At 48.4% G+C, this 70,839-nt stretch overlaps 3 protein-coding genes and 1 pseudogene across 4 annotated transcripts; 1 reads left to right on the top strand and 3 right to left on the bottom strand.

The window, feature by feature from the left end:
• Window positions 1–1,034: 1,034 nt before the first annotated feature.
• On the bottom strand, window positions 1,035–9,120 carry LOC149370158 (uncharacterized). Its single transcript, XM_089577049.1, has 3 exons — window positions 4,073–9,120; window positions 3,008–3,048; window positions 1,035–1,458 (listed from the first exon to the last, which is right to left on the bottom strand). The coding sequence occupies exons 1-3, from the start codon at window positions 4,173–4,175 to the stop codon at window positions 1,228–1,230; spliced, it is 375 nt and encodes a 124-aa protein (XP_089433175.1). The 5' UTR covers window positions 4,176–9,120; the 3' UTR covers window positions 1,035–1,227.
• Window positions 9,121–28,801: 19,681 nt separating this feature from the next.
• LOC149370156 (uncharacterized) lies at window positions 28,802–46,815 on the bottom strand. 2 transcript variants are annotated; one of them, XM_089560345.1, is made up of 10 exons: window positions 46,561–46,815; window positions 42,145–42,179; window positions 39,282–39,602; window positions 38,950–39,017; window positions 38,384–38,775; window positions 37,247–37,380; window positions 36,752–36,874; window positions 30,114–30,430; window positions 29,589–29,761; window positions 28,802–28,989 (listed from the first exon to the last, which is right to left on the bottom strand). In XM_089560345.1, the coding sequence occupies exons 8-10, from the start codon at window positions 30,384–30,386 to the stop codon at window positions 28,944–28,946; spliced, it is 492 nt and encodes a 163-aa protein (XP_089416471.1). In that variant the 5' UTR covers window positions 30,387–30,430; window positions 36,752–36,874; window positions 37,247–37,380; window positions 38,384–38,775; window positions 38,950–39,017; window positions 39,282–39,602; window positions 42,145–42,179; window positions 46,561–46,815; the 3' UTR covers window positions 28,802–28,943. The 2 variants fall into 2 exon arrangements, 1 of the variants encoding a protein (XP_089416471.1); XR_016285590.1 differs by lacking the exon at window positions 36,752–36,874.
• LOC149370157 (uncharacterized) lies at window positions 35,357–37,872 on the top strand (annotated as a pseudogene).
• Window positions 46,816–52,706: 5,891 nt separating the features above from the next.
• LOC149370155 (uncharacterized) lies at window positions 52,707–55,343 on the bottom strand. Its single transcript, XM_089560361.1, has 2 exons — window positions 55,132–55,343; window positions 52,707–53,423 (listed from the first exon to the last, which is right to left on the bottom strand). Exons 1-2 carry the CDS (start codon window positions 55,294–55,296, stop codon window positions 53,166–53,168), a joined length of 423 nt encoding a protein of 140 aa, XP_089416487.1. The 5' UTR covers window positions 55,297–55,343; the 3' UTR covers window positions 52,707–53,165.
• Window positions 55,344–70,839: the final 15,496 nt, after the last annotated feature.

Genomic DNA, 70,839 nt, shown 5'->3' with positions numbered 1-70,839 from the left:
CGGGCGTCACTGCTCCGTGCCTGCGTTCGCTCGGCTTTCGTCATCCTGCAATGCATGCCTGGGTGTTGTGTTCCTCAGTGCTCCAACCATGTGAGGAATAGTTAGAGGATGTTCCATTTTCCAAGAGACCCGAAAAAGAGGCATCTGTGTCTGGTCGGGATAAAGCGCGACAAGTGGCAACCGACGAATTCCTCATGTGTCTTTAGTGTAAGTGCCGCATGTTGGATCAGTGCTGTTTTTGTCAAGATTTACTGTTTTAGTGTTTAGTCAGCTAAGTGTCGTACACTTTTTGTATTGGTCAGATTTCATTTCCGGACTATTCGTCTTGCTCGGCGCAAAAACAAAATGGCACGCTTCAGCGTGCCATTTTTAGATTAAACACGCATAACGGAGATTAAACATGCATAAGACTCAAGCAGCACAAATTGATTGGGCCGACAGTGGCAGAAGAGTAGCGGAAATTAGCATGAATATTGGTCCTACATCAGCATTTGAGCAATCCGATACTTTTTCCAACAATGGCTCTTCATTCGTGCCAAGCATGGGCCTATACTCAGCCAGTCTAGCTACCAGAAATGACCCGTCATTCACGCCTGGGTTGGGCCTATGTTCAGCCAGTCTGTCCATAAACTCCCAACGTTCATGCCAAGACTATGCCTATGTTCAGCCGGTCTATGGATTATGGCCCGACATTCGTGCCAATAGTATGCAACATTCAACCGGTCTGTCAATAATGGCCCGACGTTCGCGCCAGGACTTTTAGAGGTGGCTTATCAACTGCAAGGCCAGTGGGAAATTGTATGCGATTGGGGGTCCCACCTAGTTTTATACCACACCTCTTGCTGTACATTCTGTAATTTGTTTTGTGGCCATGACGGCCAAGATTTCGTGCAAGACTGCACGCAGCCATTTGAGACATGTGGAGTGGACGTCAACAATGCAGACTAACTTTTCTTGTTCTCCGGAAGCTGCAGTTGCTATAAGTAATTCTTGACATATAAGCAGCCAGCAGAAGGCAAGAAAAGGGAACCGAAAAATAAAAAAAAACTTTATTTGAGACGCTCAGAAAGGGCAGGGGAAGCTTGTAGTAGGGAGGTGACGCGGGAAGGTCTCCATAGGCTAAGAGGTGGCATAGGCCGAGGAGGGGGAGGGTGCATGGGAAGTGGCAGGGACAGCAGGTGGGAGGGTCTGTGTGCAGGGGTCAGGGCCATGGGGGGCTGACTCAGCCTAGGGATTAACAGCTGGGGCCAAGATGGGTGGCTTGGCCGGCTGAAATTCTTCAGCATATCGCCTTTTTCTGCCACCTCCGCGATCGCAGGCTCCTGGCAGCCACCTCTGAATGAATCCCTGAGCCACTTTCAGGTAGACCCCCTGCTTCTCGCATATAGCATCTGCACAAGGCAAGTGTGCAGTCAAGGCAAAAAAACACAGACAAACAGACAAGGGGAAGTACACATGCTACCACACATACTGGGTCCTGCAGTTAAATTGTGCAGCATAAATGCCCCTCGATGAAGCTAGCCTTCTCCACCAACACTTAGCTACTGTCATGAAGTTGTCGAAAAATTACTTTGCCTCTTGGACAGGCCGTTTTGCAGGCTTGCTCTTTCTTGAGCTTTATCTAAGACCACAACCCAAACTAATCACAGACAATTACAGTAACAGCATATTCATCATATACACAAAATGATGGTGTAGCGCCACCGCTTCGGCACGCGGAAGACGACGAAGCGGTGGGCACGCGCAGGAGAACGCCGGCTCGCGCAGAAGAGAACGCTCGGGACTTCGGCCTCGCAGGACGCTGCCGCCGCTGCTCTGTCGCTACCTCTTCTCAGGAAGCCTGAAATAAACGTGGCCGCGGTCGCCTCCTGGGCGACCTCAACACTGGCCTCCGCATCGTGGTGACTCGGAGAGCCGCCCCTTCTATCCCAGCGGCGTCCCAGCATGGCAGGCTGGCAAGACCTGGATTTCAACCCCCCGCTTCCAGCGTTCCGGCCTGCAGGCGTCGGCGGGTGGTTCGCCCAACTGGAGGCTGCGATGTACTTGAACGGCATTACCATCCAGCCGTTTAAACACGCAGTCCTTTGCGACATTCTCCCGCCTGACCTCCTCTGCCGACTCGCCTGCCCTGCCTCGGGATGCCGGCCCTACGACGAGTTGAGCGCTGCCGTCCTCGTCTACTACGGCGCATCATACTACCCGCTGCCGCTCCATGATGAGGCGGACTCGCTTTCGCCGCCGCCAGCGCCTGCGCCCGCACCAGCATCGCACTCGTCTCCGGCTGCATCCTCGAGAATCAGCACGCCGCAACCGTCACTGGCCAGTACTCTTCCGCCCCAGTCCAGCGTCTCCGGCCTGGTTGCTTTAACAACGACCGCACCCTCGAATTCCTGCCCTCTCGCCAAGGACCTGGCTCAAGACGAGTGGCAGCCGCCCGAGCTTCTCGACCCTTCACGTCTGCAGCTGTGGCCGTTCCGCCCGCACAGCCCTGTCGTTTGGTTTCTGCAAGTGGACGCCCAGCTACACGTGAATGGCGTCCGATCACAGATCTGGCGGTACCTCCTCGTGAAAAGGGAGTTGCCCGCCGATCTCTTTACCCAGCTTGACCTTTCGCCGCCGGGTGAACACCCTTACGATGACTTGAAGGACGCCTTCTTCAAGTTTTTCGGCGCAAACCTTCTCCGCCCTGCATCTCACGCGGTACAACAAGCTTCGGCTCTAGACGCCGGTCCACTTGCGAGCACCCGTCCGACGGCTCCTGCTCAGCCCTGCTTGCCAGCTGTGGTGCCTGCCTTGGGACCACCACCAGAAGAGGTCTCTCTCGACACGTGCCCCACCTCTTCGGAAAGTAACCCGCCCTGCGGAGAGCCCCGCTCCTCGTCACATGTTCGCCTGTTCCCTCATGCCTCTCCCCGGTGAGCCCATCTGTCCTTCCTGTCGCGGAGCACGCATGCACGCCACACCAGGACCCTGTCGCTGCTAATGCGCAAGCCGCAATGCTTCCCACGGCTCCCTGGTCATCTGGCGGCTTCGCAAGTGACTCTGCCTCTGCGACAAACGAGACAGTCGCCGAAGGTGGCATGCATGCGACATGGACGCGCCTCAGCGGGCTCCCTCCAGCACCGCCTGTCGTAGCAGCACCAGCGCACCCCGTTCCTTCCGACGCTGACGTGCCGGTTTTGCGCCTCACTCCTCCATCCACCGCTGCCACTACCCAAGCAGCCCCGGCTTTCCAATCAGATGGCAGCCGCCCGTTGCTCGCTCCGCCTACGCCTGCCTTGCTGTTTCTTCGCCGCCTCGAGCGCCTGCGCCATCGCCTCCGGTACTACCGCTGCTGTTGCCACAGGCGGCATCATCTACCACACCCGCTGGGGCGACGCACTAAACACGCTTGCAAATCTGGACGCTGGTGTATCTTCAGGCCATCATCGAGCGCGCTGTCAGCCCTGCCACTTGCCCCCAAGACTTGTTCCCGGCCATCCCGTGGACGTATCTTGGATTACTTTTCAAGTCTGCTGCCCCTGTCCTCACCTTCCGCTTTCTGCCTCCCTCGCCCGTTGCGAAGCAGCCAGGCTCGACCGCCTGAGCTTTGTTCTCCAGCCTGACTGCCTTCCCGGACTACTGACCTGAACTCACCGGCCTTTCGTTCCCAGTTTATATTTTTCTTTTGTTCCACCCTCTCCTCTCGTGTTTTCTGTCCCTTTCGCACAAACCGGACGTTCGTGCTGGGTGGGGGCCTCTGTAGCGCCACCGCTTCGGCACGCGGAAGACGACGAAGCGGTGGGCACGCGCAGGAGAACGCCGGCTCGCGCAGAAGAGAACGCTCGGGACTTCGGCCTCGCAGGACGCTGCCGCCGCTGCTCTGTCGCTACCTCTTCTCAGGAAGCCTCAAATAAACGTGGCCGCGGTCGCCTCTTGGGCGGCCTCAACACTGGCCTCCACATCGTGGTGACCCCCACAATGGCAGAGTGCCAACAAACAAGGGCAGGCAAATAGTGTAGCAAAACAAGTTCTGTGATTAGAAATAAACGTTTCAAAGTCAAATACTAGAGCAATTAAAAATAAAATTTACCTGTTGCCACCCTGCAGATCCTCAAGCCAATAAATGGCTTCTTGCCCTTCTTCCCGTGCATACTATATAACCGCTGCACCTCCACGCCCTTGATGGCGCTCATTATACTGGCAGCCACCTCTTTTAAACTATTCCAGCCTAAGTGGACAAGCTGCTTCCGGTGAAAGTAAACAAATTCATAGTTATTTCGAACAAAACACCACACTTTAATGTCAATTCTTTCACAGAACGTAAATGTGTGACCTCCTGTTTAAATGCTTATATCTAAAGCAGAATATATCACTTTCGGTATGAAACCTTTACTATTCGAGCATGAAGTGCAGACCTCAGTCTTTTTTTTTGTTCATGCAAATACCAAAGATGTTTTGCCCCCTTAAAAAAGGTGCTCACTGCTCTATAATTTTGCACCACTCAGCAGTCTTAGTATTATCTTAGCTTCTGCGTAGACAATTATGTGCAGGATTCATTTCGCCTCCAGATCGACTACCCTGAAAACAAGCACCCTTGAATATTACAGGAATATTTGCGACTCCATACACATGAGTAATGCTGCACGAGCAACCTTCCTTACATATTTTCAACTAGCTAGTTGGGGCATGACTTAAGATAATGAAACTAGCCTGAATAAAATTATCAACTTTTGTGAGGCTGAACGCTTTGACCGAACGTGTAACCAATTCTCGTACACACTATGGCTCTATGACTAGCTAATTTCAGGTGGCAGTAAACCTATCTTTCGAAAGCGGTAGTTGAACCACTTTTAGTGATACCAGTAGAACAATACATCGAACATAACAATGGACAACTGCAGCATCGTCAGCTTCACCGTGTGTTCTGTATGGAAACAAATGGACTGCTTATAACAGTGCTGTCACAATGCATTATAGGTTATAATAATTGAAAGTGGTGACTGAGGTCCAACCTTAAAGAAACAAAAGCACGAAAATGCTACAACTGCATCAGCCGAAAGCTTACAGCACAAGAGCAAACGTGCAGAGCCGGAATGTCGAAAGTGTTAAGAGCATGCGACTACGCACTCGCAAGATGCCAGCTGTGTAAGGATGCTTGCATGCCGTAGTAACAAAGACTACCTTTTCTGAGTGCACCCACGCAGCAAAATACCCAGTCTGCTGCATAGGCCTGCGTGGTGCGCTGCATTGGCCACGTGTGTCATACACATACTCATTATGTCAGTGCACGCGTGTTGCCAGTGCGACTTATGTCTAGTAGAATGTAAACTTGGGTCACTGACCACGTCAAAAAGGGCGTTAGTTGACGTTTCGGTACCGCTACGGGTCCCTTGTTCACAGAGTGCCGACGAACAAAGGCAGGTAAATAGTGTAGCAAAACCAGTTCTGTGATTAGAAATAAACCTTTCAAAATCAAATACTATAGCAAATAAAAATACAATTACTTCTTGCCACTCTGCAAATTCTCAAGCCAATGAATGGCTTATATAGCCGCTGCACCTCCATGCCCATGATGGCGCTCATTATATTGGCGGCCACCTCTTTTAAACTTTTCGCGCCTAAGTGGAGAAGGTGCTTAAGCTGGAAGTAAACAAATTCATGGTTATTTTGAACAAAACACCACACTTTAATGTCAGTTCTTTCACAGAATGTAAATGCGTGACCTCCTGTGTGACTTATGTCTGCCGCACCAATCACTCGGTCCAGCAAGCTCCGCTGATTTGCAGTTAAGAACTGCTCCTGAAGCCAATGATGCAGAGGCTGACACGCAACCATGCTGTGACCACATGGCCAGGTGCAGTTAAGTATGTCTGGCTAATCAGAGCAGACCGTTGCCGTTTATGTCTCTAGTTCTTTTTTTCCTCCAATAGTGTGGCCCGAATGTCGGTTTAAGCAGCGCTCAGATCGGTGGCTCATGTCATCATCCTGCTCTTTTGATCAAGTATAATCTTTTCTTGGCATAACCAAGTTTTTCAATTATCTGTTATAGCCGTGTTATCTTGGCACTTCAATATTGTTATAAGCGCGTTTTACACAATAGAAGCACTGAGCACAGTGGGTGGCACAGTACAGCACAGAAAGACATGAGAATTAAAACAAAGTTTGTCCCTGCACGTGCATTTTCTTCCTTGTTGTACCTTACAGACTAATACCAAGAGCATTGAGTACGCACGCAACATTTTACCATTTAAAGTTCCCCGATTACAGGAATTTCCATCTGCATTGAAACAGTGAATGAACAATGCGAAAGTAACGCATTTATGTGGAGTTTTCAGGATTCCTTCCATTCAGAGCACATAACCACGGAGCTTTAACGGCTTTATTCACAAATGACATTCATCTGCTGTTGATGTTTAGATTTCTTAATACCTGAATTACATTAGGCAAGCAATAATTTGCCAAGCATTCAGCTTTGAAAGTCACTGAGACTTGAATGACACATCAGGTCGACTGCCTCCAGTCCTTGCACCTGGACGTTTTTCAGTGGGAATATGGTTAATATCTGTGTTGTCGCTTCGGTATAAAGCTCTTTGTAGCTGAGCTAGAATTTCGATCATCTTTTCACCTAGGTATATCTCATAAAGGACGAAATTCCATGGGTCTCTGTATAGCAGGCGCTCCAATGTAAAGAGCGCGGATTTATGTGCGCTTCCACTCTGGTCTTCAAAGCCGCTGATATCGAGCCGTGAAGCTTGTGAAGTCTCGTCTGTTCGCCTTGTATCTTCTTGTTTGAGGTGCCGAAAATTGAAAGAGCATGGTCAAGAAATTGGAGATTGAGCTTTGTTGAGCATGCAGTCAGCAGCTGGAAGTCGATCCTTGCGGTTGCGTTCCTCGAGAAATGCAATGAAAGCGCGGTATTGTTCACGGAGCCCTTCCACAACAGCATGGAGTAAGAGACAACACGTTTGACAAAGATGTAGGAGCTTGTGACGCTGCACATCAAGCAGCTCCTGCACATGTGTAAGCCATTCTTTGCTTCTGCGAGAGAAAGTAGTTGTAAATGCCGAGGGCGAAGTCCTAGGTGTACCTGGGGGAGCTTCCGACATGCGGATGTCGCATATAGGAGAAATAAGTGGCAGAGGCACTTGGCTCTAAACAGTCCGGGAACAGGGAGTGTCAGTAAAGTGCACGAAGACAGGCGCCAAGAAAAAGCGTAAGCTTAAAATTGCGTGATGCGTACTACTCATGCACTCGAAGACAAAATCATGTTATCTTAGTCCTTTATGGGGGTAAATCCACTGAAATCATGGCGAGCCCCTTTTAGGTTAAGATTACACCTTCGTCAGGGGACTAACTGCGTACAGTGTAATGGTTGGGCTGTAATCGGGCTGATATTCCGTTTGGTCAAGTGCAAGTACAAACCTCTAACTACTAACGTTAGCCTTCCTCAGATGGACTAACGCTTAAGTCATGAAAGTGCTAGCGCATGCTTAACTTTCTGGTGCATGCTTGCTCCCACTCGGAATAAGCTTATGCTTATTCCTACAGTTAAACTATAGTTAGGGATGTTCTTCATCTGCTCAAGCTTTAACACACCCGAAGACAATAAGCCGTGTATGGAGCAGAGTATCACGAAGCAATTGTCGGGAAGCATTGATGTGTGTCGCCGAAGTAAGGGATTTTTCAGTAGAGAAGACTCCTCACTAATGACATGTAATTGCGAATTGTTCCTGTCAAGCTTTACAGCCACAAGGTGGCTGCTGTGTGCAGCTGCTGTTCGCACAATTACATCTGCTTCCGGCAGTACTGTGTTCAGCTTTATTTTGCGTTCACGGCAAAATCTGCAGACCCCGCCGTTTGCAAAACGCGGCACTACCCTATCTTCTGCAGTGACAGGTTTTCTCCGGCAAAACCAACCACAAAAACAAGGGAGTGCTATCTCGGAACCGCCGAAAAGAAATGTTAAGCCCTCCTAGTAAGGACGCTTTTTGTCATGTTCTAGCGACGCGATTATTTGAATATGCCAAATCTTTGCACATCGGTCAATTTGGCAAGGAGTAGCAGGTGAAAATAGCTGAATTTTCTCGTACATTTTGGGTGGAGATTCATGATTGAAAAATGCACTGGCAATATTTTGCGCGATCTGGCAGCCGAGCTGAGAGGACTGCAAATTTTTAATTCGTCACTATACAACGACAGGAATGCCTATTTCGCTGTGCCTTCTCTGAATGAAGCATGCTCTTTGACAAAGTGGCATCTGAACAATCCCGAAGCTTTTGGCGGGAATCCTTTCCTGCCTGATCCAAAACTGCTTCAACTACTTCATCAGACGACAGCATAACTTTAAGCGAATGTTACAACGGTATGTAAAAAGCACACACCATGAACTCTCGAGTTAGTTTCGCCTGAAAGTTTAAATTCTTCTGGCTGAACATAACGAAGCCTTCTCTGCACGTATGTCAGAACGGCATGATCCCTTTGAAGGTCGGCCCGCATATAATCGACAATGCCAACGCCCAAAGTTTGCATTTCATCGCGCAGACTCATGCTGCCGTTCTCACGGCCTCCAAAGTGCGCCGCAGAACTGGAGATAACAGAAATTGCACAAACACCTTAATATCATCAGATATGTGATGTACAACGCTCCACAGTAAACAGCACGTCTCTGTCGTCTACAAGAAAAGGAGCATCAAATGGCGCTTGACTTGGTCGAGCTCACATTGAAGGCTGTCGTCGTTTAGCGGATGCCCATTTGCTCGCCAAGTCTAGCCAGACGCAGCCTCGATGTAGTCAGGTGATGGGCATTCGTTCACGCTGGTATCCGATGAGGTTACCTGGTCACTGCCGCTGCATGGTTTTTAAACATAGGCGTCCTTCATAAATTCACGGTGCTTTCTGTTGAGGTGCTGGTGGTATGATATGTAGGCGCCAGAAGGCTCAGTGTAGAAGCAGTGAGGAGATTTGGGGAGCGTGCATCAGCCGTTGTGTGCTTGAGGTGAGCACTGACAGTGGGTGCATTCAGATGGCAGAAGTGGGGGCATCAAAGCCAGATCGTACATTGCGGTGATAAAGAAATATGACCCGCCGCTCGTGACGTTGCTCAGGTCCCCGAAACGGCTCAATACCAGAGAGCGCAGTCTCAGATGTGGTGTTATCACTTCCCACACTGATGATGATTTGCTCCACCTTGTCGCTAAACCCACGGTTCTCCCTTGAGTGCATTTCGGTGCCCTGCACATGTCGCACAGTACTTGCCCAGTTTTCCGCCCTGACTTTCTGTACTTCCGCAAGCAGAAGAGCCTGCACATTCCTGGTCTTGAATGTGGTGTTCAGCGCTGCCACTCCATTCTTAATCTGCGCCAAAATAAGTTCCATAGGGTTCAATTCACAGTAGTAAGGAGGCAGCCTGAGGACAGCACACCCGGCACTCTCAGCAGTTGTATCAACCCGGTGCTTTATAAATTTAGTCTTGACGGTGGCCACAATGTCAAGCAGCTGCTTCTTCGTCATGGTGGCGTGGCACGGTACAGCCTTCGAGCCCACACCCAGCCTTGGATGTCTGCATTCCGTCACGAGAGTGACGGGATGTTCTCCACGCGTCTGGAATGGTAGGACGCATTGTCCATGACGATGACGCTTCGCGGTGGCAGCTTATTGCGGACAGAGCTAAACCATGTCTCGAAACGGTCGCTGTCCATCTCATCTTGGTAGTCGCCTGTTGTCTTTCCCAAGAATACAACCAGGCAACCTTCAACAAATTCGTCCTCACTACTGATGTGAGTCACGATCAGCCGCTGCCCTTTTCCTGGTGGCTGCTTCCGCCTTTTATGGTGGCCATAGCTCCGTTGTCAAGGCGCGCAAGTACGCGTCGCGTGATGATTCCATCGTCTCATCAGACCACAACTTGCACAATGTGTGGCCGGCGGTGACCCACGTTTCATCAAGGTAAAATATTTTGCTGCCTTTTTCCCTGTAACGGGCGATATCGTGCAGGTACTTATGCTCCCACCGCAACAAGTCATCGCGTTCGATGAGCAAGGAGTTCCGCCGACGTTTCTCGTTCTTGAAGCAGATGTCCAAGAGGAGGCGGCGGATGGTCCATGGCTGAAGTGTCGGCAGCTCTTCTGAGGCGTCCGCGGATGCTAATTTTGAAGCATTCGTCTCGACTGTTACGACCTCATTGCGCCGGAAAAAGCTGTGCACGCAGTTTCTTAATGCAGTCAGTACGAAGCTGCTATAACTATGTATGCGCTTCTTGCAGCCTTCATGTCTAGACCGCTTCCGTAGAGGCTTCCGTAGCTCTCCGTCCATGTTTCTCGCAGCGCTCCTGACATCAAAAACCTTGCGTACGCTCAGACCGGCTTACCCTCCCGCGGATCTCCGTGATCGCTGCTTTCAGTTCGTCTTCTCGGAGCTTCATGTGAACATTCAGCACTACTTGGTGAGCGCCCACTGCTGCTCTTTTCGAACAACCCCTTCGGTGTCGTCGCGCTGTCCAGAAGCGCCTGAGGCGTACCTGATCACTGCGCAGTCGGTGAAGGCGAGCTCGATGAAGCATGGAGGCTGTCTCCTCCGTCGGTCCACGAGAGTGCGCAGTTCGATAGAAGCGCCGCATTCAGCATCACCAGCGAAGAGGATTAGCTGCCCTTGTTCACGGCGACGCCGTCGCCGGACGCCGGCTTCACGCCAGCGTTCCTTGTCTTCTCCGAACTACAGCGCCTTTGGTCAAGGCAGCTCGATGGCACCTGCCTGGCTCGTCCGTCACCGCTGACGGGGCGTCCGATCACAACAGTGCCCATTTGCTCGCAGAGTCTCATCAGACGCGGCCTCGTTGTAGTCTGGTGATGGGCATACGTCCACGCCGGTATCCGATGACGTTACGTGGTCACTGTCGCTGCGTGATTCGTAAATTGAGGCATCGTTCATAAAGTTTGCTTTCTGTTGAGGTGCTGGCGGGATGGCTTGTCGGAGTCGTACATGTTCCCCTCCTGGATTGTTTTCGCCCATTAAATTGTTTCATCCAAATCGGCAAGCTTTTACAAAAAATTTCTCCAGTAGTCATCTTGCTCTTGTTCTTCACGACATGCATCTTGACTGCAACATCCCCCACGATGCTTTTTGTCTTGGCTTTGAAAAAGCTGATAGGTCGCTTAGTTATGCAAGGCTGGTTTTCTCGTGCTTTAACTTGCATTTAATAGCTCTAAACTGAATCCAAGCTTAAACAGCCAGCCGCCGGCAGGTTTACCTGGCAAATTCATGCTATGCATCCTGCCTTTCCCTGCAATATTGGACGTCCACAAACGCATTGCCCTTTGGCCTCAGCTTTTTATTGCCTTCATTATGACGTTCCCTTCAGTGTTTTTTCATATGCCTGCACTGACGGCTGCATGAGGTGTGCCATTTTTCGATCAATACCAGCGTTTCTGTTCTCCAAAACATTTTGCATGCTCTAGAATGCCTTGTCTGCTAATTGTACTAAGAATGCACTAATATTTTTTTTATTATCAGCATAACTACATTTTCCTACTGATAAGGCCTTACCGAGAAAGGTATATATTTACTGTACTCTGGTTCAAACACTCCGCCATTAATATGGCTCACAATGTAGCATGGTCTCCCCAAAAGGATCCTCATATGTCCACCCACAACCTACGATATTTACACCATAGCGTGTACTTAACGTCGCCGTCTTCCAAGTTACTTGCGTTCAAATCCTCTGTATGGCATCAGCTTGGGTATTCTAATAGCACAAGGCGCAAATCTAACTTAACTAGAATTTTGTAATAAGTTCAGACCTGAGCAACTTATTTTATTCTCTGAGACTGTTATTGAAGCTTTAGTTTCACAGCACTAAAGGTGAATCTTGAAATTTAACATTACTTCAGTCGCCTGCCTATGAAGGTTGCATTCACCATATACTCTCTGTAAACTCCAGGAACACCCCCGAGGCATTCCAGTGCGGCTGTCGCTTTCCCTCAGTATCTAATCGTGGGTGCCCTTGTTGGGACGAGACTCGCAGCTAGCACCGGTATCGAAGCGGTTTGCTATGTTTAGACGCTTCGTTCTTATCTGCCTGCCTATGCCGTTGATCATGCTCTGGAAATTGGTCCCTGAGGTACTTAGCAAGGAAATGTCACCAGTGAATTGCAGACTGCTAAGGTATTATCAATCACCCATTAACAGCGTATAGCCACGTATTACAAACTGTTGTCCCCATCCGAGACTGTTGAACATTACTTCAGTTTCCTACATATATATCTTGCATTCACCATATGGAGTCTGTAAACGCCAGGAGCACCTGCGCGGCATCTGTCACGCTGCCGCTTTCCCCCAGTATTCAATCGTGGGTGCCCTTGGCGGACCGAGACTCGTATCTAGCGCCGGTATCGAAGCGGTTTGCTATGTTTAGACGCTTCGTTCTTATCTGCCTGCCTATGCCATTGATCATGATCTAGAAATTGGTCCCTGAGGTACTTAGCAAGGAAATGTCACCAGTGAATTGCAGACTGCTAAGGTATTATCAATCAGCCATTAACAGCGTATAGACACGTATTACAAACTGTTGTTCCCATCCGAGACTGTTGAACATTACTTCAGTTTCCTACATATATATCTTGCATTCACCATATTGAGTCTGTAAACGCCAGGAGCACCTGCGCGGCATCAAAGTCACGCTGCCGCTTTCCCCCAGTATTCAATCGTGGGTGCCCTTGGTGGACCGAGACTCGTATCTAGCACCGGTATCGAAGCGGTTTGCTATGTTTAGACGCTTCGTTCTTATCTGCCTGCCTATGCCATTGATCATGCTCTGGAAATTGGTCCCTGAGGTACTTAGCAAGGAAATGTCACCAGTGAATTCCAGACTACTAAGGTATTATCAATCAGCCATTAACAGCGTATAGCCAAGTATTACAAACTGTTGTTCCCATCCGAGACTGTTGAACATTACTTCAGTTTCCTACATGTATATATTGCATTCACCATATGGAGTCTGTAAACGCCAGGAGCACCATTAGCGACCAAGGCGCAAGGCTGCCACCCTCTTTTATGATCACCCTTCGTCGAAATCTACACACACAAGTTTGGAAATGATTCTCATTTCCCGCACAACTGTTCTGCCTGTGGTGGGAGATGATAGCACTTGTCTGGAAAAGTGGTCCGCCGTACACCGTCTTCCAGTTTAACACTACCCGCATCCTTGGCCCAAGTGGTATCGCAGGTAATCGGCGCGTTCATGCGTAGCCCGGAGAGCAAACTCTCAGGCTCCTGATGATACCCAGCCAAGCCCATGCATTCTTTTGCAGCCGATCTATAGTTTTTCTAAAGACGAGCCTTTGGAACAACCGCACGGTAAAAACGATTTCCCCACCCCGGCGTGAGCCAGCAAATTATTTTACATGCGGTTACAACCGGGACTTTTTCATTTCTTCTCCGTATCTCCGTGTTCATGTGCTGCAAAGAACATAATCCATCATACCTTCTCAACAGTTCAAAAACATCGCTGTTTGCTTCAGTGGTGCAGTAATTTGTCATACCAAGGTATCATCGAAAGATTCGTTAGCCGACACCAGAGCGGTCAGACAGCGTCTGGCGGCTAGCGCCTCCAGGTAGCCGCCTCTCTTTAGTGCGCCAACATTTTGGAGGATTCTTCATATCCTCTACTGGCGGTGACAGCTACAGTAACACAGAACCTTCGCTTCATTGGCACGCTGTGCCAGGATCGCTGTACTAGGCTCTTACTGAAGGCGACTGCACGAATACAGTCTAGGCTGCATTTTTGCGCGTCTGCGCCAGTTTTCATGTTCGATAGCTACTACTAACATGTAGCCTTACTATACCATTATGGTGTGCAATCGTCGAAAGTAGCTTAAAAGATATGCTGGTTCACAGAAAACAAAAGAAAGGCAATTGAAGCAACTTCATTGAAGAGCATGAAACATGATGGCACACGCTTCATGCCCTGGGCCTAATAATAGTGCACTGATTAGCAAGGAAACTCGCCAGTTTGTTTTAATTTTCTAGAATCTCTACATTTTAAACATTGAACGCAATGCAGTTTACGTGGAGTCTACTAATCCTTTACAAGCTCAAAACCAAAAAAAAAAACAGAAATGGGAGAAGGCTGACGGATCGACTTACGGCATTGAGAGCGGGTAGCACATGAGCAAAGCACGCAGACTATATTTCGAAACGCAGCCATCACTAAACATAGCAACAATTCGCGGCATTTAGATGGCAATTACCGTTCTCTTTACTTTGCATTTTGTTTAATTGCTTTGTTGATTTGTTTAATTTCCTTTAACAGCATGCAGGTCGCGCGTGTTCTACAAGGCAGGACAGCAATAAAATATTATGCATCGTGCCAGAAAGAATATGCATAGGTTTTATTTACAGTGATGCTCAGAGTGATATGGGCACGACCTCATGGCTGGTCTTTGAAAGAGGTGATTAGCCGGGTGGCCAGGACCCCGGTCGGCAGTTATGCGGGGAGACCCAGTGCATGCTCTAGCATCGCGAATGTTTGCCGCAGGTCACTTTTGAAATGCATGTGAAAGACCCAGTACATCTGCAGCACACAAGAGATGGCGGCGATGAAGTCATCCCCCTGTACTCTCAGCCCTTCTACTGCAGCAACGCAGGGCTCGAATGCGAACGGGTTGTGCTACGAACGGATAGCGGCAGTTCTGGTCCTGCAACGGAAAGAAAAATAGCTGTTAGCAAGATCCTACGCTCCGCGTGCAATATCTAACTTTACCTGACAGAACAGCCGCTTCGGGTTCTCTTTAAAGGGAGGGTGAAATGGTTTTTTGACAATTCGAGGTTATTCGAAAACTCAAATCTATGAAGCTCCTTGGTATTGCGTGCAAAGTAGTTTTGCGCTAGCATTTAAAATGGCGACGCAATCACCGATTAAAGCCACGAAGATTTTCAGGCTTCTCCTCACTGGGTTGGAGAAGTGCGGAAAAACTGGTGGTGACGTCACAACTGACTACATTTCAGATGTTCACTGCCTTTGTCTACATGCTGCCACGCGTCTTCCGATGCCTCGAAAAAATGCGTTATGAGCTTCACATTCGACGGCATTCTTTTTCATCCTTGAAACAACCGCTTCATCGCTGGAAACTTAGCGCCGCCGTACATGACGTCATCACTGGGGCCTCTGCCTGTCTCTGTGCACTGCAGGGAAGCCTGAACGCCGATGCCCGTATAGTCGGCGATTACATCACCATTTCATATCCTAGCACAAAAAGATTTCGCATGCTTTACCTGCAAGATTCAAGCATTCAGCTGGGCTAAAATCATCGAATTCTAAAAACTGTTCAGTTGGGATCAAGTTCAACACCGCGGTGGCGAAGCAGTCTGGAATTCAGGATTGAACAGTCAATAAAAAAAGTGAATTGTGGATCATTTGCATTTCAGTCGAGAAAATTGCGCACTTACATTTTTTTTTTGTCTTCTTCCAGCGCACCCGCGCAAGCTGTCTCATAATGCTGAACAAGGACCGAAGCGCTCTTGCTCTTCAGGGTTTTGCGGTACAGAACTTCTGCGTGCTCATTCAAAAATTTCAAAATATTTTTTTCCGCGTATTGCCCGCTCAGCCGCTTGAACTCCTCGTGCAGCTGAAAATTATAAGGGTGTCAACCTAAATATCACATAACCTGTTCGCTTTCGATCGTTAACGTGTAAAAAATGATAAGTTATATTCGAATCTTGACACTGGTTAATTCCAGCTGAATTGAAAGGAAATGTTTTAACATGCGTTTTGAAGATGTCTATTAATTGTTGCATACCTCTTCAGCATCCGCTAATTCCGGGTATTCTGCAATCACCTCTTGCACAGTGGCGTTGGTCGTTCTGATCCACTTCCTTCGCTCCGTATATGCCCGGTGCATGACGTCTCGCAGGCGTCCTGTGCTTCGTTTTCTTTTTTGATTCTTTTTTCATGTATTCGATATGGGCATGGACTGTCACATCGTCTTCCCAGTCGTTTAGCAGGATGTCCTTCATTTGATGGCAATGCAAAACGGCAGCCAAAAACCAATAGGCCCAAAGTATCACCCAAACGTGGTACTCAGTCAAATCAACACGTTCGATATACTACTCAGAAGAGCAGCCACGAACACCAAACTGACTGCAGCTTATTCTCTTTTCTGTCTATCGCTGGCTTGAAGTCAAGAAGGCGTACTATGCTTCTACTAAACGAGAACAGAGCGATTTCTTACCAATCTTGATAATGACCTCTTCGGTCCCTTCGTGCTGGCGAGTGGTCTGCTTTTGACCTTCATTCTCTTAGCCTCCACTTCTTCAAGGTCGACGATTTTTCGTCTTTCATTTTTCATGCGGCTCTTCAGAGCCATCTGCCAGGACCCCGGGAGATATAAGAAAAAGGAAGACAAAAATCGCATATCTCCCGATAGCAACAGGCCTCCCAAAGCCCACAGGAAAAACATTCATGAAATCTAATCAGAAAAAGTGGTCTACAACAAAAATTGCTTAAAATTCTGAAACATTCTAAGCTTTACTTTCCAAGATTTACTTACATAACTAGTTCTGGTCTGGTCCCGAAGAGCAGGATATTTAAAAAAGGAGGCGTTTTGCCGCCTCCACATACAGGCTTCCTGGGTATCTGGTGTGTCATAATAAGTGCATATTGAGCACAGTTATTGAGACTGTTCCTTGCAGTTTTGTAGTGACAATACAGACAAGTAAAGCACTCAAAATTTTGCCCCATACTGGTAACTCTGCGAGCACCGCGCAAGCTGAAAGATTTCAATCAAGAAGCTTGCAGGCAAAGCAACCTCTCCGTGCACGTAACTCGTCAGAATCGCCAAAATTCGTTTGGCCACAGCACCGAGGGCAACCGCGTATTCAAAATTCTAAAAACTGATATGGACATTACTTACGGTGGTCAACACGGCTCTCGATGATTAAGGAGCCTGGATTTCTTGATGGATTGATGGTTCGGACTCGCAAACATTGACATTACTCGACGCAGGAAAAGAAGGTTAACTATTTATTTACACATAAATAAACAAGAAACGAGGACAAAACTACTTGCAACATGACTGAACCGTTGATTAGACGAAATCAGCCCCCGCTTAACCGAGAACGCTTAGATTTAAGCGCTTTGTTTCCGCCCTTGGCGGGGACAGCAACCAATAACAAAAAAGGCAACACTTCACACGAATCGATGGTTAGGAAGAGGAAAATGAAGTTTCCGTCAGCTAATCAAAGACTGGGGAAAGGATATCGGCTAACCAAATACTTAGGAAGGGAGAGGCTCCGAGCACACATACAACAGCACAGAATTCACTGCATTCCGAACCTCTGCCTTCTACGTTTCCTTTCCGCACACGTGCATACGGGGCAAACTGTATGCCTCGCGAACAATCACTCCAGGTTCTTTATAAAAAAAAAAAAGAAGAAAGCTGTCGCCGAGCGGTCAAGCGCGCAGTGGCGACGACAGCTCTTCTGAGTACTCAAAGCTCCAACGACCCATTGGCGCCGCATCGTACACTGATAGGCCACCGTACACCTGCGTCCTCACAGTGAGCTATGTACATGGGCAGAGCGAATGACTGACGCGCAGGGAAACGAGAAGGTTAAAAAAACATCCACTGGCCACAAACACGACTCCAGGCATTCAAACACTGAACACTGCAGAAAACTGGGTGCTGGAAAAATATGTGGGGTGGGAAGGCAAGAAGGAGAGGAAAGTGTTCAGGCGGCGGTGCCGCCGACAACAATAGAGCAGCTGTCGAGACTCATGCGCGGTTCCACGAATTTGGTAACCCTCCGACCGGGGACAGGTGCACATGTCAAAGTAGCTAGCTCGCGCCGCACAGCTGTGCTGGCGACTGAATGACGCATCAGAAAGTTCAGCGAACTTCACACTGATAGTTTTCAATATTAGTTGACCAATCTGCAAGTTATAACGTCTTAGCTGTATTCCTTTGTACTATAACACTGCCAATGCTATGACGACAAAAGCGTTTTTCTAACTGAAAAAGGCTAGTTTTAAAAAAGTCCCAGGTGAAACAGAAAAATAGGAACAGAAAGTCGTTATTCCTGACAATGTGAACTAAGGGAAATAAGTTGCATTTGTGCAGAAATTGAAACAACGAGCGCGGATGTCGTGAAATAAAATATTTATAAACTAATTAAAGAATCTAAGACTATCATTCGTAGCAACTAAGTACGCATTTGTTGTTAAAACAGATCTATTTAGTTGATCAGTGGATTATCTTTTTTGTCCGGCTTTGGTGCACATTATATCAGGCTGGACACTTGTGCAAACCCTTGCGACGTGCCATATAAGAATAATGAATTTATTATACGTACGGCTATACGACAGAAGATCGGCGTGCATCCACCGCTGATGCTGTGCCGCAGATCAGAAGTGATTGTCTTTCCTCCAGCAATTTCATCCAGCTGACCGTTCAGCTGGTAAGTCAGTTCTGACAGGCGGTAATTGCCTTTCATTTTGAGAGGCTGCGGCTCCTGCCTGTTTAGCGTGAAGTGAAGCCAAAAATGAATGGTCGTTGGTTATAACGCTGCATGCACGAAACTATGCCAATTTATTACCACTATCATGCTGCGAAGTGAAAAAAGGCGAAATTGCAGACATAAAACGTTTTTTTTTTTACCTCTCTGCTGCTGATGTTGGAGGTGTGTTGAAACTTTCAGTATCAGTGTCCACGATGAGGTTCAGCTTACTCTGCTCCTCGTCCGTGGTGTCGTTTTCCATGTCTATGAAATCTTCAAACTCCTTGTCGTAAATGTGTAAGATAAAGGTTTCTATTACTTCGAGTAAAAGTTCGAGATACGCTAAAGAAATAACATGACGCGGTGTCATACTAATCTGTCAGCCCGCATTATACGGCGCATGCTGTAAATATCGTCACCCTGCACAACTAAGACACGTACACGCGAGCATTATACGTCAATAAGTATTAAACTTGTAGCCCGATGGTCGTTTGTTTCGAGAGCACAGGTGCCTATTGATCTAGACCTCAGTTTTACTCAACTAGGGAATCACAAAGCAAGCGATTATCTAAATTGCTTTCTCTGCGGCATCACTTGCGTTCTGACAGCGGCTTGCATGTCCTGTGACACTGACACTAAATGCAGTAGGATGTGCGCCAGACTGGAAACTCGGTTGAACTGGAAGACTTATTTCTGATGGTTTATGGTTTATTGGGGTTTAACCTCCCAAAGCGACTCAGGCTGTGAGAGGCACCGTAGTGAAGAGCTCCGGAAATTTCGACCACAAATTTCGAGCACAATGGACGAGCATCTAGCATTTCGCCTCTATCGAAATTCGACCGCAGCGGCCGGGATCGATCCCGCGTCTTTCGGGCCAGCAGCTGAGCACCATAACCACTGAGCCACCGCGGCTCACGATCAGCTTCCACACAGTTGTTAATTACAGAATTCTAACAAACCACGGGGCTGCTGTGAGAATACGGCATGCGAAAGCGCATGCAGACCACATATATAGCATCGCACATGCATATTGCCAAGGAAGAGCTCAGATAGCGTATATTTAAGGCGCAATATAATGTACAGACATTATCGCACACAAGCAAATAAAAACAGAAACGAAAAAACTTCAGCGTTCGGTGCAGAATCACATGCCTCTTACCTGAATGCTCAAAGAATCCGAGACGGTGGCCTTTAATTCGATGCTGAGGAGGGCCTGCCGCACGTCATCTTCACGAAGAGCGCGTTCGACGTTTATAACTTTCTTTCGATTGTTGAAAATCGCAAAGCACCTTAGTGTAGACATCCTGATTGGGAACCGCTAGCGAGAGTTACCAAGAATGACGTTCTGCGCAAGGACTCGGTGGTTGCGAAGGAAGAAGCCCCCTCTGTTTATATGTAGTTTTCACGTGACGTCATGGGCGCATTCTTTGGGTGAATCAGAGACTGACGAGGCAGGAAGCTGTGCTTAGTACCCTTGCCGTGGGGAGTTTCCATCCCAGCCAGAGCCGCGTAGAAAATTCTAGATGGATCCTGCACCCTCAACCCGAACTTGGGAGGAAGACTTCTCCCCTTCCTTGCCGAGCCCCTGCTGGGCAGGGCAGGAAAGGCTAGGGAAGGAAGGGTACACAGAAGCCGCGCTTTCTGGACCCAAAGATGGCGGCTGCTGTGATTTCGATGCAAACTATGCACTGTACTTCTCTGTAGTCGTGCATCGTTGATGTGGACACTTTGGTTACCGAGCAAAAGTGTCCATAAAGCGAGTCGTCCGTAAGAACAAATCATGAAGAAAAACAAAAAAAACAGAAAAAACGTTTTACGATTACGGACTGTTTCTATACATGGAGGCGTGCAGTAAAGTGGAAATAAGGGAATATTGAAAGCGTTAGATGATTCTTTGGGTATTATCTTTAGCGTAATGCGGCGTAGACGTTCGGGCGCCCAGTGATCCAGGAGACGCGTGATGGTGCCTCTTGGTGCGATGAAGTATCTCCTACTGCGACTGTTCACACCGAACTGTACTCACTCAACTGACAGCTGTTGAATGTGGTTTTCAATGTAGCATACAGAACGAGCTTTTCCCACGAATCATGCCGTGAGGCAGATGGTAAGGTACATTGAGCGGGACCTTGCCACTGTGAAGCATGAAATCAAACACACACAAAGGCTATCACTATGGCGTTTGCATTGCACTACATGTCACTGGTGTTCTCCACCCAGAATACAAAGCGCAGGACATCTGGCAGGGGCACTCGAGATTTCCTTCTCACAGCTGTCCATATTAACGGGACAAAAATACATGGGTCCCAGGAGCTTCGAACATTTTCACACTGTCCATTGTCCAGACAGCGAGTTTCCATATTAACGAGGCGTAAATACATTAAAAAAGTTTGGTCCCCAGAAAACTTTGCCATAATTCCAGTCGTTCATATTTATTTATTTATTTATTTATTTCACCCTCTGGGCCATTACAGCATTACAGAGGGGGAGCGGTTTTAAAAATGAAATCAGTTTAACAAACAGAAGTTAATGAAACAGGCAAAGCAAAAACATGACTCCTCCACATACATTATTAGCTGAGGCGTTCAGGAGAGAGAAAACAAACGATAACACCGCAGTCAAAACACCCTAAAGGATTCTACGACCGAAAATGCTTGTAGACTGTTGTCGTATTTTGCGCATGTCGTCTGTAATCTGTCTTGTCTTTTCTAGTCTGTCTTGTGTAGTGCCTCATACGCTGCGCCACAGTCATTACTGTGCAGTTCCTGTGTTAACCGTCGCCTGACAGTTAACACAGGCTTTGTGCATTCAGAAGTCATGCACAAGAATGCATAGCTTGTTAACAGACACCGGTCAATTACACAAGCTTTGTGCATTCCAATGGATACGCGTCTGGGCATGTTCATACAATCTGCGGCCAGGTGGAAAGGAAACTGGTAATCTGTAACCGGTTGGACCTGCAAAAAACTTGTAAACGTATGGGCCGCGAAAACGCTCATGTCGGCCCCCCCGACACAGAAGGCGAGACACACATCTGGCTCTTGTCAGACAGCTCAGACTTTCAAACACTCTTGATGTTGTTGCCCTCCCCTTGCTGAAAGCAGAGATCGTTGGCACTGGGAAACTGCTTATGTTGGCTTCTGATGCACCAGAGAAAGATTGCCGCAGCTTGCCGCTGCTCATTAACTTCCTTCACAAGCTTTCAGGTGTACTCTGGAAATGAAATCTGCAGATGATATTGTTCCAAAATGCTCCCCAAATGTCGGGCATGCGTAAGTTACACATATTACTGAAAGTCGGAGGCATTTTCATGAGACACAGTGTGCGTGATGGCTGTGCCGTGGCTTGGTCGTCTTCACCCTTCCCTTTCTGTGTCATTGCCAGGCAGTGGTTCACATTTAGCTGAAAAGAGCATGCCGAGCCATGCCACGAAGATGCCATGTCAGCCTCTGATGCCGCCCTCTCCTTGGTTTGGTTGAGATAACTAGAACCCGAGGCTAGCCTCACTGAGGACCCTGGCTAAAGCCTGACCTCCTCGCTTCTAAAAGCTCCTGAAGAGAAGGCCTTGTGAAGGCCGAGGTCATTGGTGCTGGGAAAGCGCTTGTGCTGGCTTCTGATGCACCAGAGAGAGATCCCCAGAGTTTGCTCCTACTTACAACTGCTTTCGCAAGCTTTCCGACATATTCTGGAAATTAAGTATTCACATGACATCACTCCAAAAGGCTGCACTCAAGTTAATCATCTGAGATGAAGCATAATACTTACTGTAAGTGGTAGCTGTTTTGATGGGATACACTGTGATGGCCCTTGGTAGGCTTCATCGTGCAGCGTGGATTGCCTTCCTTTGTCTTAGCCTGGGAGCAGTCCGCATTTTCATTGAAATGGAGGATGGCATGTTGCATCCTGTAAGTTGAGGATATTGCATAAGATGGCAGTTCTGCCTAATGATCTGGGGGACATGGATGTGGTTAGGTGCTGGCTCTTGGAATAAATCAACTGTCTCTAGGCACAGGACAGAACTGCAATATAATATTGCCTTGAAAGCATCCCTGCTGGGGAAAATGCCATAGACTTTGATGCGAAGTCGATCAAGACGCTGTGGAATGCCTCCAGAGCAAATGTTTAGCCATGGGGGGACATCTGTGTAATATCCTTGAGGAGACACTTGTCCTCAGTGATCTGCTTGAAGTACTCGTATGCCTGGACCTCTTGAAGAAAAGGTATGCTTTAAAAAATTCTTTAGGCAAGGGCAAAACAAAAATAAAAATACTTACTGGTGTCCATCCACACCCTTGCCCCCTCCGGCATGACGCTGTGGAGACACCTTGGATACAACCCGCCATGTGCAGAGTGCCGGTTGCAATGATGACGTGATTTTGCAAACTCCGCCAGATGTCGACGACCAGCTCTGCGCTGCCCCCTCTGGCCCGGACTACCCAGTACATGTGGTTGGTAGTTGCCTGAATCCACATCTCCAGCTCCTGGCATCCAGCTCGCTTGCTTGCCGCAGCCAGCTTTTTGTTGACACCTCAATTTTAAAAATATATATGAGGGAAGCCTGCAGCATCAGCAAGCAAGCAGCTTTTACATCAGGATATCAAATTTCCTACCTTTAGAGATGTGCCAAATGTCGAAGTAGTGTTGATGTTGGGTTCATGGTTCTGCATGTACTCTCATATGGCAGGGTGGCGGTCAGTCATGAGAGACCGGATCTACGTACGTACGTTTTTCCTTGAAGAATTCCAGCTGCTTGATTAGACCTTCCTTCGCCATGTTCAGCCTGGCCATTGCCTGCTCCGACTGCATGAAGATGGGTGTTAAACATTGCATTTCTCTCATTCCACGCAGCTTACCGACGGCTAACATAAATATAGATCACTGAATTACTGCAACAGTTATCCACAGACGTATCTACTGGCCATCATCTAATCTTGTGTTTGGCGCATGATAGCTATAGCTGCTTATGCGCCATAAAACCCCATATAACTAAGTATCTACTGACCTATCCCAGCTAGACCTGGACCGAGTGAAGAATTCTATTGATCTGCTGAACGTGCATGGTGTATGTCAGGAACTTGGGAGAAAACCCAGGGGAGTCAAATCGTCCATCACTGGTCACATCAACCTCTCCAGCTTGTTCTTGTAGGCAGATCTGTAGAAATGGAGTAACATTTCTTGACTAGAACAGCGCAAATTAAGAATTTAGTTTGATTGTGCGCTACTTCAGCGGTGGTAACTACAACACAACAGCAAGAAAAAAGTGACGTCAGCAGAAGTGCGTTCGTTTAATCTGAACTTCATTTCTGCCTTCTGGCTGCCTAGAATTAAACTTTTTTGAAAATATGTGGTCCTGCTGGGGTAAATATGTGAGTATGTTTCGTTTGTTGGTCACCTTTTCTATCGCAGGAAACAGGAGGGCATTCTGATAGGTGCAGAAGGTCTGGTCACTTTGGACCTGCACATTCATGTGGCGCAGCATCTAGCCGCCGCGGTGGCTCAGTGGTTATGGTGCTCGCCTGCTGACCCGAAAGACGCGGGTTCGATCCCGGCCGCGGCGGTTGAGTTTCTTTGGAGGAGAAATTCTAGAGGCCCGTGTACTGTGGGATATCAGTGCACTTAAAGAACCCCAGGTGGTCGAATTTTTCGGAGCCCTCAATTACGTCTCTCATAGCCTTAGTCGCTTTGGGACGTTGAATCCCATAAACCAACCAACCAACCATGTGGCGCAGATTTCTCAGCGTGGAAGTTACACTTGCCCCTGAAAGCAGATGGCTGGAGAGCAGAAGGTTTCCTGCTGCCCCTCCATTAATGACAGGCTGGCTGTTCCACGTCAGGACATGCTCCAGAGGACAGATGCAGATGACATTGATGAGGCTACCCTTGGTAGTAATCGTGGTTTCCCAGGGCCTCTTGCATTCTGGGCATGTCTGGAACAGCTCCCTCAGACAGCTCTCGAACACCAAAAAGTGCAGTTTTTCTTCTGGGGGGTGGGGTGTACTCTCTGCTGATGGCTCACTGGAATCAGAATAGTACCAACTGTTAGGCCCAAGACCCATGCACATGTGAAGAGCTCACCTTTTGATTTCAAGGTGGGTTGGAGAATAGCTGGAGTCAGAGTCTGGCCTGATGTGCGGTCAAGTGGTTCACTGCTGCATGTGGCCAGGACGAAGGGTGGAAGCAGCAAAGGCTCCTCTGTGACACGGCCAGGAGAAGCCGCAGCCGGCTGGTGCCACTGTAGAGAAGCAAATATTTATCCACACAGAATGGCTGCAATACAATAAAGACTTACAGACGGCCTCGCATCTAGTGCTGTGTTCAACAGAACCATTGTTCTGGTGCAGATAACAAACAGTTGGCTGCAACCGCTGAAGGCCCTGCCTCAGAAGGATCTAGTTGAAGGTATTTGCTCTGAAAGATGGTTGCACAAAGGTAGATCAGCCACTTTGCTTTCTAAAGTGTTTGGGTTTAGAAAGCTGGAGGTGGTGCAACATAGCATTTCTGGATTGCTTTACATTTCGTGCTTTCACAATAAATACAATTATTTGTGTACTTCACCAGTTTCTATCAGGAGCATGGCCTCGGCAGTCACTGTGCAAAATCCATGCCCGCTTAGCGAAGCATGGCTCAGCTGTTCGTGCTCATTGAGTGCCCGTCCACTGCGTATTTGCGAGCAAAGTGGCTAACTTGTGACAGCCGCCCCCCAGCTGCTTCCCAGCGACCTGCCTCTCGCACTTGAGGACGTGCGAGCAGTTATCTACGATTACATCCGACAGCAGCCCGATTTGCAAATTGCACGAGGTGAGCAAATCAACAGCGTCAATGGCCGCTTCCTCACACGGCTGCAGTGCGTGATTATCATCCGTGCTCTTGGATAATGCGTATGGCCCGGGAACAGATGGGTGCGCCACAGACTAGCTAAGGCCACGTGTGTGGCGCAGCTGAAACAATGGATCACTTGCTCCTCCACTGTGCCGCATTCGCCGAACCGCATTGCAATATGCTCGCTGCCTACAAGGCGCAGGGCCTCATCCCAGACAATTGGACGACGCTCCTGTGGCTGCAGGCAGGGCAGCGCGCACACTCTTGAGCGATCTCTGGTGAGCCTCTGTGAATACTTCGAAGAGAAGGGCTTGACGTCCCGTCTGTTCCGCGCCAAATAGTTGCACACGCGCGCAGAATGTACACATTTAGCTGGAGAGCGCGGTGCGCGAAGCCGAAGTGTGCTCCATGAGCACCCGCACGCAAGGTAATAAGTCAGTGCCGGCGACAAAAACATCGCGTGGGCCGCTTCCCCTCTGTGCCCTCTGCCTCTACTTCTATTCCCGCTAGTTGCAGTTCCGATGCTTCAGGTTTCAATGGCAGGTGCCACAGCTAGAAGATTTTCCTTCCTTTATTATTGGTCTTCCTTCCCACGATGCGAATACCTCTCTCCTTGCGATCGAATCTGAAAGCACCCCAAAGAAATGAAATTGCCGACCAAATGCCGTTTCTGCGTGAAATTTTAGCACGAACAGTGCGCCGCTTTAGCTTACAGAAGCAGTCTACGGCGCGTAAAATTGCCGAACAAGCTATATATCAGAAATTTTCTAAGCTTATCTAGACCGACCCCACATTTATGAATGCGAAGCACAGAACACTGTTACTTCTTTAGCTTCTGCAAATAATGAACATTCACGTCATGATACAGCCACGTAAATTTCAGAACGAACTACATTTTCAGCCTGACGCATGTTCGAGTCAGCGACCCTACTGAATGATACGTTCGCGCCATGCTAAGAAAAAAAAAGTTCATTCACAGAAATGCTTACCAGGACTCTTTGGCGCTTCGGGGCTTGTTGCTCGGTTCCATCGACGATGGGAAGTCTAAGCGTGGGCAGATATTTCAACCGCAGGCGGCAGTGACTGACATCAGGCCGATGGAAAGCGCATGCCTCGAAGTGTTTAGCGCAGAAACGGGGAAGCTTTGGTAGCTTCTCGGTGTTATCGCGCCCTGCAGCAACGTAGCCTTGCGCTACATCGTGGTTCGTCCACCGTCCTGGAGAACAAACGTAGGCTCTTTGAGCAGCTTTTTGAAGTCCGATTAGAGCACGACCTCACCCAACAAACGTCCGGCAACGCGAAAATATCACTCGCGAACAGAACAGCACTTGCAACAATTCGCGATGGCATCCCACAGATCACACGAAAAAGTGTACATCAAGGATGTCATAGGATAGCAAAAGTGGGAAGTGGGGCAGACATGGGACCTTTGAAAAGTATAATCATGTGCACCAAGAACCCACAAGCAAAAGAAGCGACGCGAGTGCTTTCTCGAAGCAGGCCGAAGCCACACAATAAAGCACATCACAAGCAAGGCATCACAGACTGCACACATGTTCAATAACCTGTAGTCATGTGGTGGAAATAAACAAACTAAAAGCGTTAAGTGCACTGAAAACATAGCACAGCTACCGCGGCGACTCGGGGGTTATGGGCCTCGGCGACTGAGTAGAAGGACCCAGGTGCACTGTCGGCTGCAGCGGCTGTGTTTTGAAGTCGGCGAAAGGCACAGGTGAGCTGTGCAATGTCATTGCACGTTAAAGAAATCCATGTGATCAACATTAATCCACAGCCCTCCTGTACAGTGTCCCTCAGCCCATCTGTTGCTTCAGGATCTTAAACCACAAAATTTAAATTTACAAACACAGCACAACACCGCACAACACACAGTGCATTCAGTAACTGTTGTGCCCGCTCCTTGTAGTAGCGGACAACAGCAGCTCGAGCTGAAGCGCCGCTTGTGGTTGCAGTGTCATTGACGTCGTCTGGCTGCTCGTATGGAGAGTTGGTGATTCTGGTGGCGAAGACCCACTGTGGCATAATGGGCTCGTTCAACTCCTCACAAATATTATTCAGCACGCAGCAGGCGCGAATCACGTCAGCAGTATTGTCCATGTTACATTCCATTCTTTTCATGCAGTAGCGAAATCGAGCCTTCATCCTCCCAAAGGCATTTTCCACCACTCTTCTCGCTTTTGAGAGCCGGTAATTAAATTCCTTCATCTCGTCATCCAGGTGGGCCCGGTGGCTAAATGGATTGATGAGATGTGATGTCTGGGTGAAGGCCTGGTCACAAAGTATGAGTGTCCCGACTGGTGTTCCACTGATGTTTGCCACAGGTGACTGAAATGCCGGGCTACCGACAAACTGCCAGGTTAGACTGTTCGTACATGTATGCATTATGGCAGCGCCCGGATAAGCCCACCCTAACAAACCGAAACCTGTACTAATGGTCAAAAAGGGCCAACAGTATGATGCTATACCTGCAAAGTAACAACAATAAAACAAGTCAGTCATAATTCAGGAGTAATTAAATTTGTATTGCCCCCTTTCTGTTGACAGCAGATGTCCAACTTCCAGCTGTGACTGCCTCTCTCAAGGTGAATTCCTGGCTCAGAAAACATGCCTGAAGACAAACAATTAGTATGTTTTGCAAGAACACTGACGTGCCATCATAGATGGCCATCTTGAATGATATGGGGTACAGTAGGGGCGAGAACTGCTGATGTGCTGTGATGTGATTATCAGCAGTGTAAAGCAACACTGAATGGCGCTACGTTACGAGTACCAAACCATTTAATTAAGCAGCGATAAAATTACTGCAAAGGCTAGACAGACAGTACCTGATAAGCGTATGTTCACTGCATACGACGTGCCAGTGTCGGCCCGCGAAGAAACGAAAGAAAAATGATTACGCTGGAGCACCTTACCATATTTTGTAGTTGTAATAGTCTGTTGCCTTCTCCTTCGGTGGCGAGACAGGAAAATGGCAGCCGTCCAACGCCCCAACTGCGTGTTGAAAGTCCAGCACGGCATTGCACTCCTTGATCTGGTCGGCGAGTCGCTCTCCGCATGGCATCATGAGCCAGTCAGGCTCAAGGTCAGAAATTACTGCTGTACAGAATCCTCTGTATAAGATGCTCACAGTTTAACGGCCTACTCCAAAGAAGTTCGCGATCAACCGGTCTTCAGCCGACGAACGCAGTTTATGTATGCTCATCGCGACCCTCTTTTCGATGTAAATCGCCAGCCTCATGACTGTATCCTCCCGCTCCATTGGTCACGCAGCTCAAAGCGCGACTAAGGTGTCCAATGATGGTTACAACGAACAACGCGACGGCGACGCCGCGAAACGCAGAAACGGACGCCAGAGAGCTGTGCTCTAAAATTTCACCCAATATATCTCTAAGTATTGCTCTGAATTGAAAAACCTCTAGATTTTATGCTGTTCTCAAGCTCCTGAAAGTCATGTCAGCTAGGTATACACCTCTACTCAAAATAACACAGTTACCACACAGAAATTCCGTAGGAGATTTTATTAGAGCTCATTTTAATGTTCCTGTGCTTCTGGAAATCTGAATGCTTCTGCTCTTCGGTGCCTCTCCTTCTCACTGCTCATTTCGCTTAGTTTGGTACCCATGGCCAGCAGCAACAATTTTTCAGAGTACTCCCGCCCCTTCTTGCTCGCCAAGGCCCTTGTGTAGGCTGCGTGGGAGATAGAGTGATCAGAATATAAATCTGCGTAGAACTTGTGCACGTGGCCACAGTAGCATAGGTCGAAGAACTATGCACAGCATCAAGCATTATACTGCAAAATGCATTCTCGCATATGAGAAACTTCATTTCAAGCTTTTCCGGGCTTTACCATAATAGTTTCCCGGCCTAACCGCGAATGGAAACAGGTGTACGCCAATGGTTTCTGAAACACGCTCATGCGCACTAACAACCTGATTATAAATCCGACCTGATTATAAAGCCTTGTGGCAAGTGTAATGGGGCCATTGTAGCTTAGATACACAGAATGCCGCATCCTTATCCGATGGTAAAACAGAATTGGTACCCTTATTTACGACAATGCAAAGGTTCCAGTTCCTGATTCGTGCATATGTCAGAGTCCATGGCGGCTTGCTGACTAATCTCCATGCAGTTCAAGTAAGAAGCTGTCTCTAACCAATGTACATGCATGCACATATGTTTCTAGCTGTACATCATCAATTTATAGCACAGAATTTACATCATATCGTATCGAATCAAGAACTAGAGAGCTAGGGATGCAGTACTAACGTACAGATGCAATAACTTACACAGGATCGCCATTACAGCTGGAGGGCGTAGCGAGGACCGCTGCTCGACAGGTCGATGGAGGCCTTTGGCTCGCTTCCCTTTCATGGAGCAGGTCACAAGCACCTCTCGCGAGAACATGGCCGCCATTAGCGCCCGGGTCGTTGCAGTGGACGTTTTGCAGCCAGTGTCTATACTGCAAATGAATGACTTGTGGGCGAAAACCACAGACCCCGACTCGAGCTCGATGACCGGCAGAAAATGTAAGTGGTTTTGGTCACTTTACTTAGTTCAACAGCAAGCAATGGAATTAATTTCACTGTTTTTGAACTTCAGAAACAGGCGACCGCGGGCCGTCAGAGCTACATATTTGCTAATTTCTCGTAGCATGGCTAAACTGCGCACTTTAACAGAAAGAAGATTCGAATGATGTTTATTGAGGCTTTCCATTTAAGAGTTTCTGCCAAAGCTGGAATATGATGAGGTCCTCTGTGTTGTATACCACGCTTTAATACATGAATATTTCAAAGCATATGCACAATACTTACATCAGCACCGTTCCAGCTGTAGATCAGCTGCATTGAAAGTGGCAGGTCTCCGATGCTCGGTTCTGGACTTCCTCTCCCGGAGGCCGGTAAGCTGTGCGCACTTTGATCGTTATTTTCAGGATCCTGTGGAATAATTTCCGGGCGCGTCTTCTTTGGGGCTGGCTCCAATGGGAGCGATGTGTCTTCTCCAGTTAGGGTGCCATTTGAGGTTTCGCAGCGAGCTTTGATGGCACCAGCCATGACAGGCTTGTTACCGCAAGAATGGCACTGCATACCGTTGACAATGTTCTCCGCAGATTTCAGGTATTCATCCAGCTCTAAATTGCAGCGAAAAATAAAGGACGTTCAAACATCATAAGCACAGAGAAACCTTTAAAAGCGCGCAGGGACAAGCGGCGAATAAATAACGCAGACTGAGCCTATCCTTCCAAGTTCATTACTGTGAAGCTCTCGTTGGCTTCTGGGTATTGAGTAAATTAAGGGTAGTGTTTTGACATTGCAATGTAATTTAGCGTGTAAAATTTTAATGTCAAACAAGATGACAAATGCACTGAGTGGCCGTGAATATAGAAACGTACCCCTAAAGTTTGTGCACTATCACGCAGGCAACAGAAAAAGTGTTAGGAGAAGGTAAGTGACGCCAACCAAGTAAAATACAAGAAAAACGACGTTTCGGGACCGGCTCGGCCCCTTCTTTACGGTGTGACTACGGGCGAGCGCAGCTTGGCTTTTTAAGCCCCTGCGTGGAGGACCTCCGGGTCACTGGCCGCAGCCCATGGACGTAGGATGAGGGGAGTGTCCCCAGGGAACGATTAACATTCTCTCGTGTTTGCTGAATGTGCCACAACTCGAGTAGAAGCCTCCTGCGTGGGTTAGCTTCCGTTTCCAATACAATGAATGGTGCTGTCGAAGTAAATTGGGTGGTCACACCGTTCAGTGCTCGGCCACGGCGCTGCGTTGACGAGTCATGTGACGGACGTCCGCTCTGTGTTGGCTCATCCTTTCCGCGAAGTTCTTCGTTTCCCCTATGTACGACGCCGGGCAGACGGAACACGGAATTTTGTACATGACGCCCTGGGCCTTTTCTCTGGGCTGCCAGTTTTTTGGGCGGGGGAGAAGGCGACCGACAGTGCTGGTCGGTTTGTGCGTTGCCAGCACCCCTTATTTTCCGAGAATGCGAGCCAGCGTCTCGCTCACGCCTCTCACGTACGGGATGCAAACACGTTTTCGCTTCTGGCACGCGTGTGAGGAAATAATAGATCGAATTTTGTTTTGCCTTTCTTGTTTCCTGATAATGCGCCGGATGAATGAGCTTGGGTAGCAGTTCTTTTGGAGGTCAGAAATGACTCGGTTCTTCTCCTTCCTTTTTTCTTCACGTGAGGAACATATGGAGTCTGCTCTCTTCAGTAATGATGTAACGACAGATGCTTCGTGCTGGATGGGATGGTTCGAATCGAAATGTAGGTACCGTCCTGTGTGGGTTGGCTTCCTATGCACCGAGAACTGCAGGCCTTTGTCGTGCCTTGTAAATAGGACATCCAGAAAAGGCAGGCTGCCCTGCTGTTCATGTTCAACAGTAAATTTTATGGCCGGTTCAACTGAATTTAGATGATCTGGAGGTTTTCTATCTCTGAGGTTTTCACCACACAAAAGTAGTCGTCGGAAATAATAGATCGAATTTTGTTTTGCCTTTCTTGTTTCCTGATAATGCGCCGGATGAATGAGCTTGGGTAGCAGTTCTTTTGGAGGTCAGAAATGACTCGGTTCTTCTCCTTCCTTTTTTCTTCATGTGAGGAACATATGGAGTCGGCTCTCTTCAGTAATGATGTAACGACAGATGCTTCGTGCTGGATGGGATGGTTCGAATCAAAATGTAGGTACCGTCCTGTGTGGGTTGGCTTCCTATGCACCGATAACTGCAGGCCTTTGTCGTGCCTTGTAAATAGGACATCCAGAAAAGGCAGGCTGCCCTGCTGTTCATGTTCAACAGTAAATTTTATGGCCGGTTCAACTGAATTTAGATGATCTGGAGGTTTTCTATCTCTGAGGTTTTCACCACACAAAAGTAGTCGTCTACATAACGGAGGACTAAATTTGGCTTGGGATTAAAGGAGGAGAGGGCCCGGCTTTCGACGTCTTCCATGGTTAGGTTAGCCACTGTGACTGAAATCGATGCCCCCATAGCAGTTCCGGTTGCTTGCTTGAAAAATTCTCCGTTGTAGGTGAAAAAGGTACTGCGCAGACAGAGGTCGAGAAGGCGACATACCTCATTGACGTTGAGTGGAGTTCTCTCGTGCAGCGTTTGGTCGTTTTCGAGTGCGCTGCGAGCAACGGACACATCAAGGGGAACCGGTACGCAGGTAAATAACGACACCACGTCAAACGAGACTAGGCTTTCGTCTTCCTCCACGGTAAGGTTCGAGACAAGTTGGACGAAATGCCGCGAATTCTGTACATGCGTGGGTGTTGTGCCGGCGAGCGGCGCCAGTACCTTGTGAAGGTAGTCCGAGAGGCGTCGCAGAGGAGACAGGGTGAAGTCTACAATTGGCCGAAGGGGGACGCCAGGTTTGTGAATTTTAGGTAGCCCGTAAAAACCTGGAGCTGAGCCGTTTCTGGAGATGAGGCGGAGACAGACTTCTGTTGAATGTTTTCTTTTGAGTTTAACAGAAAGAGTGCTTATTTGAAAGGTTTTTACCTGGTGATTGCAACGACTACCTGGACATGAAGCATAACCGACTGGTCGTAGATTTTCACCACCAAATCTGGTTTCCGAAGCCCCAAACCGGTCAAGTAGTGGGGTTCCTCCAGCACTTCGTACTCCTTCTCACGCAATCGCTTTGCCAAATACTTCGCAATCACGTTATGGCGCCTGATGCGCTCATTATGGGTTCTATGGCACATCTGTAGGATGTGACCGAGGCTCTCGATGGATCGACACTTCACTCGGCAGGTCGTGTTCCCTTGGCGACCACGCTGTAGCCTCTGAAGGGTAGGAAGGGCATTGATGGCAATCTTGACGAGGTTAATGAACTCACGTCCACGGAGGAAGGTTGTACCTTCTCCCAGCCAACTCATACTGCCCGGTGCATCTATGCATCCCTTCAGTGCCGCCCCATCGGCGCTACTGTGCAAAGGGTCTCTCCAGAAAGTGTGGTACTCCTTTTTCGTGCTGATTATTTTCCCGCGGTACTCTTAGAGCTGCCTGGCTTGGTCCAGACATTTCCCCACGTACGCTCCGGCGGCTGCTTGCCGACGCATCGGACTGTCGGAGTCACAAAGACCTTCGAGCCGTCGTATGCGTAAACCTGGTATGACTGTACACAGGCAGGGGATACCTGGTCCTCCATGCTTCACCTCAGAGTGGAAGAACCCCAGCGGGACATTGTGCGGAAGCACTAGCCACCGCCGGACCGCGGCCCGCACCAGCATGTCAATCTTCGAAAGCAGCTTAGCCGACACCGGACCCAACACCAATCGGTGGTGGACTCTGGAGATAAGGTAATACTTTAGTATTACCAGTCTCTGCTGTGGCTTCAAGGGGCCTTTAGACACCAGAGCCAGCAGAGTTTTCACCTTAGAGTCGACCCTGTATTTTTCCAATCCCACTGCCGTGTATCGCAACCCGAGGTAGCGCCACGTCCCTGTGGTATCGGCTTTGGGGATGGCTTCACCATTTAGCAGATAGGTGCTGGAGGAGTCGACCTTGACAACTTTCCTGCGTCCACTTGGAAGAAGTGTTAGGGATAGTGACTTTGAGGGATTCAATTGCAGTCCCCGCTCAGCCAGGAATCTCTCGAGGCTGCTCAATTGCTCTTGCAGAGGCGTGGATGCCATAACGACAATGTCGTCGGCAAATGTCATAGCTCCGATTTTAAGTTTCTCGCCAGCAAAACAGATGTTGTGGTCACTGGTCTCCAACCATTCATTGACCACAAAGTTGAACAGAAGGGGTGACAGAGGATCTCCTTGTCGGACCCCCACGGTGGGATTTACTACCAGACTGGAGTTGTCGTAGTGCAGAACTGTCGATGATAACGACCCGTGACAATATGACGGACTGATCGTGCCGAAGGGGTTTATTGTTCGTCCACCAACGACAGGCTCCACTACTGCGGCGACGGTTCCTGTGGACATCGATTCCGTCACCGACTTCCACTGCTATAGGAGAGCTTGGGGATCCTCAACCGCAGACCTGACCTCGCCATCCAGGATCTCCCGGGCGCACAGTTAGTGCTTTCTCCTGAAGCGCTCCTGCGTTTGTGCGTAGAACCACTTCTTTGCTTTTCACCTATTCTCGGGTTTCCTGAGAGGCTTCGGTCTCGACCTCCTTGTTTTGCAATGGTCCTTCTGGAGAGCTTCTCGCACATAATTATTTAGTGCACTGCTCAAGCCATTAAGACTGGTCTCTCTTGCGAGGTATCGCTTTACTCTTTCCCACAGCCGGGGGCTATCGAATTCAGGCGGCGGAGGTTTCGCCACCAGAGCTCTGAGCTCCTCTTTGATGGCCTCCCTTGTCTATTGGGCGTTAGGCTGGGGGGGCGGTGTTGTTTCCCCTGCGATGGTCTCAGTTTCAGGGGCCCTGCAATCATCGACCCCGCTGGGAGCTCGTGATCGAAGTTTAACGACCACCTCCCTGTAGCGGGGGGGCTCTTGCGATGAGACTTGAAGGAATCGAGAGATCTCTCAGTGAGGCGATTTGCCAGCAACTCATTTATGTTGCGCTTGGCCCCTGTAAGGGTTAGATCAGCCTCTAGTCGAGCCATCAAGTATTCTTCTTCTTCTGTCCATCTCGGCCTGCTCCGAGTGACATCAATCGCCCTGTTATATACTTCAAAATGCGCCCTGCGCCTATGGAGACCCATTCCGGACTTCTCTGCAATGGCCCCTCCACACTCCGTGCATGTGTGGTGACTGCTGTCTTGGCTCCCCTGCTCCCCATCATAGCGGTCATCGTCGGGTGGTTCTTTTCCAACTTCAAACCCTTCGCCATGAGACGCAGCTTGGGGGGAATGGGCCTAGGAGCCTTCGGTCTGTCCTTCGGTCGGGCCCCCGTGCCCTTCCAGGCTAACGGCTGATGAGATCCAGCCGCCCTCACGGCTGCGATGGCACCGTCTCCAGCTGCTGGGAGGCCGGGGGAGACCGGTCCAGTCTGCTTTGGGTTCTCATGAACCTGACCAGCATCTGTCTGCTGATTATGGCTGATTTGGTGCTCGTTCCCTTGAGCTTTATTACTCACTTGTGCTATGCCACTCATCCAATGCCCCACACAGACGGGCTCTGGACTCGATCGACACTGCTGGGATTGCAGATTGGGAGTTCGCAGCTGGGATCACTCGTTCCTCTCCCCCTTCGGGGGCTTTGCCTCCCTTGTGCAAACGACCAAAGTGAATCTTCAGACCTCGTTCAGTGGGCCGCCGTTTCTCGCATACCTCACAGGTGAATCCAGCACTCACAGGGGGAGCACAAGGCCCCCCAGACAACCTGGGTTTTTGCGCTTCCTCCTCACCAATACTTGGTGCGACCGCCACTCGGCGGCCGCTTTCTTTAGTTTTTCTTTGAGTCTTTGGGCCAAGTAATTCTAGGTGGGGGTGAAAAACTGTGCCTCTTTCTCCTGGCTGGTTTAAAAAGCACCTCTAAACGGATGCCAGTTGGCCTCCTTAGGTTGAGTCATCATTCCCTTAGCCGGACACTGCACACCCTAACTCTCCTGGTGTACCAGCGCCTCCATTGACACCTTTGGCTGGCAGGGGCACCCTTTCGTAGGGTGGGGTTTTGGCTCTGCCCCTCAGCCGCATTGTTCGTTATCCCTGGGCGGTGGGTCCTGGTCATCCGTGTGAGCCATCCTGGTTCAGCCAGGGTCACCCCGTCAATTGCCGCCACAACCGATGTGGCCACAACCGCCACAATAAAAGCACCCTTTGGCCAATCGTGACCAACGGGCCTAGGCCTTATTAGCCCTGGTTGTTTACCCAGAGTTTCCAGACGAACCCAACGTCTTGGCCCCAGTCAAGGCGCCCACAGGCAGAAGGCCTGTAGGCTTCAGGCCTGACTAGCTCTGGGCTAACACTCTAGGCTGCTATACACTGACATGACATGAAAAGCCATTTGAAGCTTAGGTGAAACATGCATTGTGAAAGCATAGAGCATTCTACCCACTGTACTTGTCACATTTCAAAGAACAGCATTGGGACTATGCTGAGATATCTGCTACTAAGCTGTTGTTATAAGCTGATTTCAGTACTAAGCTTCTGGCATGGCGGCCGCTTATTTTTAGCATTTTAGTTTTGTTAAGCCATCTCATTGCAGTTGTGGTATAATCAGAGCATAATGCCAGAATCATAAACAGCACTACTTAAAAACATCTTCAAACTCAGGACACCCTCAACTTGCTGCAGTGGCTCAGTGGCATTGGCATTTGGCTACTAATGCCAGTGTTCTGGGTTTGATCCTGGCTGTGGTGGTCATTATCTGATGGAGGCAAAACACATAAACATCTGTTTGTTGTGCAGTATCAACACACGTTAAAGAAGCCCAAGTGGTCTAAGTTAAAATCGGGAGCACTTCCTCGCGACATCCCCATAGCCTATGTGTCGATTTGCAACGTTCACTCCACAATCTACAATTTATACAAAGACAACCTCTTCTGTTTTGTTGCTGTGATGTTCAGCTGGTCCCTTCAGAGAATTCCTTTCTGAGCAATCACACTGCCTTGCCTGTTCTTGCTATCCATCTTCAGACCAGCATCCTGGTGTCAGGCGTTTCTGCAGAATGGAAAAGCCAGGAATAAAAAACTGGTTTGATGTATGGCATGTTGCCAAAGGTAAGTAACTAACACCTTATTATTGTATTACTGTTAGAGGGCTTTGTGAGGCTTTGGAAACCTGACATTCTTCAACTTGTTCTAGGCCTCAAGAAAAAGCTGTGGGCCTGCAGTCGAAAACACAACGATCGAAGGGTGGATTGATGGCATCATCAACCACCTGTACTGGGTGGCCGCTATGGACATGGGGAACGGGGACTTGGTGGTCAGCATGTGGATGAGCCTGCTCAACCACACCTGCAACCCTCGCAGGGGCACATTGTGTAACGAGGTGTTGGTGCTTGGCGCCACCACGGACCCTTAGCCCCCATACCGTGACGATAGGTTCAGAGGTGGAGAGAAGAAACCATGAACGGTGGCGGTTGAGGAAGTGGTCAATCCTCGGCCGATGGGCTCCTCGTCTGTCTACCAGGCGGGGTGTCCCGGGACCTTCCTCTGTGTATAAGGCTGAATCAAAGGCGACAGAATATTAGGAACCCTTAGTTATACATGCCGTATGGATAAATCTGCAAAAAAATCTGATCGGCCCCCGAAAAGGGGTCGCACCGATGTGAAGAAACTGAGTCCACAGAAGCCAGAAACGTTTGCGATGTTTTTTATGCTTCACTCAAACACTGATGTACCGGTAGCCAACCTGTCTGCATTTGTCATCGCCAACACCATAAAAAGTTGTGTAGGCAAAGACTACAAAGCAAAAAAGCAGCGAACCGGAGATCTCCTTGTAGAAATAAACACAAAAGAACAGAGCACCAAACTGATGTCATTACAGAATCTTGGAGAAATGAGTGTACAGGTAACCCCGCACCGCACCCTGAACCACTCAAAGGGCGTCATATCTGAATATGAACTCCTACAGAGTACCGATGCGGAAATGGAAGAACTAGCTGAACAAGGAGTAATAGCAGCCCGACGAATAACCATCCGGAGAAACCATGCTGAAATTAATACCAAACACATTCTGTGGGAACACCCTTGATTTCCAGGTTGTTAGACCTTTGATGTTCTTCCAGCTCCTCGACTTTATCGCTCAATCTGCGGTTCTCGGCTGTGAATTCTTCGTTTTTTTTCACTAACTCCTGAAAATCTTTTCGCAGTTCTTTCAGCTCTTTCATGACATCATTTACGCCGTCACATGTGTCACTGCAGAATTTGACACTGTCTTTTAGCGATCTGAGGTCCGCTCGAAGTTCCCGTTTCAAGTCATCGAGGGCCTTAAAAAAGTCTTTGGCGTCCTTAGTCATACCGAGACTGATTTTAAGACAGGTGTAAGTACCGTACAGTTACAAAGATGGTCGCAGTATGCTCTATTCTTCGAAAGCGGCTAAGGGTGATATGACACTCAAAGTGATGTGATATGACACTCAAAGGCACACACATGGCACTCAAAGTGTTCGGCAACAGTGCACAGATTGAACTTTTTTTTTTTTAGGACAAGTGTAAATATTCTCACCTGCAGTGTTGCAAGAACAGATTAGGTGCGCATTCACTGTGCACTGCCGCCAAACTGAGGCCGCAGCTGGTAGTCGTCCTCCTTAAGTAGGCTGTTGTGGCCCGCTTCTTCACGGAGTACGCATGCGCCAGATAGCCACTCGTGCGATGTCCGGGAATGACGAAGGGATAGCTCCTTCGCTGGTCGAGTCTGCCCGTTGCAGGAATTTACCGGTGGCACGGAGATGTCTTAGTTGGCCACGCAACAGAAATGTCACCACAGACCACCGAAGTTGGGGCTCCTTCAGCAGCACCAGTGCCGATAACTGATGTACTCCCAGTCCACGATGTCTTACTATGGCCACGTTAAAGATGACACCAGGGCCACAATAGATTGGGAGTGTTCAACAGCACCTGTACCGAGAAATGACGGTTTCCCAGTTCTTTTAAATCGATGGTCCGATGAAGAAATCCACCTAACGCTCTGCAGCTATTAGCTCACAGCAGACTCTGAACACACACAATGCCAGGCGTACCGCCGTCAGGCTGCTGCGCAACAAATATGGCGCTTTGCTGGCACGTGCTCACCAGTAGCTTTCAGTAGCTTGAAGCTTGAATTTGGCCTTCTGTGCAAGCAGTATGCTTGTACTCGCCTCCTGCAAGGTCAATGCAACACTCTTGAATGATGACATTAGAAAAAAGGACCCTCTGTCAACAAATGCGGGAACACCAACAAGGAACAATAGCTTTGTAAAGTGGGACAAGCTTGATACTCAAGATGCTCACAAGCTGCGAAGCTCAGTGCTCTCTTAACCATTGCAGAATGAAATTTATGATGTAGGTAGTACACGTAGGTCCACTTTGCAAGGATGTTTGACTACAGATGCGCGAAACAACGTGGAGAATTCTGCATTTTTTACCTATGTGAAGCTGTTTTGAATCGGCAGCCGTTGTGCCTGCATGCCCGATGCGCTGTCGATGAGGTCGTCAACAGGTGGCAGGTACAATGATCTCCTTGCCGCTGTCATGGTGGTAGGGTTTAGTGCAGCTCTGGTGACAGGGGGCTGCGGCTCCTTCATCAAGCAGCCAAAGTTATGAAGTGCTGCACAGGCTGGTATTATGCAGGTCACCTTCTCTGGCTTGTGCTGCAGCCCCATGTCGAGGCAAGGGAAGCGACGCTTCCACACTCCGAAGGCCCTTCGACACTGTTCCTTGTCTTGATGTGGGCTTTCTGGTGGTACCTTTAAGAATAAAGGAATATTACGCACTGTCCTGTACGGTTGTACCTCGTTAAAATTACACTTTGGTTAGCGAGTCATCTGTACTAATGACTCATGAATAAAAATAATCTAAAAAATTCACGGTTATGGGCTGCTTCTATGCATAGTGGCGGGCAGTGAAGTAAAAATATGGCAATATTGGAAGCTGATCACCATTACCTTTAAAATTATGCAGTGCAAGTATAAGCATGTTTGACGCTCCTAGTGGTCCATGAGATCACGTATCTCCTACTAAATATTCACATTCCAAACAAAAACTTGTGGTTTTTCAGTGTGTGCATGGAGGTAATAATTGTTTTTGCAGCCATTCATGCAGTGTGGGAGACATGTTAACTGCCACTATAAACCATGACAGCACGCACGCACACACACAAAACAAGAAAAATCCAGAAAAAATGTACATTATTTAAGTACTCCAATTACGGGGCAAGACCCGCATTTGTGCCTTGTGCCATGCAATGTCACTGCCAACTTGCCTTCCTTCTGGCGTGTTTGCGGGGCCGGGTCCGAGAGCGGCGTCATCAAGAATGGCTGGCACCCATATCCTCATACATTACCCGCATGCGGGAATTATCAAGAATTTGACTGTCATGCACTGAACCTGGCCAGCTGGCAACAACATTTGTGGCCCAGTGACAGCCTGCATCAAACCATGTTAAGATGGCGTCAACAGGAAGCTGCCGGCACCCACGTTTCTCCAGGATGGTTCCAAGAAACCCCTGTCCACTTGGCATCGTTTGCCTCAAGGCATGCCGAATTGACCATGAGGTGAGGGCAAACGTACTTTCCTGCGTCTCCGAGCAGGACCACAGCTGCCGCACGCATCACAGCTGCCGCACGCATATCTCACCGCACCAATCATCCCCTACAAGTTGCCCGGCCGCCATCGCTTACAGCCACCTTTTCCGCTTCATTTTTCTTTCGAGCAGCAATGGACTGGAACGGCCTACCCCCTGACATCGTCAACATCGCTTCATCCTCTACTTTTCAAGAACATGTAACCGATCACCTGCAGTGCTAAATAATATTCGCTGTTTTGTTTGCTCATTTCATTAAAATCCCACCCCTTATGTAATACCCCCGATACAAGGGGGCCTTTAAGGTAAATAAACTGAACTTAACTGAACTGACCCACAAGAACAACTGGACACAAAAGCGCCGACTTCTTCGGAGTCGGCCCACGTGCATAGAGACATCAGCAGGTGGACTTGCCTCTCCCATTTCGCAGTAAACATGACGGATGTCAAGGGCCCTCGTCACTGTGGTTCTTCTGCCTACTGAGCATCACGGCGGGCTGGCGGGGGACTTCCACAACCTTCGCGAATGTCTCCATGGACAAAGGACCACTTCCGTCCTTTAAGCCCCACCTCGATGGACACTTCCCAGGCGTACACGCCAAGCGCCCACGCGCACGGGCGTCTGCAAAACCGGTCTGCGCATGCGCGAGGCGCCAGCGCGAGCGAGGCGCGAGCAGGGTGCAGATATTTGACAATGTCAGATATTTGCGCCCGCGTCTCGCGCGCGCCGGAAGTGGCTCGCCGGTTTGTGGCCGACGTGCACCAATGAGAGCGCAGTTCACGCAAAATCCGGTACGGCCTTTCGCGCTGTTTCTTCGTTTTTTCTTGCGAGTGCTGTACCTCCGGCTGTGGCGATGGCCCAAAATATAATAAATAACGAAAGCCTCATTGCTGCCGTTGAGAGGCGGCGCTCACTGTGGCTCGCGAGCGATCGCCTCCACAAGAACAAGCACGTGAAAGCAGCTCAATGGAATGAGGTGGTGGCGGAAGTACTGCGGGGAGCATCGTGCAAAGGTAGGCATACGCTTTTGCTCATGATGAGGATTTCATAGTTGAAACGTGCTTGAAACTTTTCGCGTCTCACTCGTGCAGAAAACTTGGACCCCGTCCAAAAACGGTGGAAGTCTTTGCGGGACAAGTTCCGCCGCCTGTATACCGCGCAGCAGTTGGGGCGGAGGAGCGGCGCTGGCACCGACGAAATCGAGCCCACGGAAGTTGTGTGGGCTCATTATGAGCAATTGCTGTTCTTGAGGGACACGGCATGTTCTGTGTGACAAAGCTGCAGATGAGCATATTGCTGCTGATCGCACCATGTCATGTTTGCGCCGCTGAACAGGCAGAATGCCGAGCCACCGTGACCGAACGATATGTGTATGAAAACAGGGCACCTTAAACGCGCCCACAGTTCATATGCTGTCTCAGTTGCTCAGTACTTCATGTGTAATCTTTAACAGGCAGCCGAAATATCCAAGATACATTTTGTGTAACTGGGCTATTCATGCAACTTGAATACCACTGATGTCTTATTTCCGAGTGTTGGCAGTTTACTACATCGCAGCTGGAATTTTTACTGCTGCTGTTGGTTGAATTCTTCCTTTCAGTGCCTTTTTTTCTAGTACCCATGAGGAATTATTTGCAGCGTACTTTGTGCTTTTAACGACATAGCCAAGGCTCATGCCATTCTATTTAAAAGGATACCCTCTTACCCAGATTCCAGTGCATGATCAGGAATGCCAGGTAGCTGAAATAAATCAAAAGATCTCATTTTTAATTTGTAGCTATTATGTGGTTTTGGGAATGAACATGCCAACCATTTGTATTGAAACAGTTCCCTCGCCATGAAATGCACGCGACAGGCCTTGTGGATATGTTCAGCCAAGCAGAAGTGCTCAAAAGATGTCTGAGGGCATATGAGCTCCATTAGTAGTAAAGAGAATGTGACAAATAATCCGGAATGACAGTTAACAATGTTGCAGTGATCACAGCTTGACTCTTGGCTGCTTAAAGGGACCCTGAAATGGTTTCTTCGATCATATTTTATTGCAACAACTCTGTAGAGGTGGTCTCTGCGAGTATTCTAGTCTGATTCAGAAAGCTGCGCGTGGAACCAATAATTTACAAACAATTTTTCAAACTTGCCGCTCACAGCCGATTAGGGCGACACCTCACCGCGCGTTTTTACCCGCCCCTACCACTTGACGTAAACTGGGCAGCCTTGGCCATGGACTGGGTGACCCTTCTCATTGGCTCTGCCCATTGACGTCACGCGCAATTTTTGCAACATTTCATTTGAAACTGAGCACTGATGGTCCTTGAAATATTATTTTATTGATTGCTTATTATTTTTTTAAAACATACGTATACAGAGGTAAGAATCCAGCGCATTTCTTGAAATTAATGTGGTACTTCCGGTAAAGAAGGAAATCCGTCTGCTCACAAAAGCATGTGTTTTCGTCAAATCTTGGCGCCCGCCTTTGCGAGTTTCCTAGCTGCGCCGACGAGTCGCTGCTATAGTGTACTAGAATTATATATATCGCTGCTGTCGTCGCCCTGTGGGTCTCGGTATGGCGTGTACTGAAAGGCTCGAAGCCCATCTCAGCGGTGGCTGCACGCAGCCGCGCTTCGAGCTCCGGATCCATGCTGTTCGAGCAGCAATCAGGAGACAGATGTGCGAAAACTTGGACGGCGCGGCACCGATCGTCATCAGAAAGACTGCCAGCTATACTCGAGCAGCGACAAAGCATGCCTGCTTATGTTGGGAGCTTTCGGCAAAGGCACCGCTCGCGGGCTCTCCGAGCGACGAGCTCTGCTGCTGCCTGGCTGTCGTGGTCGTCGCTAGGCCTATAGCTCGTTTCGCGTCGAAGAGGCAGCGGCCGGCGCTTCGGAAGTCGCCTGAGCTATAATAAAAGGCTTACTCTACACATCGCTTTACAGTCAACAGCATCATCTCACAATAAAGTAATAGTATGGTCACTTTCCGCGACGCCTTCAGCCGCGAAGCGAGCGGGCGCCAGGCGAGCCGGACCCCAACGTCAGGCCAGCGGCAGCTGCAAGGCGGTTGTGGCCAGAAATTTGCTCGTATCACAGTTGTTACCTTTACCAGCAGCTCAGTATTGGTCAGCGATCCTCAAAAATGACACATTTTTCACATTTCTTGGCCTAGGGTTTATTATTTACGTCAAGAACACAGACAACATGTCTGTTAAAAAGTCGATCTTTCGGCAACGACACCGACTGCGGCAACGCCGGGCGACGAACTGCGCGCTGGTCCCAGGCTGCCCTAGTCGTCGCTAGGCCTAATGGTTTCGCATCGCTGACGGCGCTTCGGAAGTCGCTTGCGCTATATCAGAAGGCCTACTCTTCACATCGCTTTACTGCGAACTCGTCCCATAATAGAATATATATTCGATTTCCACGACGCCTTCAGCAACGGAGCTAGCAGGCGGCAGGCGAAGCGCCGCAGCAGCGCCAAAGCGGCTATGGGATGAAATTCGCTAGTATCGCATTCATCACTTGTACGATCAGCTCGGTATTGGCCAACGACCGTCAGAAGTGATGCATTTTTGACATGCATCTATCCCAGGGCTTGCTATAAACGTGAACAAACTATACTAGCGCGTTTTTCACTCGCCGGCGGCCGGCATCAAGGCTGGCAGGCCGGCCCGGTGTGGCTCGGCCCCGAGCGCCCTGAGGAGCGCGCTGTACGTCATCACGACGCTGCCGCTCTCCGTGCTCGCTTTGGCTCCCGCTTCCCGTCGTTGCGTCTGCCGCGCGCGGCTCGTCGTTGACATCTAGCGAGTTGCACGCAGGCGACGAGCTGCGATCGGACGTTGCAACGCCGTTCGCAACAGCGCACCGCAGTGAATCGCACTCACTTTCGCACATGTGTCTGCGACCACCGGAAGTAAACAAGCAGAGCGCCATTGCTTGACGTATGCATGGGCGGAGCATCGGCCCGTCTTTTCTTTTTTTTTTCGGAGCGAGCCCCGCGTGTATGAGTTGAGGGTGGTATGTGGGGGAGAGGAGGAACATCATTTTTAATCGGCGATATCTTCGGTGTTGATGGAGTTCGCTTAACAATTTTTGCGGTGCGGCGACAAGTGATGGAATACCGATCTCTCGTGGGCTTTTGCTAACCTTGGCAAAGAGCTTTTCAGGGTCCCTTTAAGCAGTCACACTTGCAAGTGTAATAGTGTAGATCACATTCAGAATTACACAAAGCAACATGACCAGAAATAAGATAGATACCTTCAGGCTTACTTGCCTGTGCACTTCAAATACAAAGCCTTTTGAGTGAAATACTGTTAAAATGAAGGAGCCGCATACACCAGTTCATTAAGAGCAAGAAACTCAGCAAATGGCACTGTAAAATGCAGAACATATTGCACTCTGCAAGAAAATAACACCGCTTTGCATCAACTTGAGGCGTATAATATATTTAGTATGCGACTATAACACACATACTGAACGTGCTGTGCGCACCCAAAGGCCTAAAGAAGGTTCCATGCTTATGCATAGTCATCAGGGAAAATTGGGCCCTTTGTACAAAAGGAGCACCACTGTTTGCAATATTCTTTGTATATTGCAGATAGAATGTTTTTTTATCATGTGCACTGTCACAGGTAAGATCACATTCCATGGCACAAAACAAGATAAAGACACAAGTACTTGTTCCCTGTTTTGCACTGTGCAGTGGTGGAACTGCTGCGCCAAATGGGAAATCCTGCTACATGCTGCTACAAAATCGGTTTTTTGCCTACTTTTGCGCCACGCCTGCGCCGAAATATCTCTGAATAACTCCAATAACTCTGCCGCTGATGTCTGCCGGCAACACTTCCAGCAACGCATCTGCCGGCAGCCACATCGCCATCGCTGCTTTGCAACCGAAGGTGAACAAAGGGACCACTGTCAGCGCACTGCCTGTGTGGATGGACACTTCACGTCTTCGATGTCTTTGTCAAAGCTGAAAGGCACCAAAACTTATGACTAACTTATATCGGGCAGAAAATCCAGCTGCCATTCCTATGACACAAGGATTAATCAGAGCGGTGAAAGGATCGCGGAAGCGTAAGCTGCAACGGTCGGAGGCGGATGCAGGAGAAGAGACCCGTGCAAAACAAGCGAAACAAGACTGTGATGTACAGGACAAAGACACCCAGAAAAGAGGTCAGAATGAAGAGAAGGTACAAGAAGAGATCAGACTGGCCAGGAATATGATCACCAATGCTGAGCTGCTTTTCACAAAAAGGTGTCAAGTCTAAACATTTTGCAGACGTTGAGAGTGGACAAGCCCTTCTGAAGAATGGACAGGAAAAGCTCGCAGCGGCACTGTCTAAGCTGGAGTGATCAAGAAAAGGGAAGAAATAGTACCTGAAAGTTTGTTTTAAGAACGGTATCATTTTTTATAGTTTTGTTGAGCATCTCGTTATGTCGCTCTTCTGAATAAAAACGGCAGTGTATTTAGGAGAACCTCCTGTTTTGCTTATTTTCGGCTCTTTTTAAGGAACCAAGCACTTTAAACTGCATTTGGGATTGAAGCTTGCTCTTGCATGGCTGCGGTTGCTAAAAACGTCTGAGCAAATGCCTGTTCCAGAAATACAACAAAGCTTCTTTATTTAAAATAACTGTTTTTTGGCATGAAATTTTGGTACGAAGCTTTTTTTTGTGCTACAAAAGCTCAAATTCTGCTGCAAAATGCCATTTTTCCTGCTACAAAACTTAAAATTGCTGCTACAAACTGCGATTTCTTCTGCTACAAAAGCTGCTACAAGAAGCCAGTTGCCAGTTCCACCACTGACTGTGGAATCGCACGTGAATTACCGACTAGCCTGAAGCCTCACCCTTCTTAAGCTAAGTATCACAGGCAATGTAACGAGCGGTTCGCCATTATTCACTTAAACACTCATTATTTAATCAATGAGACAGGACTGCCATGTTATAGTGCACATCTCCTTTATTTATACAGATAGTGTATAGAGAAGCCGTTGAGCTGCACAATATGCTTAATATGTCGCATTAATATGCAGTTATTTTGAAATTACCTCTTTCGAATTAGGCCTCTTTTCTACCACCTTCTTTCACTAACAACTTGTCAACCATGATTAAGTAATGCCACATCATACCGTGCTCTGCTTAACCGGTAGTTGAAGACCCTCTTCTGATTGTCTAGCTGCCTTGATGGATAAGGGCGCATAAAGTCGACTCGAAGCTGGAAGGCTTCGTCGCCCACGAAAGCGAAGGGCCCAGTCTCTTGCGTCCCGGGCAGTTTTCCCATTCTTGGGATGTCCAGGCGTCCCTCGGTGAGGTCGCGCCCGAAGTCGCTTTTCTTTAATGTGCCGCCGTCGCTAAGCCGGCCTTCAGCACCGACATCCACAAGAATATACTTGCATTCACTGTCGACGACAGCCATTAGTACAACAGAGTATGTCCCCTGAAATGAAATGCACAGCACAGACTTGGCACAGGTGGCAGCACTCTTAGTCTGAAATGACTGAAAGTATGACTGAAAGGAGTCCGCAAGAAATGCACAGAAGCAGGCATGCAGTGTGACAGCGCAGCGCGACAGGTGCGCTTTTTAATCTCGCGCGCGCTCTGAAGAACATGGGTTTATGGTTTAGTGGGGTTTTAACGTCGCAAAACGACTCAGGGTATGAGCGACGCCCTAGTGAAGGGCTACGGAAATTTCGACCACCTGGGGTTCTTTAACGTGCACTGACATCACACAGTACACGAGCCTCTAGAATTTCGCCTCCACCGAAATTTTACCGCTGCGACCGGGATCGCACCCATGTCTTTCAGGTCAGCAGCTGAGCGCCGTAACCACTGAGTCACCACAGTGGATAGGTCGGCACACTGACTCATAAGCGCACTCGTATCGCTTGAACCGGCAGAGCCTTCCGGCCTTTCACTGTCAACGTGAAAAACTTGACCTACTTCGCCCGGCTCTTGAACTGCTCAAGCACGGCTGAAGCCCGGAAATGACGCAAAAACCAAGTGTGCTTTTAGGTAGCACCAGAGGTTCTAGTTTCTCTCGTGTACTTGAAGGAGCCCTTCATAGTGAATCAAGCATGTGGTTTTTATTTCTTGCATGCACGTCATCAGACATGGTTATGCCTTGACGGTGCGGATATAGTCGAAGTGGTAATATCTGCTATTATAATTGCTCCAGAAATGCAGAATTTTTCGGAAGTGGATATGAGGCGGCCATAGAGTTGGTTGCACCCTTTCCTATTGGTTCGACGTACGTTCAAACTTGATTCTTCTCTACTCAGGAAAGGGATGTAAGACATAATGTCTGTCAGTATTGTCACATTTTTGGTCGCAAAAAGACTACAAAGGAAAAGGAACACAAGTGAATGAAAGTCAATGAGAATCAAGCTAGGGGCGACAGTTTTTACTTCACCTAAAAGTATCCCGCAAATGAGTACTGCTGTTCAAACTGCCAATACTGAGAAGGCAGCGAAGAAAAACCGTCCAATGGAAACCATAGCCGCAAATGTGACGGAAGGAGAGGGGGAGCTTTTCATAAATACGTCAAAGGATGCCGACATTTGGTCAATGGATTGCTCACAGAACAGGAAACAGTTGAGGATTAAAGCTCATCCACGCTCTCCCCCCGAGTACAAAATAATTTTTTTTAGGGTCATGAAAAGGCTCCTGCCTGCACCATGTACGCACTCTCAAGAAAAATGCGTACAAGCCTTCTCTGCAAGTGCGCAAGACGTGTTTTTGATTGGTGGGGCCAAATATTCGGCACTGGGCAAGTATGTGAAATGAGATTCTGTTTTATCTCGGAGTTTTCAATATTGTAAGTTGAATAACTTCTGTTTGCGCGCTCCAATGTCAGCAATTCTACCCCCACTGATATCTTGACAGCATGGGGAATCCTTTGAACCAGATGGTATACGATTTCCTTCAAAAACTTCTGGACATGGTTTTTTTTTTGGTAACATCTATTTCAGAAAGGCATGCACTGCAATATGGCTCACAAGTTAGCTGCATAGGTATTCTTCCATGAACGACATTTCCTCGACCAACAACGCAGCGCACTACAGGAGAATAATTTGGTGAAGTGTTAGTGCACTCCTGTGCCTATGCAGATGCACTCGTGGTCTCTGCATGCACCGTCCTCAAGCAAGGACACTGCACTGATTTCTCAAGCCTCCTTCAGACGGGGATTATGTGCATCACAGACAACATACCGCAATGCAGGTGTGTCCACATATTGATCATGCATACATGCTCTGGCCAGACGAAGCCAGCCCTGCTCTCGACTCTGACACAAAGTAAGCTCAAGATGCTGTTGTAGAGGGATTAAAAACAGCCGCTCCCCTCTGGATCCTTCTTCTGCAGAGCAAATATACATTTGGGGCCCATTCCAGCCATTTTCCTTTGCATGAGGAACTTGCTCGACGTTTTCAAAAACACTCAATTTCCCATGCTTCGAAAAGTATGCATAGTCGCCACTTGCCTCCAAGGTTTTCATGCATCCTCATGGACACGTCATCATCGAGGCAAACTTATTATTGTTGCTTAGACACAGTTCAAGCACGTGTCTAAGCATATGAGCTGACGCTAAACAGGCACTTATCGTCTCAGCAATTGGCCGAAGAAACCAACTGAGCACCGGGGGCTCACTACATCTGCGACCCAGGCTATGCTAGAGGTGAGTGAACGTTAGTCTAGTGAGCGGACATGACGAGTGGACATGAGTGAATGTGAGTCAGTGGCTGTGAGTGCAAATGGTCATGAGACTGAGTGTGAGCGGTTGTGAGAGGACAAGAGTACAAGCGTGAGCGAGTAGTTGTGAGTGTGAGTGGAGGTGAGTGCGAGTGGCCACGAGTGTGAGTGCAATTCAGCCACCCCTCATGGCACCGAGGTATGCCGCAGCAGAAGTCTGAAATGTTCAGTGTGACAACGACAAGGCATGACTGCATGCTATATAGCATGGTGCAATAAAATCTAATTTCAAGAGATACTCTGTTATAAGAGACATCTGAAAATGGTTTGGTTGGTTTTCATGTCTGCCGTGTTGACAACTTTGCACACAAGACACATAATAGACCGATTTCACAAGCAGTTGCGCTACGCCACCGCCGCCGCGATGCACTCTGGGAGTTGTGGTACTCCGGCCGGCGGCCGCGTCAGCGCGGTGCGTGGCGCAGCGCGAGAAGCAGCCCTGTTTGCGTCGCCACACGGTGTTTCTCTGCGTGAATGCTGTATTTGCGGGACAAGTGCGTTCACCTGAGGAGTGTCGTGAGCTCCGACAACTGTGCGAAGCAGAGCGTCCCGGATTTTCCGTTTTCTAGAAGAGAAAAAGTAGCCAAGACATTGCGTAGAAGCTGTTCACGAGATGCAGCTGAAGAAGTGCTGTTCAGTACATTTAGCCGTACTGTCCCTGTTGATCAGTGCACAATGACAAATGGCAAATTTTCAAGTTCTGAACTGTATTAAATGCCTTTTACGCGGCTCTCAGCTTTGAGGCAGTCCCTTAAATTGTTAAAAAGAAGGCAATGGGATTTGCCTTCGTGCTGCGTCGTCAAGCCTTCTTTGCAGCGATTTCTGCCAGGTGCAAGGTTGCAAGGGAACAAGTGTGCTAAGATTTATTGTTACATTCAGGAATCCACAATGTTAGCTTGATGCACGTATTCACTCCTGATGTCTCGAGCTCCCATACTAGCGATAATGCTTTCTTTATTTCACGGAATGAGAAAGCGAGGCTATAAAACTGTCGAAATGTGGAATAATTTCCATCGTTTTGTTGCTCACTGGTCGTTGAGTATACATGGTATTCCAGTAACAGCCACATATGCCATTTATGCCGGGATATCATCCACATTTTGTCCGTTGTTTTGGATAAAGAAGGCCATCTAGTGTTTACCAATCAGTCAACCTGTTCAGACTCGTACTACGAAAATAGCGAAAGTGAGTCGTACGGGAGACGCCCTGGCAGAAGATTATGTTAACCGAAATAAAAAAGTAATTAGTGTATCAATAATCAAAATAAAACAATTCGTCACGAAATTAAAATCCCCTAAACCCTAATTAGGCGTACTCAAAAGCTCCCCGATTGTCTTCTTTTCTCATTTTGTACTGAACACAAGCATTTGTCACATCTCCATTTAGAAAAACGGCATAGCTCGCTCGAATCGCTCACCTTTCCTGCTGGTGACCCGCCGAGCACGTCGTGAATACATGTATGTGTTTACGTGAATAAGAAAAAAACAATCACATGGCCGGTTTTGATCAAGGGCTATGATGAAAAAATAAAGGCAACAAACGCTGTGTGACACGTCTATAGCGAATGCCTAGATGAATACAGCGAATACTGAAACAGCAAAATGAGGTGGCAAGAAATGTAAATACTGTCTGAAGACGTTAATTAAATCGCGTGCATCGCTATGCGTTCAAATGTTCTGCTGACAAAATTAACGAAAGCGGCGGTCAAGCGCGTTTTTATCGCCACCGGCAGCATTTTCCAAAGCAAGGTTCGAGGAACAAACGCAGCCTCGCCACCGCGGCCACTCCACTTCATGCGGCAACTGACCACCCTCTCTGCGCTGTTCCTACCGCGATTAGCATTGCACCCCTCGAAACTCCGCCGTGGAGCCTCTGTTTCCTTTATAGAGCTCAACACAATAAACGAAACGGCGGAGAGCTACTGCGGCCGGGTATAATGCCAGTCAAGGCGCAAAGTAATGTAGGCTGTCGTGCAGACGACGCCACGAAGGACTACAGCCAAGATGGCGGCTGGCTACTTCCGGTAAACGCGCGCATGCGCAGTAGGCTTTGTGAAATCGGTCTATTACAAGAGACACCCGGTTACTAAGGATAAGGTTCTAAGGAGCTCAAGTATGGTTTGCCGCTGCGGTGGCTCAGTGGTTATGGTGCTCGGCTGCTGACCCGAAAGACGCGGGTTCGATCCCGGCCGCGGCGGCTGGAATTTCTTTGGAGGAGAACTTCTAGAGGCCCGTGTACTGTGCGATGTCAGTGCACGTTAAAAAACCCCAGGCGGTCGAAATTTCCGGAGCCCTCCACTACGGCGTCTCTCATAGCCTTAGTCGCTTTGGGACGTTAAACACCATAAACCAAACCAAACCATCAAGTATGGTTTGTCCAGTTATGTGTTGTTCGAAATGTGTATTCAAGAATCACTTAGTCAATGCCAGTTCATTGCCATGCACAACTTTACCTTGTAGTTGTAGAACTTTCTCCCGGAGTTGGGAGGGCAGACGATGGCCACATGCTTGCCATCGACTGCCCCCAGGCAGTTTGGAAACTGCCATCGCAGGGCAAAATCCCTGGCAATTTCTTCCCATTGGGCCTTTGTAGGTGCCTGGAAGCAGTAAGCAGCACTTCAGTGAGGTAGACAGTGGCAATCTTGCAAAGTGCTACATCACTGAAAGCCAACATCAAATGACAGACATGTGGAATGCGATTTTTTTCGTAATATTTCCCCCGTTAAATTTCTTTCAGTGCAAGGGCACTAACTACTTCACAAGGAATCCTGACATTACCGAGGGGACTATAAAGCCTGTTGAAAAGCCGCTATGAAGCTGAGAACATCAAAAACTGCAACATGAAAGGGTACATCTCTGAGAGGCAACAAGCACTGACTCTCATAGCAGAGTGGAAGCACATTGCAAAGGCCTACCTCACCTGCATGAAATGATCTTTCAGTCGTTCCCAAATGGCCCGACACGTTTCATGGATGCACCGCCGTGCAGTCTCGAAGACAGAGCAAGAGGATCAACACATGACGTAACCTGGCTTTGCACCTCTGTTTTCATATCTTTTTTACTATTCTGTCAGTGTCTCAGTTTTATATTGCCACGTATCATTGTAGTGTTTGTTCGTTCACGCTCAAGGCTGCAGGAAAGGGCTGTTATCATTTTTGTTCGTGACGAGAGAAGCGACCAGTCTAATCTCGATTGATCGCAGCCACGAAAGGCTGCATCTAGGTTTTTCCAGATTTCTGTAGATGATCTTGTCTTGTTATCTGGAAGTTTCCTTGCCGGCTTTAAATTGAGCGCTGCCGCGTGCAGCGTAAATTCGTAGTTCGACGACCGCCGAGCACGCCTGTTGCTTACGCCGCCGCCGAGTGATTCAGTTCTTTTGAGGGCGCAAGTCAGCCCAAATAAAGAGCTTCGTTTCCAATTCTGGCTGGTGTCTTCCTGAACGCTGCACTGCCGTCACTACAACGTGACAATATGCAGCTTTTGTAGAGATATGAGAGGCCAAGGAATTTCATGATGTGAGGCTCCAACATTCTGGCAATGCTAGATTACAGGTTTAGCACTTCCATGCACTCAAATTTTGCCCATGTCTCACTTTTTTTTGCTGCACTGCTTCTGTTACCCTACTGCTTAGGTGTAGTAACGCTCTTTAATAGCTTTATTTTGTTTCCTTCGTCACTATACTTTCTTTGCTTTCATCATATTCAGAATGTTCTTGGCTGCGTTTGCTTTTCTTTTCTCCTCAAGTCCTTGGTTGCTACGTCCCAGCCTTCCTGTGTCATGTACCTACGTTGCTAGGGGTTCCCTGCTCCTTTTGCCATGTCTTAACCATTTCCTTTTTGTTCTAGTTTCTACAACTGTGACTTATCGCTTTCGTCCGACTTCACTTTTTTTTTCTTCAAATTTTTCAGAATGTCTTTTTGAGCATTTAGCACTGTTTTGTTTGTCTTAATTAATTTCAGCTTTGCAAGCAACAGCTGGTCTTCATGTTTTTATTCTTTGAGGGTAGCATATCCATTTAGCCAAACTATCACACCACTATGTACCATAATGCTTCTTACAATGTAGAACTCAAGCTTTACAAACCTCAATGCAATTGCCAGCCGCTCGCCTGGCTCCAGGGGCTCTCTCACAACATGCTGCCGTGTGAGGTCTGGCAAAACAAAACTGAGCACTTCGTCGAACAGTTGTGGGGTCATCCGAAAAAACTTTCGGAAAAGTTCATGGTCTCCTTCACGCATGCGACGCATCTGTTGAGGAAAAATATGTGGTTTGTAATGCCAACAAGCAAAAAAACGGGCAGCATGATTGCAATACTCTGTGATGCGCTATTACAGCACAACTATTGTGGGTGGTTTCTGTGACTGAACGAAGCAATCTTGTTGTGTACAGCATCTGTGAAAAGTCTTCAGGCTCAAGAATTTTCGTTTGAGCCGCACAATGGAGTTATCACGGTGCCATTAATGTCCAAAGGGCCTTGAAATGCTGGAAAGTTTATTCTCATGGGAAAGAAGCTTCCTGCTTGATGTGCGTTTGGAAAGCTTCACTACACACAGCATTCAAGGGACACTGATTGCACAAGTGAACGCTGTGGCCTGACGATTTGACGGGGTTTACATATCTATGCCAGCCGATGTATCGAAGCGGTTTTCAGAGCTGCATTTTGTCAATGTCAATTCTGTGCTTCACTACCTTCATTATTTCACAATTGCATCTCTGCAATGCAGGCACTGCACTTCTGCACCAGCAGTGCAGAACCACTTAATTTTTCACGCCCTTGATTCTCCTTACACTGTTCCACAATAATGATGTGCCCCTGAGCCCACAGGGTAAGCCCCAACTTTGAAGACTATGCTTATTCGGCAGTTGCGAATGATGGAATATTGTGAAGCGATATTCCTTTGCCTTTTACGTGATCTTTGTTGGCACTGGAGAAATTTGGAGTGTACTTCATCCGTGTTGCTTCACATTGCCAGGAGCAAAACAAGTGAATGATATTTGACATGCAGTGGAACTCTAGGCTTTCAAGGTATTACACACACACACACACACACACACACACACACACACACACACACACACACAATGAGTGTCTAGCATTCTGTTCAGATGGAACATGACTGCTGCTCGAGTTCCATCAAACACAGCAATTGCCGGCAGCGCAGTTACACCTGTACTAAAGTCCCCATTCCTTTTTGGCACCAGCTCCCCCTCCCACCCACTCCTGAGCTGAATGTCACTTCATATGCTAATGTTATGTGCAGACAACACTACATAACATTAAAGCATGTATGATGGTGTTATTGCTATGTGGCTTTGTTTTCATGACCATTACACCTCAAATCTCAAACGGTTATATTTGTTTCATTGCGGGTTCGTTGTCACAGAGTGGCACTTCCTGTTCATTTTGGACATAGCTACAACAGCGGCGAACTTGTCACAGTGTGCAGCGTTGCGTACACACCCGACAATGTACTACCTGCTGCTACAATTCCGCCCTCACGTACCACTGCACGTACCACTGCACGTACCACTGCACGCATCACAAAATGCACTATTCGCTGTTGCGTAAACTTGCTTTGTCAGCTAGATTACGTCCACTGTTGTTAGGGGACCTACAAGAGTGTACCGTGTACACGCAACTCAATCATTGGCGGAATAGCCCCATGGGACAAAGCGCTTTTCTTTGCACAAGGTGCAGTCAAAGGCACATTTTCAAAGCATATTAATGCAGAGAAGCAGACCACCAGGCCAGAGGGAAAGCACCTCTCTAGGCATCGTATTAGTAGTGGGCACCCGGCGACACTGACGACTGAACCCCGCGCCTACGGCACACGGATCGGATGTTGTAATCAATAGGCCCCCGCTGCGGTCAGAACACGGAAGAAGACTTGCGCTAAATGTCTTTCCAATACTCTAAACTGACATTTTACGATGTCAGGAAACGAAGACACTCACCGCTGTGTGATAGAGACCTTCTTGCTTGCGCGTCGCAAACACAGGCCGAACCCACCAGCGGGGCTGTCTCCGCTGGCGACGCTCCTGCTTCCTCTTCATAATGAGCAGAAGCGCTCTTCTTATCATGAGCAGTAAAACTCGTCTTCGTGCGGACACTGCTGGCATGATTGCTAATAATGATGCACGGGGACGAGCAACACCGACGTGCGAAAGGAAACCTATTATAGGATACAAGCGATGTTATGTCAATGGTGCTGCAGGTTACAATAAACACAAAAAAAATGCAAGAAGATGCGTGTTGGGCATAAAAACGTATTGCACAAATTACTATTCACTTTATAAACAGTTTCGGCCGGTTTCATCCTATGCAGTCTAGCAACGTAACGTCAGCGCGAGCAATGCGCGAGCACGAGCGCGGGCCAGCAACTGGCCATCGAGGAGCGCACCTCTTTCGACGTCCGTCGCAGCGCGGCGCTAGGCGCGTGGGCGCTTGGCGTGTACGCCTGGGAAGTGTCCATCGAGGTGGGGCTTTACTCGACCTCGCATTCCGACCTTTAGTGACGGATGTATTTGACGGACATGTGTCGGCAGCCCGGGGAGCCACCGGCAGGTCGGAGAATGTCGCATTCCGCTGTGGACTTTCCTCGAAGGTGTCCTCTCCCAGGCTCAACACGTGATGATGGAGGCGCATCCACAAGTGGGAGTTTGTGCGCCCGTTTGTGCGCCACGGCTAACATGGGCTATATTCAGGGGCTCCATGCTAAATTCTCCCTGTGCGCTGCAAGGTGCCAGGTTTCGCGTGATAGCTCCCACTCTGGCTGAATCGCAGCACTGTTGATGTAAACAAAACTCGCTCAACTCATCAAGAGCAGCGGCTAAGGTAGGGTTAGCAAGGGCGCGGAGCCAGCAAAAGCCCGTCCTGCTCCTCGAAAAGAGGCAATTTTCCTCCCCAACAACATCCAGGCGGGGTGGTGGCAGAGTGGCGGCGGTGGCTATGCGCCGCAAGGCTCCAGTTCTTGCGCGAGGGCTCCAACTGTGGTCGAATCGCGGCTGCTGTTTACAAAACTCTCGCTCAGCACATGAAGAGCAGTGGGTAATCTAGTCCTAGTGTAGGCATGGAGCCAGGTAAAACGCGCAGCTTTTACAGATTTAGATTGGCATTGCCCGCTTTAAATGGAAAGGCTGTATATCCCCAGAGTGGGCCCCAGTGGCGCACACTTTTTGCAATGTGAGTCACTTGACATATTGGATGACATGTAGCCTTTCCATAAAGAAGTGCATGGATATGGAACTCTTCTGGCTTTTTGAGCACAACTTATCTGCAATTTCCTCTAATACAGGTAAGCTATAGTAATCAGTTCTCCCACAGCTTTCCAAAATTTTTTCTTCTGTTGGTCTAGGTGTTCTTTGTACATATCTGGGCAACGAGAGTGCCACCAGCCTTGCTTCGGTGTCATCATGCCATGGCTCGTGTAAAATCTGCAGCTGGTGTCTTCAAGCCACATCTCAAGGAACTGCTGTGCCATTCCTACCAAGATACAATGCATATAGTTCGGGAAAAATCCCCAGACTTGAAAGTGTTTCAAGTTAATAAGTGGCGAGGCAGTTTTGACACCACATACACTTTTCTGTTCGATTACTGCAGACTGCATGTCTCCCACCATCTGCTCTTCAATCCTTTCGCTTCATTTTCCTCCACTGGGTGCTTCACAGAGTTCGCAATTCTTTCTCCTCTTTGTAGGCTCCAGTTGCAGCCATAATAACATTAAATTGCATGATGCCCGCATAGGAGCTCTTCTGACAGAATCAACTGTTCATCATTTGTTGCGCATTTATTTCTCTGCCCCTTTGTGTTGAAGGATAAAGCCTTCCTCTGAAAGCTCAGTGATGGCCTCCACGAAAGCCTGCTTAAGACTGCTATACGCAACCCGCGATAGCCAGGCGCTGCCGCTGTCGCGCTGCTTTCAGTGCCGCCAGCATATTTTTTTTTATACTGGGTACTCGGGTGAAAATTTAAAGTGGGCCCACTTCAAAGTGGTTTATGGAAGAGGTACCACATAGGCTTAAATTTCCAAGGCCCTTCACTTCATGCTTCGTCCTGTGTCTTGGATTTTCTCCGAAAGCACTGTTGACAGGTTTGCAATTGTGGTTGCCACGTCGATTTGTTTTGTCCTTCCCCAATGGGTGTGAGTGTTTCTGGAAAGCGGTAATTGCTGAATTAGAACTCTAGCAGAACTGTGGCTGACGTGGCATGAACTCCACTTACCAACCACAAGACTGACTTTTTCTGGAGTCAGTTCTTTTCTTGGCTGAACACCAAGGTTGTTCCTGTCCTTAGGGGACTCTTACGCAGCAGCGTGCATACGTCTGCTTTGTGGCGTAGTGGTCGGCAGTTAATACAAGTGTCCATGTGGCCTCTGTAAGGGGTGCAGCGGTGAAGCCCCCTAGATCTAGTGGTGCCCATGCGTCGAGCATCCACTATGGGAGCGTGGGGGTTGCCGGTGATCAGGTCCTCTAGTAACTTCTTGGGGGTTACTAGAGGCGTTTGAGAAACGCCTTCTCGCTTCTTTAAATGAAATGTTTTTCCTTTGTCTTTATGGTGATTATCTCCTTTTCTTTTTTCCAGGACGGACACGCCCTGGAGTACGCTGCATGGTCACCTTCACAGTTTGCGCAGTGCGGAGCTGCGTCACATTGATCAGAATGATTCTTCGAGGCGGATTTCGCACACGTTTTCCGGCCGCGGCAACTTTGTGAGCCGTGACCGAACCTTTGGCAGTTGAAACATCGGCGAGGGTTGGGAATGTAAGGTCTTACGTTAACTTTTAGATATCCTACTTCGACTGTGTCGGGCAGTGTGCTGGTGTTGAACGTCAGGATCATGTGTTTTGTGTCTATTTCCTTATTATCCTTCCGGATCTTGATTCTGTGGACATCTATCACGTCTTGATCACTCAGACCTTCGAGCATCTCTTTCTCAGTGATGTGGACAAAGTCATTTTCGGATATAACACCTCACATGGTACTTAGGAAAACTGACTTTTCTTTTTTGAAAAAACTGTTCTGCTTCGTTCCGCCCTCTCTTGAGAGAGCGATCTGGTTTGGAAAAAGGGGGAGCCATAAAAATTCGTTTTTCGGTCATGGTGCCAGCCACCCACCACGGAGCCCAACAAGGGGACGGGACAGGAACTTGCGAGCAAGTCCTGCCCACGCCAGCTGTACACCTTAACTATAACCTAATATGACTCAACTCAGGGTAGTTGGTCACACACGGTTAACCCTCGCCACCAGGAAAAAGAGGAAAAAATGAAGAAAAGAGGAGACAGGAGAGTTGTAAGAAAGAGATAGGAAAGTGAAAGATAGAGGGGAGGATAGGAAAAGGCGACTGCCGATTTTCCCCGGTCAGGTCAGGCCGGAGGTGCCGTCTACAGGAAGCTGGGGCCAAAGTGGTGTGTTGCCTCCGCCGAGGGGCCTTAAGGGTCCAAATGCTCGGCATCGGCTCAACCACCAGGATCCCCTTTTCCCTTACATGTACTTACATGTTCATACATTCTTAGAATAAGGTCGCGACCAAAACACGTGTGTTATTCAATCGTCACAACATGCCCTTCTCGAATAATATTTACAAATAAGCCCCAAGCAACCAGGCCCTTGCTAATGCGGTTTGAGGAGATCTGCCAAGAACTTGACTTATCAGAAACATTACCAAATGTTGCAGAACGTTGCGACGCATTTGGCCCTTGGTACAGTTTTCCGTCGGTCTGTGATATAAGTCTTACACAGTTCAACAAGAGACAAACTCCAGCAGAACACATCATACAAGAGTTCCTTACACTAAAGAAAAAATATGATAGCTACACCGAGTTCTACACAGACGGATCGAAAACTACAGGTTATGTTGGAAGTGCAGTAGTGGCAGGGAACTCGGAAAAAATAGTAAGGCTTCCTCAGTGCGGTTTTTACAGCTGAGTGTTATGCTGTGTTTCTTGCTACGGAGAAAATAATAAGCAAGAACATCGAAAACAGCATTATCTACACAGACTCCCTCAGTGTACTGAAAGCACTACAGTCCAGAAATGCAGTCATGCCATCACTAGGTACTGTCATACACAACATAACAAGGATCATAACATAAGGACATAACATAAAATTATGTTGGGTTCCAAGCCATGTTGGAATTGATGGTAACGAGAGAGCGGACGCATGCGCCTCTGAAGCCCACAACAAGGAAATACAGAAAATAAGCATGCCACATAATGATTGCATGAAGCTAGTTCAGAGCAGACTGAGGAACAAATGGCAGAGCACATGGAATAGTCAGATAAATAACAAGCTACACTTAATAAAACCAATATTAGGACGATGGAAATCATGCACACATCAGGAACGCTTTTTTTAAGTTATTTTATGTCGTTTACGTATTGGACACACACACCTTACCCACAACTTTCTACTAACCAAACAAGACAAACCTGTTTGCGAAGAATGCGGAGATGAACTTACGGTTAACCATATTTTAATCTCTTGTGTTAAACTGAAAAAAAAGAAAAAAGTACTGCAGTCAATTTTATAAAGAATGCATTCCTTTCCATCCAATACTGCTCTTACATGATAATGCCATTGTTAACATACGTTCTATTTTTAACTTTTTAAAAGAAGCAAGCTTACTCGAAAAACTGTAAACACTGAACCACTGGCTCGCTTTATTGCATGATACACCTCAGCAGCTTTCTCATTCCTGAGAACAAGGCTGAGGCTTTTATTTGATTGGTTGAGATCCCCGACATCCTTGGCCAGCCAAGGATGGCCGCTGAGGTTGCCTGACCTTTTTTAAAGCTTTTACCATTAGCCATTCTCAAATCTCATTTTGTCTGTTATTACTAGCTAGTTAAAATTTTTAGGCCCTTTACACCACATTTTTATTAAATCACACAGAAAACATTCCCTATTACCTTGTGTTATGATGGCCTTAGATGCCTATGTGCCACTAAACCCAACACAACACAACGTGAGCTCCACAATGTCTATTTTGCGCTTGAAGAGTCGGCTCGGACATGGTTCGAAAACCATGAAGCTTCGTTTACGTCCTGGGAAGCTGTCTGCCGCAATCTAAAAGCCACTTTTCTGATTGCAGACCGTCGAGAGCGAGCAGAAGCTGCGTTACACTCGCCCAACCAGCGCCACAACGAGAGTGTACGCATGTACTACGAGGACATGACCCGCCTTTTTAAGCGCGCGGATCCCAACATGCCGGAAGACAAGAAGCTTCGCCACCTTCGCAGGACTCGTGTGCAGCCCACCAAGCACTGTGGCAGAGTTCCTCACCGAGGCGGCCACTATGGAGAAGACGCTGGAACAGCGAGCTCGCCAGTACAATCGCGACGTCAACACCTTCGGGTCTGATCCCATCTCCATGCCTCCCGGTATCGATGCGGCCTTTCTACGCGAGCTGGTCCGATCTGTCGTCAGAGAAGAACTGCAGGCCTTCCGTATGCCGTCCGAAACGCCATCTTTCACGCCACTGAGCGAATTTGTCCGGGACGAGGTGCGCCTGGCAGCACAACAGCACCAGATTTCCGAGGTTCCTCGCCAGCATGATGCAAGGCCCACGTATGCGTCCGTCCTGCGCCAGGCCCCTGGGTACGACGTCACTGCCGCGACTCCAGCAGTGCTCTCGTCGAGCTCCCCTCGTGGTGACGCTCCGCCAGCCTACCAGCGACCGCGAAAGAGTGAAGTGTGGCGTGCCCCGGATCGTCGGCCCCTCAGCTATCACTGTGGCGAGGCGGGTCACCTCTACAGGGCGTGCCCATACCGCCGCGTGGGCCTGCGTGGTTTCGCGCCGGACGACCCGTGCCCTCAGAACGGGGAACGACCGCAGGAGATAGCATTCCATCTGTCGTCACGCCAGAACCACATCACGTCAGGCCACCAGGAGGCTGGATCACCGTCGCCGAGACGCTACCGTTCTCCAAGCCCCCGTCAAGCCGCAGGCTACTCCGGACGCCGTTCTCCCAGTCCACGCCGAGAAAACTGATTCCAGCGGCCTCTGGAGGCAAGGCCGCTGATGCCGGAACTTGTGAAGATCCTCCTGCGCCACTACCACGCGACGATGTTTCTCCGAGAGCGAGTGGCGACAGCATCCGACGCGCTGATTATCCCCGCCGGCAGGTGCACAGCTCGTGTCGATATCTGTGGTTTTGTGTACGTCGGTGAATTTGTAGTCCTCCGACTTTCTCCACACGAACGGTGGTGTCATTGACCTGCACGAAGCACGGGTCACGTTCTCGACTAAACGGGCCGTGGCGCGCACTGACAGACAACTCACGCTTCACTGCTCTGCGACTTGTTGACGACGACGTAATGGTGCCACCCCGGTCCAGTGTGCTGGTTCTCGTGTCGCTGATAGCCACGTACCCCTGCTGCTCGAGAAGGGAGTAGCCGTCGCTCGCGGGCTCGTCCAACTACAAGACGGTTGTGCTAGTGTGCTCCTTACAAATTTTGCCAACGAGTTGCAGCATCTCGCCAAGGGCACGGCTGTCGCCTTCCTGCATGACTTCGCCGTGGTGTGCGCCCTGGAGACAAGCCCTCAAGACCAGGCTCCACCATGTCCTGTCCTCCCGTCCGTCAGAATCAATCCTGATTTGGCGCCTGAGCAGAAGGCTCTCCTCTCAGCGCTTATAACCGACTTCGCGGGTTGTTTTGCCACAAGCTCCAGGGTCGGTCGTACGCCTGTCGCAAAACATCGCATCATCACCGACGAGACTACACCACCCGTATGCCAGCGCCCATACCGCGTTTCTTCGACGGAACGCGAAGCCATTAAAAGGCAAGTGGACGAAATGCTCGCCGACGATGTCATTCAGCCGTCGACAAGCCCATGGGCATCACCGGTGGTCCTCGTGAAAAAGAAAGACAACACCTTCAGATTTTGTGCCGATTACCGCAAACTGAACAACGTGACCAAAAAGGACGTTTACCCGCTCCCCAGGATTGATGATGCACTCGACAGACTACGTGATGCGCGGTGTTCTCCCATATCCCGACAAGACCGCTGCTGTCTCCAGTTTCCCGCGTCCCGCTGACAAAAAGACTCTTTGACGTTTTTTGGGACTCTTACTATCGACGATTCGTCCAAGACCCTTCTTGTGGGGAAGCGACCAAGAGGATGCTTTCGTGGAGCTCCGCCACCGCCTGCAGCGTCCACCGATACACGCCCATTTCGATGACGCCGCAGCAACCGACATACACACTGATGCTAGCAACGTAGGCCTTGGGGCAGTCCTGGTACAGTGGCAGGATGGCGCCGAACGAGTCATCGCTTACGCAAGGCGTACACTTTCACGCTCGGAATGCAACTATTCAACAACTGAGAAAGAATGCTGGCTGGCCAGCCTAAAAGATCCATCTGGGCGGTTGGCGAGGTGGAGCCTCCGTTTGCAGGAGTACGACGTAACGGTCGTGTACAAGTCGGGGCGGAAGCACCAAGATACACTGAGACAACGGCGCTTGCAAACGGAACTGCTGTCGAAGTAGGTACGTCATGGGGCTCCGGCGGTTATCATTACTGACCGTGGAGCTGCTTTCACGGCCCGCTTGACTCAAGCAGTCCTAGATCTGACCCACACCAGCCATAGGCGTACAACAGCGTACCACCCACAGACAAATGGTTTGGTGGAGCGCCTTAACAGAACCCTGGCCGACATGCTCTCCATGTATGTGGATGTGGAGCATAAAACATGGGACCAAATTCTCCCATAAGTAACGTTCGCTTACAATACGACCTTGCAGGAGACAACGCGGCTCACGCCCTTCCAGCTTGTCTTCGGTCGTCCAGTTATTACTTCTTTGGATGCCATGTTGCCCGTCGACCCTCAGTGTGACCTAGAGCCAGATCTTGACCTCGCCACTTTCGTTCAGCGGGCTGAAGAAGCACGTCAACTGGCCAGGCAGCGAATACACCGTCAACAGCATGTCGACGCTGACCGCTACAATCTCGGACGGCGATTTGTTACGTACGAACCAGGGGACCATGTGTGGGTTTGGACACCAGTTCGTCGCCGTGGGTTGTCCGAAAAATTACTGCGCCGATACTTCGGACCTTACCGAGTTCTCCGCCGCATTAGCGACGTGACATACGAAGTTTCACCGGCAACCCCAGGCCGCCCATCGCGCAGACCACCGCATCCGGATGTTGTGCACGTCGTTCGTATGAAGCCGTACCACGACCGTCCTGCTGAGTGTACTTGACGCTGAGTGCCGCCGGTGCTGTGTCGTGATAGCTGTGTTTAACTTTCCCGCATCGGCCCGTGATGCCAGCGGCCCACATCGAGGCGATGATACAGCTTAGAAGTGGACGAAGAAGTGCTCGACCATCTCGCTTGTGACGAGGAAGAAGTGCTTCGCCTGCTTGCTGGTGACCGCTCAGCAGACTGGAACAGTTCGTGTATCTAACGGTGTGCCGTGTAATATTCGTGACAACGTTTCGACAAGGGGACTTGTCTTCGTCTGTGTTATTCTTAAAACTTCTCATCTTATGCAGCCTTCAAGGAAGACAGCTTGCTTACGTTAATGTTGAAATGCATGCGTGATTTTTAACTAATCAGTCCCAGAATTCAGTACTGTAGTTCAGTACAACCTGGAAGCAAGAGCACTAAGTTCTGCTATTGTTCAAATCTTTTTTACTCAACAAAGTACATACGTTAAAATTGAACATGCAAGCAAGACAGCTTGTTTGTTTTTATTCAAATGTTTGTGGTAAATAAATTGTTTGCTACTTGGCAAAAGTCTTGTCATTAGGGCGGTCCACATTCACACCATGGGAATGTCCAATTGGAATTCAAAACAATTGTGCTAGGCTGCTTCTCTTCAGTTCCCCCAGACGACGCAAGGCTGACTCATGCAGTGTTGGAGTTGTCTGGCTTGCTTCTTTTAGCTCTTCTGCTTGCATAACGTTATGCTCTTGTATGTCTTGTTGCCTTTCTTGCCTTTCGTCTTCAGTGAGAATGTCATCAACACCGAGGACCCCATCATCGAAGCAAATGGTGTGCAACACACAACAAGCAATTATGAATCGTGTGATTTTGTCCACTGTTGTAAATTCAACACACCGCAGTTGTCGAAACCTCTATTTGAGGCGTCCGAATGCATTTTCTATTATGACTCTTGTTGAGGAGTGACGGCTGTTGTACGCCACCTGGGCTTCAGTCATGTTCCCATAGTTTTTGAACGGTGTGGACAGGTGCTCTCTGATAGGGTATGCCACATCCCTTAAAATATGGTGCTTGTTAATTTGGCAAATGGTTGGCAAGTCCTCATTCACACCAGAGAGCCGCAGAACCAGGGCATCATGTATTTTGCTTGGTGTACCTGTGAAAACAACTTGGAACCTGCCGTTGGAGTTGCATATGCCTTGCATGGTCAGTGAGACTTGATCGTGCCGGTTTACATATGTTGATTTGATCTTGTTGTTAGGGCAGCGAATGGGAATGTACCTTCCGTCTATGCACCCTATTACATTGGGGAATTCTGCAATCTGAAAAAGAGAATGTGTAAATAATCACAACCATGAGTTTAATACTGAAAGTTTGATGAAAGTTTCCAACAGCCTAAATTTTATTGTAATCTATTTTTGAAACCTTTTTCGAAAGATTTGATTGCCTGTGCATGTTCATGTTTAGTTTACCATGCTTGTCAGTGCTAGTGACAGCTTTTTCTAAATAAGATCTCTTGCTATCAGGTAAGAACATCACAACCTATGAAGCCATTGTAAATGCATTTCATATGACAAATTTGTTTTCAATGCTGTTGGACGTGTAATGCATCACAAGCATTCAGAACCTTAATGGTGAGACTAACTCTCATTCTGACCCTGCTAAGCATTTCACTTCATGGTTGTCAAAAAATCCATAAAGCAGCTCAGCAACCCCCTTCAGCTCTTTATTGTTGACAAGTGTACAAAGCTGATTTTCATGTGTAACCAACATACATTTCACTACCATGTAATAGTACTTGCTATTATTTTATTTCTACCCAATGAAACATGCCTAAGAATGCCTAAGCCCACACTGGCACTGACCTCCACTTTCTGCGCTCAAGTGCAGTTTGACAGAAATGTGAACCACACAGGCTGAAATTGTTGGTGACCTCATAACAGATGGCACATACCCACACAAGGGGACAATCTGAAATGTCGACCCTAACAGAGCACCATGTGGTAAAACCTCCCTTCGTTTGCTCCACTGCTCGAGCTCTCTAGACAAGTATGATTAGGCCTCCACAAGCTTGTTTCACTGCACAGCTAGCTGCCTTTAGAAGGTAGAGTTTACATTTCTATTGTTCTCATTACCACTTTGTGACAGTATGTAACATCTTGAAAGGCCAGCACATTTTAAAAACCTTTCTTGTTTAGTTAGAAATGGTAAATGTTGCTTTACTCACTTTTTCAAAATCATTTGCTAGAGCATCCTTGTCAGCTGAGAAATAAATAACCTCCGGGGCAATGCTGCAAGGAAGTCAAGCACGGTCAATGACACACAGCTGTGTGGATTCAGCCATGTCAAAAAGCACAGCAACCCACTGATGCTTTCTTTGCAGCATACCTGGTGAAAAATCAAGCAGAAATACAAAAGCTTGCCACGATCTGTGGTTCTGGCCCGAAAGTGCTTGCCAAACTGCAGAGAGAGACCTGTCAGTTTATGCACACCACTGTATGTCACCTAGCTCTTACCTCTCTGTCCGTGTATGTGCGCACTGCGTTGTCAACATAATCCGTGACTTCGGCAATTCTGCGCCGCACACTGAAGAGCTCTACAAATTTATGTGCACAGGCACGACTGAGGTCGTCGTCGGAGCTGTCGCTGCTATCGGTTCTGCTTTCAAGCTGCGACAGCAGGAATGAAGGCCACCCCAGTACGCTTAGGCGAGGTTTTTTGAAATTTCCGCTGTTACGCATGTGGGGACGCCTTCGTCCCCTGCGTTCGCATTCCCGCATTGCACACCCCACTGTTGTTAGCTCCCTCCAAAAAGCACTCCTCTCGGCCCAGAAACACAATCTTAGTTGACTGTTTTGCCTGTTGATCGCAAACAGTGAGTTACAATGGTGCTATTAGCGTCGGTAATACCGCATATATTCCAGTTTTTAAATATTTTAATGTCCTCCCAAAAACAAATTCATGACTATGATCGTGTCCCCACACAGTGGCGGGTTTTAGCAGCGGATATGACATCACCTGGCGCGAGCTTGATGATTGGACAAACAGTAAATATACTGCAAATTGTGTGAATAAATAGACACACATTTTGTCACCTGTCGGTGTTTTATATTAGATCAACAAAAACAACTTCGTCTTAGATAAAAGCCCTGCAAAGCAAGTAAAATAAAAATACACCAGGGGCTCTGGCATGGAAACGACGCTGCCAGTCTCAGCAAGAACGAGTTACAAAGAGCAGGCAACCACGTGAATTATAGCCGGTATCCCCCCAAGCAGTGTTTCACAGCCCCTTTAACACATGGGCGGCTTGACAAGCTTGCATCTCCTTATAGACAGAGGCAATGACAGACTCAACACAAGTGGTACGGGAATACAAGGAATAGGCAAACACTGGATAGAGAACAGATACAACTCCACAAGTGTAATCTATATGCATACAAGTATTCACAAAACACGAATTGTCGCTCCCTGCACACATGTCAGACAAATAATGCGAACATGCATAAGTACAGATTATAACACGCACAAGCACATCCACCATTGCGTTATACAGCACAATGAATGAGTACTGCAGATGTCTGCAGAGCATGCAGATGTCTACAAAGCAACTACCACAGGTTCCACATCTGACCGCAGAGCTCAGACAAAAATGTAGCCATGTTATTGGCATTGATCATAGCCATAGCTTAAAAAATGAAAGTTCAAGAAAGCACCATGGCATTACTCCTGATAAAAGGATCATGTTGAGAAAGTGTGTACACCAGTGCTTCTTATTGCCCTTGTACAGACACGAGATTGCTGTGATGAACTCTACACTTTATAACACAGACTGCCACGGTGGCTCAGTGGTTATGGTGCTCGGCTCCTTACCCGAAAGGTGCAGGTTCGATGTCAGCCGTGGCGGTCGAATTTCGATGGGGGCAAAATTCTAGAGGCCCATGTACTGTCGATGTCAGTGCACATTAAAGAACCCCAGGAGGCCGAAATTTACTGAGCCCTTCACTATGGCGTCCCTGATCACCTGAGTTGCTTTGGGACGTTAAACCCCCAATAAACCTTTCCGAAAACCTTGCTGCACAGGTGACAAAATGTCATTTTCAGCAAGATAGAAACTATGCGTTCAAGTAACTTGTAACAGGAAGAGGCGTTAGAAATTGGTTGATAGTTAAAGAGTTAGGTTGTCACCCTTTAACTGGTACGATGCCTGCCATCCACCAGTACATCACCCGTATAAAACCCGAGAGATCTTCGTTAAAAAGGTTTATGGGGGTTTAATGTCCCAAAGCAACTCAGGTTGAGGGACACCGTAGTGAAGGGGCTCTGGAAATTTAGACCACCTGGGGTTCTCTTAACATGCAATGACATTGCACAGTAGATGGGCCTCTAGAATTTCACCTCCATCGAAATTTTATTGTTAAAAAGATCTTGTTTATGGCCGCAACCCGGCAGATGCATGCTGCCATGGTACAGCACCGGCAGGACTAGAAAAATAAGAACAAAAAATGTCTCGCACTTCAGCTGCTGCTCTAGAGAAATTATGGCCAGCAGGAGGCTGCAGGCCCAGCATCGCCAGCGTAGAGCGCCATTGTCCTTCGGTTACGTTACCGAAGTGGTCCTCGTGGTCCACGTATTGCCCATCACTGTAGTAGGCGTCCTCGGTGAGGAAGTTGTGCAATGCACATGTTGCCAACACCACAAAATCCGCATTTTCCGGCTTAAGGTTGATGACACGCCGAAAAATGCGGAAACGTGAGGCCATCACACCAAATGCACTTTTGACGCACCTCCTGGAAATTAATGTGGAAGATGTGCGCACGCTGGAAGAAAAAGAGGAAGTCCAGTATCTTGCCGCTAGCACACTGGGGCTGGGGCGGGTGATCCGGGGAGCGTCGCTGTAATCAATGAGAGTAGCACTGGTAGGGGCCTGACTGGACAAACTCCAAGGGGAGGAGCGGTAGGCAGGAGCCGCCTGCAGAGAACAGCTCTCATATGGGACTTCACTGCAGCGCCCAGGATCTTGATGCCGGGAGAGTTCGTCACGCACGATTTGACAAATGACATCAGGGAGCCTCTCGCCGCTCGCCTTCTCCCCAACGTCGTTCCCCACCGTCACCGAGAAACTAGCGGGTATTTGCGTCATGGCCTTAGTGGACACTGGTGCCACAGTGATGAGTTCAACTTTCAAGAACCGTCTAAGTCGTAAAATAATGTTCGCTTGGGATCGATCGTGCTGTTATATTCCGGGGTGTAGGGGGAGAATCATTGGTTCCGATTGGTATTTGTTTTGTGAATGTAGTGATCGCTGGCCACATGTTCCAAACTGAATTCACGGTGCTCCCTCGTTATACGCATGACATCATCCTCGGTATTGAGTTTTTGCACCATTGTGGCGCTACTCTCAACTTCCGCAGTGGTGGCATGTCATTAAGTCCTGGCCTTCGGTCAGCTCTCATATAAGACTCGCCAGTGGTTGCCCAAGTGTTTTCTGTCTCTGCAGATACCGTCGTTCTAGCAATCTGCCATATTCATTCTCGTTGTGTCCTCGGGCACGATTTCTGATGCCTTCGATGCTGTGGTGGAACCTTGTTCCCTTAACTGTGCAAAGAAAAGTGTGCCAGTACCCCGCATGTGACCAAGGGCCATGCCACTCTGGACTGTCAGTTATTCCAACGAACCTGCAGTATTGCCATGTGGTTTAAAACTTGCTGGCTTTGAAGAACGTTTTTCTGTACCAGTTGCCGCGACCACTCGCAACTGGTCACTGACACTGACAGCCATGGTCAACAAATCCCTACCCACTAGCGACTGCCAGGTACTAGTGGCCATTCTTATGAAGCATGCGAACGTGTTTGACTTTGGTCGCGACCAACCACCGCCGATTCCAGCTTCCATGATCACATGATCAATACTGGATCTGCACAACTGATTCGACAGAAGCCATACCGCAAGTCGGAACGCAATTACACTGTAACAGCAAGAGTGCCTCGCCGTTGTTTTCAGTGTACAATGGTTTCGTTCGTACCCTTATGGACGTGCTTTTACATATATATATATATTATATATATATATTATATATTCATATATATATCCATACATATATTCATGAGAACGTTTTTATCTTCTAGGCACCCTGGCAGAGAAAAAAATCAAGAATCTGAAACATATATGTTGAGCTGGGACGGCTGATATACCTACAGTCAAGTGGCCGCATTTCGAATCAATGATGCAGCCGATTGAGGCTTCACCGCAGCTTGCACTGCGAGTTTAATTTGCTTGTATAATGAGAACTTTTGCAACACCTGATGTAGAAATACATGTGAAAAGGAGAACAGAGCCAGAGCAAGCATAATGTGACTTACAAGTCCAAAAATATGGTAGTTGAACAGGACTCCATTGAACAAACGCCGGTGCCCCATAGCATGAAAGTGATTGCTGAGGTAGTCTAAGCAGGACAGCAGAAAGGCTAGTTTAGTGTTATCAAACTATATGCTTAGTGCCTCTAGCAGTATTCTTGTTCCATATCTATACGTCTAGCAACTTTAAGCTGAACGCTAGGATTTCTTTTGCTAAGTCACCCTCTTCTTATCTGTGCCTCAGTGCAGTGAACAGTAGTACTCTTACCTCTGCATGTAATCAAGCAGCTGTATTTGCTTTCATGAGAGTGGATCATAAAAAGTTGAACTACATAGTTTGTTTTCCCAGAATCCTACCAAAAAAACATAATTTTGCGCAAACAAATTTCACAAGCAACTGCACTTGGTTATTCGAAAAGTTCATTCTGTTTATCCCGGTGTAAAATATGTATGTTAATTTCTTTTCCGCTTTTTCCATGCTGTGGATGACGGTGGTGAAAGGTTAGTGACAAAAAGGAAGCTTTTTAGGTACTTCAGCGGGAGCAGTTCAGCGGGAGCAGAGCTTTGATAGCAGTCTCTTTCAATATATTCATGGTGCCTGTAGCAACGAAGTGATCCGTTCGGCGCTTTAATCACTCGCCACCACACACATTCTTTTCCTACAACACAACAACCACCATTTATTTACAAGGATGAGAAAAGGCGGCACATTCCATCATCGACCACGGCAAGTCCACCACACAGCACACACTCCCAACACACACTGCCACTGACTCACTGACCAACCATCCTGCCTGACAACCCGTCTCGCTCCCCACCGCGACCGTCCCGACCCTTTCCCAGAAAGGCCATATAATCCCCCTCCCTAGCTCCCTAGTAATGGGTCCGATCCGATCAGAATATTAATTGAGCGGTGTTCTAGCTCGTTCAGGTCATCGCCTAAACTGCAGCCAAGGCAGTCGTCTAATTCTTGTATGATACTTTCGTCTGGGCTTGGGAGATCCTGTTGACAGATAGTCGGTGTTTCGAGAGCGTCGATCTCGTACCTTCAGTTATTTTGCCTGCTTCGCAAAGTCAGCTGAACCCGTCGAAAGGTACGTTCTTGTTTATCGCCTCCAAACACGCCAACTGTTAGGATTTCGGTA

This window comes from Amblyomma mixtum, chromosome 1 (genome assembly GCF_055824585.1).
Source record: "Amblyomma mixtum isolate Tamu chromosome 1, ASM5582458v1, whole genome shotgun sequence".
Classification (NCBI taxonomy): domain Eukaryota; kingdom Metazoa; phylum Arthropoda; class Arachnida; order Ixodida; family Ixodidae; genus Amblyomma; species Amblyomma mixtum.
The sequence above is the reverse complement of the archived record's forward strand: the minus strand, read 5'-3'. Positions and strand labels throughout refer to the sequence as shown.

Bases quoted from the DNA above. Each gene is read 5' to 3' on its own strand.
- LOC149370155 (XM_089560361.1), bottom strand. From the start codon at position 55,296: ATGCCAGCAGTGTCCGCACGAAGACGAGTTTTACTGCTCATGATAAGA. The intron at 53,424-55,131 runs GTGAGTGTCTTC...TTTCCTCAACAG, and splicing joins AAGGTCTCTATCACACAGCG to ATGCGTCGCATGCGTGAAGG.
- LOC149370158 (XM_089577049.1), bottom strand. From the start codon at position 4,175: ATGAGCGCCATCAAGGGCGTGGAGGTGCAGCGGTTATATAGTATGCAC. The intron at 3,049-4,072 runs GTAAATTTTATT...CGTTTGTCGCAG, and splicing joins GATCTGCAGGGTGGCAACAG to AGGCAGAGTCACTTGCGAAG. The intron at 1,459-3,007 runs GTGGGAAGCATT...TATGTGTGGTAG, and splicing joins CGCCAGATGACCAGGGAGCC to CATGTGTACTTCCCCTTGTC.
- LOC149370156 (XM_089560345.1), bottom strand. From the start codon at position 30,386: ATGCAGTGCCATTCTTGCGGTAACAAGCCTGTCATGGCTGGTGCCATC. The intron at 29,762-30,113 runs GTAAGTATTGTG...ATTCATTTGCAG, and splicing joins ACAGCTGGAACGGTGCTGAT to TATAGACACTGGCTGCAAAA. The intron at 28,990-29,588 runs GTAAGTTATTGC...TCTCCCACGCAG, and splicing joins AGCTGTAATGGCGATCCTGT to CCTACACAAGGGCCTTGGCG.